At 33.3% G+C, this 59,355-nt stretch overlaps 4 protein-coding genes and 1 long non-coding RNA gene across 8 annotated transcripts; 1 reads left to right on the forward strand and 4 right to left on the reverse strand.

The window, feature by feature from the left end:
• Positions 1 to 1,778: 1,778 nt before the first annotated feature.
• Positions 1,779 to 5,488, reverse strand: LOC112789177 (probable jasmonic acid carboxyl methyltransferase 1). Its single transcript, XM_025830958.2, has 5 exons — positions 5,348 to 5,488; positions 4,969 to 5,069; positions 4,436 to 4,840; positions 3,025 to 3,264; positions 1,779 to 2,361 (listed from the first exon to the last, which is right to left on the reverse strand). Exons 1-5 carry the CDS (start codon positions 5,370 to 5,372, stop codon positions 1,993 to 1,995), a joined length of 1,140 nt encoding a protein of 379 aa, XP_025686743.1. The 5' UTR covers positions 5,373 to 5,488; the 3' UTR covers positions 1,779 to 1,992.
• A 2,289-nt stretch (positions 5,489 to 7,777) lies between these two features.
• On the reverse strand, positions 7,778 to 14,167 carry LOC112772178 (probable methyltransferase TCM_000168). The gene is made up of 5 exons (XM_072230767.1): positions 14,087 to 14,167; positions 13,537 to 13,857; positions 11,860 to 12,108; positions 10,083 to 10,454; positions 7,778 to 7,900 (listed from the first exon to the last, which is right to left on the reverse strand). Exons 1-5 carry the CDS (start codon positions 14,165 to 14,167, stop codon positions 7,778 to 7,780), a joined length of 1,146 nt encoding a protein of 381 aa, XP_072086868.1.
• Positions 14,168 to 15,317: 1,150 nt separating this feature from the next.
• Positions 15,318 to 17,404, forward strand: LOC112789178 (uncharacterized). Of its 3 annotated transcripts, none has more exons than XM_072232285.1 (4): positions 15,318 to 16,302; positions 16,394 to 16,466; positions 16,736 to 16,755; positions 16,840 to 17,404. In XM_072232285.1, exons 1-4 carry the CDS (start codon positions 16,276 to 16,278, stop codon positions 17,113 to 17,115), a joined length of 396 nt encoding a protein of 131 aa, XP_072088386.1. In that variant the 5' UTR covers positions 15,318 to 16,275; the 3' UTR covers positions 17,116 to 17,404. The 3 variants fall into 3 exon arrangements, 2 of the variants coding, with proteins under 2 accessions (XP_072088386.1, XP_072088387.1); XR_003815969.2 differs by lacking the exon at positions 16,736 to 16,755 and having other exon boundaries at positions 15,350 to 15,743; positions 16,019 to 16,302; XM_072232286.1 differs by having other exon boundaries at positions 15,399 to 16,302; positions 16,428 to 16,466; positions 16,732 to 16,755.
• An 806-nt stretch (positions 17,405 to 18,210) lies between these two features.
• Positions 18,211 to 19,798, reverse strand: LOC112789180 (uncharacterized). The gene is made up of 3 exons (XR_011879474.1): positions 19,226 to 19,798; positions 18,909 to 18,939; positions 18,211 to 18,750 (listed from the first exon to the last, which is right to left on the reverse strand). It is a non-coding gene; the product is annotated as an uncharacterized lncRNA (long non-coding RNA).
• Positions 19,799 to 39,778: 19,980 nt separating this feature from the next.
• Positions 39,779 to 44,243, reverse strand: LOC112789181 (S-adenosyl-L-methionine:benzoic acid/salicylic acid carboxyl methyltransferase 1). Of its 2 annotated transcripts, none has more exons than XM_025830964.3 (5): positions 43,999 to 44,243; positions 43,769 to 43,861; positions 42,870 to 43,274; positions 42,289 to 42,528; positions 39,779 to 40,402 (listed from the first exon to the last, which is right to left on the reverse strand). In XM_025830964.3, the coding sequence occupies exons 2-5, from the start codon at positions 43,844 to 43,846 to the stop codon at positions 40,034 to 40,036; spliced, it is 1,092 nt and encodes a 363-aa protein (XP_025686749.1). In that variant the 5' UTR covers positions 43,847 to 43,861; positions 43,999 to 44,243; the 3' UTR covers positions 39,779 to 40,033. The 2 variants fall into 2 exon arrangements, with proteins under 2 accessions (XP_025686749.1, XP_025686750.1); XM_025830965.3 differs by lacking the exon at positions 39,779 to 40,402 and adding an exon at positions 41,362 to 41,618 and having other exon boundaries at positions 43,999 to 44,175.
• Positions 44,244 to 59,355: the final 15,112 nt, after the last annotated feature.

Raw genomic sequence — 59,355 nt, forward strand, 5'->3', positions numbered from 1 at the left:
TTGATCTTCTTCCCTTGTGCATAATCGACCAAGGCTCGGAAGAGTCTTCTGTCCCTCATTAAATAACTCATAGAAGTAGCTCTTCCACCTTTCATTAATCTTCTCCTTTTGAGCCAACACCTCTCCATCCTTATCCTTTATGCACTTAACCTGATCCAAATCTCTCGTTCTTCTTTCCCGACTCTTTGCAATTCTATATATACCTTTTTCTCCTTCTTTCGTGCCCAAAGACTGGTAGAGACCCTCATATGCTCTTGTTCTTGCTTCACTTACATCCACTTTTGTCTCTTTCTTAGCCGCCTTATATTTTTCCCAGTTATCTGCATTGCGGCATAAAGACCACTCTTTAAAGCATTCTCTTTTTATCTTTATCTTTTCTTGTATACTCGCATTCCACCACCAGGACTCCTTGTCTCTTGGTCCTATTCCTTTAGATTCACCAAAACTTTCTTTTGCTGTTCTTCTAATAACTTCTGCGATCTCCCTCCACATCTCTTCCGCGCTTCCATTCCCATCCCACTTTGCCTCTTCTCCTACCCGTCTTAGGAAGCTTCTTTGTTCCTCACCTTTCATCCGCCACCACCTCGTCCTTGGGTTCTTCGTATGATGTCTTTTCCTCAACTTTTGCTCAACGCGAAAATCCATGACGAGCACCCTATGTTGTGTTGTCAAACTCTCTCCCGGGATAATTTTACAGTTAATGCAAAATTTCCGGTCGACTCTCCTCAACAAGAAGAAGTCGATTTGAGAGCTTGTCATGCCACTCTTATAGGTTATAAGATGTTCGTCTCTCTTTTTAAAATATGTATTTGCGATGAGAAGATCAAAAGTTGAGGAAAAGTCCAAAATAGTTTTACCCTCGGCATTGATCACCCCGAAACCATGGCCTCCGTGAATACTCCCATATCCAGTCACTTCTCTCCCAACATGGCCATTTAAATCTCCTCCTAAGAAAATCTTATCTCCCAAAGGTATGCCTTGAACCAAACTCTCTAGATCCTCCCAAAACCTTATCTTGTGTTGTTCATCCGAACCCACTTGCGGTGCATAGGCGCTAATCACATGGAAAGCACCTCCCTCCACTACAAGTTTGATAGAGATGATCCGATCTCCCACCCTCTTGACATCAACTACGTCCTTCTTCCACTGCTTATCCACAATTATTCCAACTCCATTCCTATTCTTCACCTTTCCTGTATACCAAAGTTTGAAACCAGAAGAATCCAACTCCCTAGCCTTTGCACCAACCCATTTCGTTTCTTGTAGGCACATAATGTTAATCTTCCTCCTTGTCATGGTGTCCACCACCTCCATGGACTTTCCTGTTAGAGTGCCTATGTTCCATGTCCCAAATCTCAACATTTTGCCGCTTCGACCTTTACCTTTTCCTTTGTGAACTAGCTTATTTACCCTCGTCCGTTCACGAAAACGCGAGAACCCTTGCTCATTTAACACTACATCCGGGCACCGATGCAGCGGCTCTTGCTTTGACACCGTACTCGAGCCATACGGCGCGTTACTTCTGGGTAACGACCTAGCTTTAGCGCAATAATGTCTTTGATTCATGTCATGGGGGGTTCGGCTATATTTTTACGTTGGTTGCCGAAGACCTAACACAACCCTCCTCCTTTATCCGGGCTTGGGACCGGCTATGTACCGCAAGTGTAAAGTCGATTGCACTTGAGTTTACACCCATTATTTTAGGAGAAAAATTCAAACATCAGTATAAACAATATACTTTTACTTTATATTTCTAAATATTATTGACTAACTGCAAATTAAAAATAATAAATTTTATTGAGGGTCTCTCTCAAAAGATTGAACAGTTGTTATGTTTATTGAGAATGTAAAAGTTTTCTCTTCAAAATTTATTTATATTTATCCAATAATATTATGTTTATTGGCTATATAGTGCATAAGAGGCATTCTAAAGAAGGAAAAAAAAACATTCAATAAAAATATAGTAATTTTATGGTACTTCATCCCTTCAAGCTAAGCCTTCTTAATTAGCGAGATTATGAGAGTAGGAAATTCCAATATCTTTTCCTCCATCAATTCGGCAACTTTATTCTTAAACCTGAGAAACAATTCGTCCATCACATTTTCTCCAAATTGTGCCTTCAAAAGTGGTTCTAAAGCAGCTCTTTGTTGTTTGGTTATAAACTGTGCCCTCATATTTAGATCAAGTTTATTGTTGTCATCAACACCTTCGTTTATGTTTCCATCCCAACCCATTATCACAGATTCTAGCCTTTGAAGAGTGAAAGATCCTTCATCCTCAATTACTTCTTTAGCTTCCTCTATTGTTGGGTCATACAATGGTAAATTAAACGACTCCAATTTTGTCTCTTCGATCAAATTCTACAACAAATTAAATAATAAATACCATTATTACAATATCTTATTATGGTGCAAATTTGAATTCTAGATAAAGCATAACTCTATGCAAACCAAAATGCCATAAAAGATCCTACACATTCAATAAGCTAAGTAAATAAGACAGAAAAAATATGTACAACTTTTATTGGTGGTATATGCTATGGACATAATTGAGATGATGGAAACAAGGCAGAAAAAAGTAAGACATATATTATAATTATTCAATCTAAACTTTTTTTATGTTTTATTAAAGACTTGTTTAGATGACTGAATTTGATATGTATTCAAAAGTCTAGCTAGCATAGTCCAAATAAATCCTATTAACGAACTGTTTAATAAATTAAAAATGTAAATTGGGTTGAAAATTTAAATGGGTCTAAGATCTAATAAATTATAAATAAATTTTTTCTATATATTTATTTAATATATTTGATAGATGAGTAGTAAATAATAATGATCATTGCCAATGAGTTATAATTCAAATAACATAGTCTCTCCGTACATACCTAAGAAGTTGTGGGTTCGAATTTTTTACCTTTTTTTATTCAAATAATATTATTTAATTAATTTAAATATCTATTTTTAAAGGATACCTAGATACGCTGTTTATATATATAATATATGTAATTATATATTTATATGTACCTCTAAGAGCATGTCATTGAGTGTTACGCCAAATAGCCTCCAAGCAGTTCTCATGTCACGAGTTTCCTCCCTTCCAAATAGAGTCAGAACCATCCCACCTTCTGACACCAGCTCTTGTGAACGTAATTTCAGAAATAATTTAAAGTCGTTTTGGAATTGTTCAAGATATGCTTTGTGCATTCTTGGAGGACTTGTGCTTGTTAAATGTATATTTTCCTTATTAAACAACTTCTTTGGAACCTACATGTTGAAGAAAACAAACATGAGGAGAGTAAAATCATTGAATATATGGGTTTGATCATCACTTTAATTTGTGTGTGACGTGATTTTTCTTTTTTTAACCTGAGGAAAGCCAATGAAGAACAAGTAAAGTGTAAGGAACCGTTGGGAAATAGCCTCTTGTAGGTTTTTTTTTTTTTCAAAATTAGGAGTGAGACTCAAAGTCGCGATCTCTAGATAAATATGAAAAGATTATATTATTTGAGCTATAGCCTTTGTAGTTAAAAGTTTGTAATTAAATTTTTATATAGCATAAAAAAAATAATTACATGTTTACTTAGCTAGCTACTTGTTATCTTTCGAAACGAACAGCAATAATCTTAGAATATTTACTTTTATAACATTATAACAATTTATCCTAAATCAAATTCAAAAAATGTGTATATTTCAAGAATATTTCGTGACAAAAAAAAAGTTAACAAAATCTAATTAAAATTTTATATAAATATATGGACTTAATTATAAATTTGTAAACTTTTGTAATAAAATTTTAATAAAATTATAAAGACTGATAAAATAATTAAGCTAACTTAAAATTTAGCGATTTTCAATTTAGTATTATTTCTCAATTTACAGCAGAAACATAACATATATAACATTGAATATTTTAAGATAAATATTGAGGAGTAATCAATGTAAGTGTGCAACCAAATATAAATAAAAGAAATCAAATAGAATTTACAAAATTTTTGGAGAGATAAAAGTATGTTAGAAAAAAAAATATTTAAAGTGTTATATATATTTTTTTAGAGAAATTTTTGGGACTAATAATTTTTAATATTTTTAATTATTATTTAACTAGAACAAATAATAATTTTTAATATTTTTAATTATTATTTAACTAGAACAAATATTAATATATTTTTGACAAATAAATTTTACTAATTTATAGATGCAAATTTAAAAAAAATAAGTAAAAATTGTATTGATTTATATATACAAAATTATGATAAATATACGTGTAAATTATATATTTCTTATGTATAAAATTTTTGTAAATATATTGTTGGCCAAATACGAATAAAAAATAATATTTACTAGTTATATAATATTACTCTATTTTTATATATTATATAATATTTTGGTTGTAATTAACATGGATTAGGTCCCTTTGGTGCATATATGTGCTTACCTGAGAAAGCCAATGAAGACTAAAAGAGGAATGAACAAAGTGGGAGAAATTGTTAGGAAATAGCCTCTTGTAGAATGTCCCTGGAGTTGCATTGATAAAACATGGACCCAATTTGTGTCCCTTCTCTTCTTCTATGATTTCCGAGAATTGAGGGAGTGATTTAAAGATGCTATTGAAGTCATTCCCAAATAGATCATTCAAGAAGAATTGAAAAACCGGTGGTTTGAGATTCAAGTTAGAAGTAGTAGTATCAACAATGTCGATGACATTAGATACCATTTGAAGAGCATTTGGTCCCGAAGAACAGCCTAAGTCAGCCACCTTAAAACAATGAATAGGAATAATAGTATATAACCTCTTGATACTCTCTTCTACTATGCCTTTTGCCTCCCTCATCACCTTTTTCTGTTAAAATTATATTCATATATAAGAATGTTAATATCTATCATTGTCAATCATGAATCGACATAAGCAAATTTAATTTCAGAGAATAAAGAGAATATTATTATTATTATTATTAGTATGTTGTATACCTGAATGATAGAGTTATGAGCATAGCTATTATCTCCCATGCCATGGTTCATGTGGAGGACCACTTGCTGCCTATCCATTCCTTTTCCTAAGTCTTTGTCTTCTGTCATGATGTGGAACAATAATATGATCAAACCAAATATATATATAAAACTAATTAATCACGTGAAATTACTGAATAAGAAAAATAAAAATATTACTTATATACTAAAATCAATTACAAAAATTAATTATTAATATATATATAATTTAATTTATTTTTAATATATATTTATATTTTAATATATTTTATATTAATAACTAATTTTAATACACACGTAACATCATCGTAAAAAAAAAAAGAGAGAAAATGATCCTATATGTTATACCATATATACTTACGTGTTCTCTTAATTAAGCTGCTCATCACTTGTTCACTGCTTGTGTTATGAATTCGGATCTGATGAATGAAACAAGGCAACTAGCCTCTATATCCATTTTATAGATTGTTGCACTTTTTTTTTTTTTAAATATAGACTTTTCCATATATGATAATATGAAGCAAACTTTTCATTTTCTCTCTTGTGAGGACACCGAACATAACCTTGCAAAGTTAACACTACGTGTCAAGTTTGGACTGTAACGCGTGTGAATTGTGGGACAGCTCTTTCTTTCTTTCTTTTTGGTCCTACAAACACACTTGACAATTTGACATACACTAATTCAGTCATCACTGCTAGAATTCAAACCTCCACTGCTAGAATTCAAACTTTGAAATGGGATTCACACGTCACCTTACAAATTCTAAACCGCCCTTGTTATTATGGGGCTGGACACTCTAGTGTACAGATATGAATGGTATAAAGAGAATATAATTTTTTTTATAGTTATTTTTATTATTTTATTATTATTTAAAATGTAAATCCTACTTTTATTAATATCTCTTTCATTCTATTAAAAAAAAATCTCCAAACTTATATTTTTATCATATAATTCACACTCATAACATACTGACAAAAAAAAACCATTGTATGGACTCAAGACCTAAACCTCACCATTTAAGGTATGTATGAAAAGTTTAAAAAATTATTTTTTAAAATTTTTATTTATAAAAAATTATATTAATAATATTTGGTATATTTTTTTAAATATATTTTTAATTTTTTAAAAATTTATTTAAAATTTTTTAAAGAAATCAAAACTCAAAAATTTAACTTTTTTTTAAATTATTTTATTATTTTTATTTATTAAACAACTTTAAAATAAATATTTTTATAATTTTTTAAATATAAAATAATTTATTTATAAATTATTTTTAATATAAATCTTTATATTTTAAATTTTTTTTAATTAATTAAATTATTTATTCAAAGTGACCTTTAGTTTCACTCACCAGCTCACACTATTCTAACTCTTAACAACATGTTTAACACTAATTAATTCGAATCTCTTAAAAAATTAGCAAAATAGTAAAAAAATTAATTATTTTTAAATTAAAATAATAACACACATTTTATAAAAATTATAAAATTATTCATAATTAATTTTTTACTTTATTACTTTACCAATGTTTATTTTAAAAGATTTAAAGATCTCTATGGAGTTCCATTTCCTGTTAAAGAGACTCCAGATAGAGAGAAGACCAAAGCGAATCGAGTGAGCTCATTCGCTTTGATCTTCTCTGGAAGATCTATGATTTGGTAGCGGAGCGGAGAAGGGTGTAGAATTTATTAATCGCTCTTCTTCCAAACAAAAACACAAATATTGACGTGTCAAATCAAAAGTCGGAGAGTTAATATTTAAAATGATCCCTGAAATTTGAACTCCAATTCAATTTAACTTTTAAATTTTCAATTGACTCAAATTGTACCTTAAAATTTTAACGCGTACCTCAAGTTGGCTCTTCCGTTCATTTCCATCACCGGAAAGCTGACCTGGTACAATTAAACGACGTCGTTTTGCTATTTGTTCCAAAACGACGTCGTTTTACTCTCCCTCTTCTTCCTCCTCCTCAAGCAGCCATGACTTTTCTCCAACCCATTTTCAATCATCAAGTAATCATCATCACTTTCATCACACACACATAAGCAATTGGTTCATTCACAACAACCACATCCTCTTCTACTTCTTCCATTTCATTTCGAACTGATTCTTAATTATTATTATTATTGAAAAAGAATGAGGGATAGAATTTCAGTGTAACACTACAACCTCAACTCACCCTCTTCCTTCGTCAAGAGTCCCTTCCACATTCTCAAAACCATTGATGCCAGTGACCCCTCCCCATTAACCTCATCGCCCCCACCTCAGTCCCACTACCGTCATGAGTGCTGCTCTACTTTTCTTCACTTTTTCTGCATTGCATTCATAAATAGAAAATAAAAAAAGTTTTCATATAATTGAAGTGGCTTATTTAGAAGTTGATTATTCCGACAGTAGTAAAAGGATGTTGCAAGAACTTTTTGTTAGTTTGTTTGAATTTGGCATCATGGAGATTTGACCCCTTATAATGATGAAGGAATAGGGAATTAAGTTTTTGAAAAAACGACGTCGTTTTTCTTGTGCCACTGTCAGGTGTCAACTAAATTTATCACGTCATTTTTTCGGCGATAGAAATGGATAAAAGAACCAACTTGAGGCACACGTTAAAATTTTAGGGTATAATTTGAGTCAGCTTTGAAAATTAAATTAAATTAGGAGTCAAATTTCAAAGGTCATTTTGAGTATTAATTCGAAGTTGGAACAACGTCCCGTAAACCAAAAGTAGGGATGTCAATGGGGCAGGGCGGGGGGCGGGGGATGCCTCCCTGTTCTCCATCCCCGGCCCCAGATTTACTCCCTGTCCCTGTCCCTGTCCCCGTTCCTCGCCGTGGGAGAATATTGCTCTCCATTCCCATTCCTCACAGGCCCCATTTTCTGCGGGGACCCTATTCCCCATCTATCTGATAGTTCTAACTAATTATTAATTTTCATATGAATAGAGGTGTAAGTATTCATTCTATACAAAAATAACAAGATTTTATACAAAAAGTCTAAACAACAAGATAGTGACTTCTTTCGAAATGACCGCAATGGGGGGACGCAACAGCGAGCCAGAGGATAGAGAAGTGGATAAGGTGAGAAACGCAGCAACAGAGTGGAGAATAGACACGACGATAAAATTAGGAAAAGGAATACCGTAAATAAAAAGCACGACGTGGTGAGGATCATAGCACAGTGAGGTGTGACAATGCTGTGAGAAGGGAGAGCGGCGAGAGGGTGGCTGTAAAAAGATTGGATGAAGTATGGACAACATTAAAAATTTTTAAATTGAAGAATAGTTATGCAAATGAGGATTAGGAGTAGTTTTGAGTTTCTATATATATATATATATATATATGTGAAATGACTAAAAAATATATATAAGAAATAAATTATTAAAAACAATTCAGTAAATTTATGAATTTCAGAAATTAGCGAAAATAAAACGAGAGAATTGTCCTCTATCTCTATCTTCACAGAAAAAAATTTTCACAATTAAATTCTCATTCAAAACAGTCTCCACAAAAATTTCCACATTTCAAAAAATTTTGCCATCTCTAACAAAAAAATCTTTGTACATGCGTTACGCTAACATGTAAACACGTGGCATGAGATGATGCTTACTTTCATATATAACCAGCAAAAAAAGAACTTTCCCTGTTTGATATTCACATGAGGCGAGACCACTATTACTAGTTATGATATAGAGACGGATGCGACACAATACCTATCATACGAAATACGTTAACATCCAAATTTTAAAATTTTATAAAATATAAAGACATACAAATATATAAAATATAAAATATTTTTAGATAAATTATAATAATATTTTATTATTTTATTAATATTAAAATATAAATTAATTTTTTAATTATTTTTAATATTTTATTTTAGAAATATATATTAAAAAAATAAAATTAAATACACTAACATATAATATAATATTTAGCTGTAATTGAATATATTTAAATTTTTATTTTATTTTATTAAAATATAATTAGACACATCAGACATACACATCATACAAATATCAATAAATATTATGTCTAAAATATATTTGATACACAAAACACAACAACTCAACAGATCATATGTTCTTCATAAATCACTAGGTCGCTCGTAAAAAGTTATTCTATGGAGAATATTTCTTCTTTCTCAAATTTATTTAAAATTTAATGGATTTATAGAAAAGATAATATGAAGCAAACTTTCATTCTCCGCGCATTAATTTATTTGCAACCGCGGTCCATGTGCATTGTCTGTCTTGAGTCTTGACAGAGAAAAGTTTAAGGTAAGCCGAATTTAATTTTTATTAACATTTTAGTTATTGATCTAATTTTTTAATTTATAATTTTAAAATATTAATAATTAATTATTGATAAAAATTAATAAAAAAAGTTTAAAAATCAATAAATTAAAATTTATTATTTTTTTATTAATATTTTTAATTATTAATTCATTTTTTAATTTAATATTCTAATAACATATTTATAGCACACACTTTTAAATATTATTAGTTTTTATTAACTAAAAATAATAAATTTTAGCTTTGTAGCATTTTTCCTATTGGTATTCACATGTGGTGGAACCATTTTCTAGTCATGGAATAAAAAATCAGAAATATTTATTTTTTTTAATTTTAAAATTTAATGTATTTATACAAAAATTTAAATAAATTAATTTCTTAAATAAGCTTTATAAATAAAAAAGCCAATTAATTTGAAAAGGATGTAATCATTTCTTTCACCATCCTACATGTGACTTGATTCTATTTAGATGAAAAATCAGTGACCAAAAATATAAGTGATGATATGGATCTAGATCATTCAAGCTAAGAGAGATATTTAATGTAACATATGCACTCGAGGAAAAAAGGACATAGATATCATGACCACGAAGAAGAGACATATTGTAGAAGATAATAGTTAATTCATGATATGGCATAATAAGTCCCAATACACACGTGAAGATAATATAATACACAATACACTAAAGAAGATACATAGTAGTTATTAATTTTAATGTACTTATTTTGTTACACATTATTGAAGAAGAAGATAAATAAGAACAAATTAAACGAATACATTGTTTATGTTATTGCATTCCTTCAAACCTTCTTTATCAGTGATATTATGAGAGTAGGAAATTCCAATATTTTAACCCCCATTATTAATTGAACAATCTTATTCTTATATCTCACAAAAAGCTCGTCCATGATTTCTTCTCCAAATTTTGCCTTCAAAAGAGGTTCTAATGCAGCTCTAATGAATTTAGTTGTAAACTCTGCCTTCGTATTTAGATCAAGATTATTATTGTTGTCATCATCAACAGCTTCCTTTATGTTTGTACTCCAATCCAGTATGACAGATTCCAACCTTTGAAGGGTGAAAGATCCTTCATCCTCAATTACTTCTTTAGCTTCCTCTATTGTTGGGTTATACAATGGCAAATCAAAGGATTCTAATTTTATAGCTTCAATCAAATTCTACAACAAATTAAATAACATTGAAATATGTTACTATAGTGCAAATTTTGAATTCTAGATGTAACATAACTATACAAAGTTACAAACCAAACTGTTATAGTGAAAATCATTAAAATTTGTTTTTTTTTTGGAAATTTGTCTTTCTTTTTTAAAAAAGATAGTTACACTTTTAGAAAGTAAAAAGAACTTGAAAGAAAAATATATAATTTAATAAATTATTATCTTGTTCTATAACATAATTATAGTGCAAGACGTTAGTTTATTGGGAATTAATATCTTGATAGTAGAGAAATATTATCTTGTTAGCGTTTGTTTTGAGATATTGAGTGAGACAGAGATTAGGAGATTGAAACTTAGTATTATGTTTGTTGGTTTAGAGACTGATACTAAAATTTCTGTCTCTGTCTCTAAAATTTTAGTATTTCAATACTTCTAAAAAGTGGAGACACAGGGGATTGAAATTTTTAGAGGCATAAATTAAAACTTTAATAACATTTTATACTTAAATACCTTCATTTTAATTAATTAATTCCAATTTTAATCTTTTTACAAATTAAATTAGAATTTTATTCTTATTTTAATTTCTGTCTCCCACTTTGCACCAAACAGAATACTAAAATTTATTTTAATCTATATCTCTTAATCTCTGTTTCTTAATATCAATCTTTTAATCTGTCTCTCCACCAAAAGTTACTATTAATGTAATGTTTTTGTACTAGACATATGTGAATGGCAGACACTACAAAACATACATGTGCTCATACCACACATATTATACATACATACATTTATATTCTACTAATTATTTTTGAAAAAGTATAGTAACCAACTAACTTTAAATAATTATAATTAATAATTATTAATTTTATAATTTTTAAAAAATAAAATTTAAATAATTAAAAATTAATGACAATTAATTAATATAAAATACAATTCAAAAATACTTGTTTACTAGAGCCTTATTGATTACCTAGTTGGGATGGTATAATTTTTCATTTCTAAATTTAGAAAAACTTTAAACATAAATTATATAGAGTAAAATTAGTCATTTGAATAATATATAGAATAAATGTCTTTTTTATCATTTATTTAAAAAATAAAGCAGTTTTTTCATAATTTTAAAATATTTAATTAATTTTTAATTATTTAAGTAATTAATTATTTAAATGGTTTTTATTACTGGTCTAAACGATTCCTAACAACATATCAGTAGGTCATCATTTATAGAAATCCTTTAAATTAGTTACTTAGATAATTAAAAATTCATTAAAAAATTTTAAATTATAAAAAAATATATTTTTTTAAATAAATAGTTAGAAATCGAAAATCACATTTACTCGAATATATAATTTTAGACACACCCTAGGTTATATTTGTATTTTGTAATCTGTAATTTTACATGTACCTCCAAGACCATGTCATTGAGTGTTGTGCCAATTAGGCTCCAAGCAGTTCTGATATCGTGAGTTTTCTGACTTTTGTCCCTTCCAATTAGAGTGAGAACCATCCCACCTTTAGGCACTAGCTCTTGTGAACGTAATTTGAGAAATAGTTTAAAGTCCTTTTGGAATTGTTCAAGATATGCTTCATGCATTGCCGGCGGAGTTGTGCTTGTTAAGTGTACATTTTCTTCATTACCCAACTCCTTTGGAGCCTATTATTCAAATTAAAACATACATTATGAGAGTAAAATTATATATAGTATGCGATTTTTTCCGGATAAAATTTTACAGGCATACTCTATTTGTTTCTATATTTTATAAAAGTATTAATTAAATTTTTATCTTTTAAAAATTAAATTTGTAATTAAATTTGTGTATTAGATAAAAAATTTAATGAGATATTTATCGGTTGTTATCTTTCAAAACAAACATAATAATTAAAAACAGTATTAATGCATTCTAACAATTAACAATCAAATTAGTTATTATATATTTTTATATAAATTTAATTTTTTAATTTGTCTATTATATTTAAATATATATTTTAAATAAATAACTAATTTAATGACTGATTTTTTATGTTTATGTAACATGATTGTTATGAAATAAATTCATAAAAATATAAAATATGGGAATCAAATAATTTCTTTAATTTTTTATTCATTTCAAACAAATGAATAAATTTGCAAATCACTTCTAAAAGATTATAAAAATATACTAAGTGCTAGCGTTTTTAGTGTGTATATAATATTTTTGTATATTTTTTATTATATAATATTTGGGAGCCACTCAGATAAAGACATTTAAAACGTCTTTTTTTTAAAGATGTTTTTTAGTAATTAAAATTTAACACATATAATCGTTTAAACCATGTTATTTTTATCAAAATTAGGCCAAACAAATTAATTTAACCAAAAAAATGATGAATCAAAATTTGAATGGTGTAAATTATATTATTTTTTTATAGAAAATGACTACAATACTCTTATTATAGAAAATAATTAAAATATTCCTATTATGTATTAATTTTGAAAACTTTAAATCCTAATTCTATGACGACAAAAAAAATGACTAGAATTTAGAATTCTCAAAATAATATATATATATATATAGGAGTATTTTAGTCATTTTTTATAATAAGAATATTGTAGTTATTTTTTATAAAAAATAATATTAATTTAGATCAAATTAAAATTTAATTCACTATTTTTTCGGTTAAATTAATTTGTCATGCTTATTTTAATAAAATTAACATGATTTAATTGATTATACGTGTTAAATTTTAATTACTAAATCACATCTTTAAAAAAAATATTTTAAACGTTTTTATCTGAGTGGTTCCATAATACTTTGGTTAGAATGAATGTTAATTAGATCCGCATATGTGATTTTTTTACTAACGTGCCACCGTCTTCAAAATTTATTATTAAAATGTCATTGTTTTGGAACTAATTGTTTAAATATTATCTTTTTTCTAAGGTGACAACTAATTTATTTTTTTATTTTTAATTATAATTAATTATCAATATAAGAAGAGTGAGATTTGAGTAATTAATTTAAAAAAGACTGGTATTTTAGTATTAAATTTGGAAAAAGACAATACATTCCTAAAAAGGCCTCAGGGTGTATTTGTTATTTACCTGAGAAAGCCAATGAAGACTAAAAGAGGAATGAACAAAGTGCAAGAAATTGTTGGGAAATAAGCTCTTGTAGAATGTCCCTGGAGTTGCATTAATAAAACATGCACCACATTTGTGTCCCTTCTTTTCTTCTATGATTTCCGAGAATTGAGGGAGTGATTTAAAGATGCTGTTGAAATCATTCCCAAATAGATCATTCAAGAAGAACTGAAAAATTGGTGGTTTGAGATTCAAGTTACAAGTAGTAGTATCAACAATGTCGATGACATTAGATACCAATTGGAGAGCATTTGGTCCTGAAGAACAACCTAAATCAGCCACCTTAAAGCAGTGAATAGGAATAATAGTATATAACCTCATCATACTCTCTTCTACTATGCCTTTTGCCTCCCTCATCACCTTTTTCTGTCAAAATTATTATATTCTTATATTAGTGTCATATATAAGAACAACTTGAGAACGTTAATATCTCTATCATTGTCAATCATGAATGGGCATAAGCAAATTTAATTTCGGAGAATAAAGAGAATATTATGATGATGTTGTGTACCTGCTGAACGATAGAGTTATGAGCATAGCTATTATCTCCCATGCCATGGTTCATGTGGAGGACTACTTGCTGTCTATCCATTCCTCTTCTTTGATATTATGGTATGGAATAATATTAAAGATCAAATAATATATATATACATATATATATATATATATATATATATATATATATATATATATATATATATATATATATATATATATAGTGGGGTGTACATGGTCGGTTCGCTTCAAAGATTTGGTCTGAATTCGAATATTTTAGAGATTAATTTGGTGTAATTTTATCGGGTTTAGAGTCGGGTAAAAGTCTCAAAAAATAGACTCGGTCATTATTTAAAGTCGGATTTGAGGCAAGATAAATCCGGTTTTACTCGACCCATGTGCACTCTAAAAGAACTAATAAAGTATATATGTTTTAAATTAATTCTAATATTATGTTATATTAATTATAAATTTTTTATTTTATTTTTAGTCACATTTGTTGAATTAGAAAATAGATCAAAGAAGTATCAAATTAGAATTTATGGACAAATTTAAGTTTAAATATAGATATTAATTTTTTGGAAATATTTTTTTTAAATAATCTTTTTTATAAATTATTGTTAAAATTTTAAAATTTTAATTTTTACTTAGTTTAAATCCGATATAATTTTAATAAAAAAAATTAGATTTTATCATATATAAGGTTGAGTTATAATCTAAAGAATAAATCGGTATATATTTAAGATTAAGACTGAATTAAGACACATGAGATTTTAATATTTTATGTCACCCATCTACACCCTGTATATATAAAAGTTAAAAGGAGAACATAACAGGGAATCAAAATAAAAGCCACGCGGCGGAAATGACGACATTTTAGTTATTTAATTTTTTTTGGCATTGACCACATTTTAATTATTTGAAGGTGTTTGCTACGGTACGATGATAAATTCATACGTACCGATATAATAAAAACGTGGAAAAATAACAAAATGCCAAGTAGATTATATTATCTTCGTCAGCAGTTATTTTTTTAAATAAATATATATATCATATCAATATTTTTACCAAAATATCCTTATAATTTAATAAAAATAAAAAATTTTATAAAAAATTTAAATATTTTTTTATATTAAATAAAAATTATCTATTTAAATTAATTAAATTTTAAATTTAACTAACTTTAAATTTAAAACAACATCTAGTTCATTATTCATGTACAAATAATCATGCTTATACTCTTCTATAAACCCTAATTTCATATGTTTATTCATTAAAAAAAAAAACACATCTAAAGAACAAAAAATATTCAGAAGAATCATTCTAGTGTTCTTCATCTTTTCTGGATTTTCTTACATCTCTCTCAATTGTCAGACTGAAACTCTCTCTTCTTTCTAAATTGGTTTCGCTGTCGCCGACTCGGCGTCACAGGTGCGGGCAACCAGTTTTCCTTCTTGTTTCTGGGTCAGTGGATCAAGGATCTGAAAGTCGAGCTTGCTTTGCTCTGTGTTGCCAAGATGTCTTTGTTTACTTTGATGGGTTGCTTTCTTTCTGAATTGATTTTGGTGGTTCATGGATTCTGACCTATTTCTTGTTCTGTGAAAAGGGATTTTTGTTTTTGGGTCGGTTGAGTGTGCGTGTGGTGTTTTGCTCTGTTTAATCTTTGTCTGAAGGTGAATCTTGGGTGCTGCTATTCTTCGATTCCTTCTATGTACTCTTTTTCTCTTTATGTTATTTGGTGTAATACTTTCGATGACTCTTTGGGTTGTTTTGTTGTTTCTAAAATTTTAGTTTTTATTGAAATTTACATGCCAATGAGAGTAATGACACATCAGATTTTAAAAACTAGCAATGACATATCAGAGTTCAAATGTACAGTGTTTTTGGTTAAAAAGTGATTTTAAAACTGAATTTTTGGTTTAAAATAGGGCTTGTTTGGGTGTAACAGAAAATGGAGAAGCAGGGCACTTTCTCATACTCATCAGCATGAAGATGGGTTTGAGGTTGTTGTTGTTGGTCAAAGCTGATGTAAGAATCCATTAATGCTGGAAGAGATGAAGAGCTTGTGTCATCATAGCAGCTTCTCATGCTATTAGGTTTGCCACCAACTTCTCTGTTCTTGTAGAACACCCTACACAACACCTAATCTTCCTGTATGGACAGAAAAAAGAGTTAATTAGATGCTATCATAGTTAATTTGAACCTATGACTATGCTTCAGAAAATGGCCAAGGTTTGTGAAGCTTCAATTTTTACCATCATTCAATTGCTTCTTTTTCTGTTCTTTTTTACTGTATCATTGAACTTCAAAGTGTTTGGACTAGTTGATGGAGTACTCCCACTTGCTTGATAAAACAGATGAGTGTGAGGATCCATACATGCGGCTTGTGTATGCATGTGAGTGTTTCTCTCCTTTTAATCCTTCTATACAATAATTTTATTTTATTTGGAGATAATAGAGGAATAGTTAAAGATTTAGGCGAATGAAATCAAGAACCTCTATGTAGCATTTTACTAGTGTTGACATGTGATCAATCAACAATGTAAATCATTTGAGCTTAAACATTTTATTGATATGACTTATGCATGTGTTTTGATCTGTGATGTTGATTTTGATTATTGACTTTACATATGTCTGATGGGGATCCATATTACTTCAAAGGCAGACTTTATTAGGAGTCCAGAAGTAGGTGCTTTTTATTTATCTGGTTTCATTTTATAAACCAGATAGGGGCTTTATGTATTTCATGGTAATATTCGGTTTTTGCAGATAATCTCAGAAAGGAAGGTAAGGCCGTTAGAGTCGGTTCATTCGTTTCATGGGGACTTTTCAACGAGCAATCGGAAGCATACAAGGAGAGTGTTCTCCCTGCTGCTATTTCAGCTGGTGTTTAGCATTGAGCATCGATCACATTTGGGTGGGAGAGAATCATTGGAAGCAATAGGCATTGATCGATTCGGAGCTAGCGCTCCAGCAGAAAAAATATACAAAGAGTTTGGCATCACAAAAGAAGCTGTTATTGCTGCAGCAAAATCACTTATCTAAGATGTATTAGTTTCTTTATTTTTGTTTCTGCCTTGGTTTGAGTTGATGATTACATTTAGAGGGAAATTTGCATGAGGCATGTTTAAAGGGCATTCCTTCACTTGAATAAGGAATAGGTTAGGTTACAGTTGTTTGTGATTCTCATTTGAGTTTCTTAGATCAAAGTAGGAGATGAAAGTTTTATGAACTTGTAAGAACACTTTGAACAGTTGAGTTATGCATTTGCCACACGGTCAAAATCAAATATTCTCATTGAATAACATTCATGGTGGTTCATCTTGTTCTCTAATTTGGTATTTCAACGCATAATATCTACACCGCTCTATAGTAAGTAAGGTAGTGTTTGGTGGAGAGACAGAGACTGAAAGACTGAAACTGAGAGAATGAGACTGAAATAAATCTCAATATTTTATTTGGTGCAAAGTGGGAGACAGAAATTGAAACAAGAATGAAGCTCTAATTTAATTTGTACAAATGTTAAAATTGGAATTAATTAATTGAAATGAAGGTATTTTAGGTATAAAATATTATTAAAATTTCAGTCTCCGTCTTTAAAAATTTCAGTCTCCTGTATCCCCACTTTTTGAAGGTACTGAAATACTGAAATTTTGGGGACAGAGACAGAAATTTTAGTATCAGTCTCTAAACCAACAAACATGATACTGAGTCTCAGTCTTCCAGTCTCTATCCCAATACCTTAAAACAAACGCTACCTAAAGGAACATAACTTACAGAAATACCATCCTATACTTGTAGGGAAAAAAAAAGATACCACCTAGTTGGTTTTCAAAAGCATAACCAGCTTAACAAAGAAAAAGATCTTTCCACCCCCAACATCAAAATAGCCCAAACAACCTCCAAGATTTTGTAATCACTTAGAATTCCAAAAAGTTGGAGATTTTAGTTCATTTACCTAGTCAAAACTAGTTCATAGCTCCATGAAAATTAATCTCTTATTCCTCTTGTCTAGTACTTTTTAGCATATAATATCAGTATTTAAAACAAATTATGAAGACTATGAAAATTTCTTTTGCAGTCTCAATTCATATGTACTGTTGTTTGGTGGTGTCTGGTGTGTAAAATATAAAATTATGATTTTTGTTTACAGAAAGAAAAATGGAGTATTTTGCTTGCTGACTTTAATTCCAAAATTATGGCTTGGAAAATATTACAAGAGTGTTACTTACCTCTATGATCAACATTGACAATGAAAACAAATTAATGTATACATCAAACAAATCTGCATGATTCATAACGTATTATCAACTATATTTGATACGGTATCTTTACATCCATAACAGATGTCAGACCTTAAGATGGATTTTTAGCAACTTCTTCGGTGTAGCCACTTGCAACAATCTTTTTTATTGCACTCTTAAAAATGGTGTCCAAATTGCTCAAGAGAAGTTCTTCCAATTGCACTTCTGTGAGATTACTCCAGCATCACTCAATTCATCCACCTCATGCTCCTCCTTGGGTTGGCTAATCCCAACTTCTGAAGAAACCACAGGACTAGATAATCCAAGTTCAAGCTTCAACGCATTAGAATGATCTTAATTAACACTGCACGGGTCAAAAACGGAGGATTCCTCATGACCTGCTGTTGTTTCGAATTTTTCGGCAGAGAATTCATAACTAAGGCAAAAATTAAGATTGACATGAAAAATTCAGAGTAGTAAATTACTAAGTTCACAATATATTATAATGCTTTGCATCAATTCATAGTTAGAAGTTAAAACAAACAAGAGGAGTATAATGCATTGCATGTATTCAATAACAGAAAAAATTACTACCTGCAACCTGTGAGATGTGATGTGTAACTTCCTGAAACATTAAGATAGATAAAAAAAACATAAATAGATATGTATATTATTAATAGTAAATTAATAAAAAGGCACTTCTCAGAAACATTGATTCATCAATCTCAGAGTTAAATTAAGCATCCCCAGTTGAAAAAGGTCGAAAATTTGAAGTACCCGGATAAATTGGATCGCGAAGCAATACTTGAGATTCAAGCAGTGATAAGAAAAATGACAAAAGAAATTGAAGAAAAAGTCTATGATTCAAGATCTTATACCATAAAAAAATGGAGATAGAAAAGTTATCTTACCATTATTCTTGTTTGTTAATCTCCACCACGATCACACCTCACACCATCTCATTTAATTAAATTTCCAATTAAACTTAAAAAAAAGTTATCTTACCAGATCATATGTACCAATTAGAAAATGAACAGCGCCTTAAATCCAAGGTCGCGCAAGCAATTACATTAAAAACATGAACAACCAAGCCTTAATAATTATCCACTTAAGAGAATAATTTGCCTCATAAATAACTATAATCATAAAACACTCATTCATAGTTGATACACTGAAATAGAACTGAATCTCATTACTTAATTGACTAAGCTTGATCACAAGGAAAAGAAATATTACAAATCAAATCCCATAATAATCCAAAGCAACCATATAATGCAGAGAGGAGAGGGACAGAGAACGGCTAGTGGCTGCTGGAGCGTGCTGCTATGCGTGAAGACCGACGGAGAGGAGGCGCGGCTACGAGAAAGAGAGAGGGTGACGATAAAATACGGTTGTCTGGTAGGGGGATTAGGGGAAGGTTACTCTTTAGATATGTTTTTTTTTTTGGTATGAATGGGAAAGGAGAAATTAAATTAGGGTTCATTAGAAATAAAGTAAATTTGTAGTGTATATGAATAATGAAATGTATTTTGGTTTTGATTTTTAAATTGATTCAGATATAAAATTATAAAGTAAAGTTAATTGAATTTTGATTAAATTTAAAAGATTAGGGTGATTTTTGTCTAATAGAAAAAGAAAAGGATATTTAAGTCTTTTCATTAAAATTAAATAAAATTTATTTTTTATTTTTATTAAAGTATAAGGGTGATTTAGTAAAAGCATTGATATAATTTGTATTTAAAAAAAGAAAAATTAATTATTGATGTGGAAAATATAGTCCACATGTCTTGTTCTAATTTGTCCATATTTTATTATATCGGTACATATAAATTTATTATCGTACTGTAGCAAACACCTTATTTGAAAGAGCCACCAAAATATCGCCACTCAAATAAAGACGATAGAACATCTTTTTCTAAAGGTTTTGAATGGCTACACCTTAAAAGTGTGACCTAACAATAAAAACATAATCTATAAATGAAAATGAAACAATAAATAAATTAGAAAGAACAAGAGAGAAAATATCCAAATTATCTAAATTAATAAATAAAAAAATTAGTGGTTAATATAACAAAAACTCTAAAAAATTGCAAAAATTGAAAGTTTTAATAATTTATCTAATTTAAGGTGATTTCAAATTCCTACATAAAAAAATAAGTAATAAAAATAAATAAATAATTAAACTAAAAATTGGTTTAATCTCAGTTAAAAAAAATATAATTTTAATATAATTAAAAAAAATTATTTTCAATTTAATTGAATACGAGAACGAAAATATTAAAAGTAATAATCATTTTACAAAAACAACACTTTTAAATTATATTAATATCACATGTCAAAATCCAATGCATCATAACTTTATCCAAGAGACTAAATCTTTATGTAAAGGTATCTTTAGCCTTTACGTGAGTTTATATCCACTGTAGTATATTATTTAATATAACAGTTTGACTCCAATAAGAACCAGCTGAGATTTATTTATTTGGACTAGGATACCGTTATTTAAAATGGTTAGCTTGCTTTGTAAGTAATCTAACTCTATTTATTTCATCTTCTTGTATAATACATGAAAGGTTATTACCTCCCACATGCCAACACTCAACTTTATTTTGGTTAACGTATTATTTCCTTGCATTGTTTTATACAGATTAAAATTAACGAATTATTATAATATAATGGTATTTGTTCCTTCAAGCATTCTTTCTTTATGAATGAAAAACTTGTCCATGTGACTTATTCTCTAAATTGTGCCTTCAAAAGAGGTTTTATAGCAGTTCTAGTGTATTTAGCTATGAACTCTGCCCTCATAGTTGCATCAAATTTATTGTTGTCATCGTCAACATCTTCAGTTATGTTGGCATCCTAACTCAATATGACAGCTCCCAATCTTTGAAGAGTGAAAGATCCTTCTTCCTCAATAATAAATTAACAATTTCTTATAAATTAAAAAGTTAATGTCATTCAAACCTTATCCTGAAAATCCAAACAACCTATTCACACATTTATTATCTTAAACCTTATCCTGATTGAATGTCCATCACGTATCCTAATATATCCTTATCTAACCTAATTATTGGTATTCTACTCCAAATTGTATCATTAATAGTAATCAATAATAACATTGTCATTTCTAATATTTTTTTTTACAAATATCGTTTCTAAATTAAAGTATCCCCAATAAAATATTTTTAAAGTATTATTTTTTATATTTTTAAAAATAAATTAATTTAGAATTAAAATTTACATTAGAATTTATTGATGAAATAAAATTGATACTACTTTAATAGAAAACCAATAAAATTTTGTCACTTATATAATTATGTTTAAAATAATTATAAAATAAAATTCTAATGGAATTAAACTAAGTATTGGAAGAACAAATTTTACTTTTAGTTTTAAATTACTATTTATAATTAAAATGAAATTAAAATTAAAACTAGGTGAATTCTATCCAACTCTTTTTAAAATAATATGTCATTTACCCTCTCTAATATGCTAATTTTTTATTGGTTGATATTTTAATTTATTATACTAATAACTAAAAATTTATCCCTTTCTCATGAGTTTCACTCCATTTTAACATCATTTGCAGTAATGAATCCTTATTGTTGCAAAAATTAGAGCTTACACTTACTGATAAAGTTATCAAATTAAAAGGAGATGTACTTTTAAATATGATATTGTACCAAATGTTATTATAATAACAATTTTTTTTATACATATGAAGGATGAATTATTTCTTTTCTTAGGAATGATCTTTCTTTTTTTATTTGGCCACTAATTTTTTTTATCAAATCAAAACCTTAAAAAGTCTCTGAAACTGTACCTAAATACCTTCATGCTGAAATGGATTTTCTATGCTTTAATTTGTTCTAGCTATAGAGCCTAATTAATTGTTAATTAGAACAATGTTTAAGTTAATAAATTTGTAATAGTTTTTCAATAATTTTTTTCATAAATATTATTCCAACAGTTTTTTTTTTCGGTGAAAAAAATTATAGAAGAGTTTCTTTATTAATATTTTAAAAATTATGTCATGATCTATTTTAAATAATAATTTAATCGTAGTTAAAATATTAATTTTAGTTAAATTTAAGTAATTTAAATTACTAATATAACTAATAATTAAATTAAAATATCAACTAATAAAAAATTGACATATTATAAAAAATAAATTATATATTATTTTAGAAAGAGTTAAATAATATTCACCTTAAAATTAATATTGGAAACTTTTCAAGATGCCATTAAAGTTTTTCATTAATTAGCGCCCTGCCATGGCAGAAGAAATTGCTGCACTTGAGTTGAATCAAACCTGCGCTGTGGTTGATTGTCCTCCAAAATGAAACCAATTGGATGTAAGTAGATGTATTCTTTTTCAGATCTTCCACTCTTTAAATCTCTTTAAATTTATGGTTTTAGTACAGCGAGGGATCAGAAAAATTTAGTTGTGCGGGTAAAAAAATAATAAAATTTAGATATAGATATATTTTTTTAGTTCTTCATAATATCTAATAGGGTTAAGTATGATTTTGGTCTCTAATATAGGGGCTGAAAATTTTTTTCGTTCCTCACCTTTTTTTCGCTCCAAAATGGTCCCCAAAGTTTCAGTTTGTTTTAAAATCATCTTTTTTACCAATTATATTTTTTTTATTACCAAATTACTCTTTATTAAAAAAATTATAAAATAAAATAAATATAAAATAAATAAATAAAAAAGAAAAAAAAAAGAAAGAAAGGGGGGATACAGAAGGGGGGAGGGGGGAGAGAAAGGAGACCCATGCACCGTCGCTGCTCCCGCCCGCCGCTGCTCCCGCCCGCCGCTGCACCGCCGCTGTCCTCGCCCGCCGCCACACCGCCTTCTTCTTCTTCTTCTTCTTCCTCTTCCTCCCGCCGCCACACCCACCGCCGCCCCCACTTCTTCTTCTTCTTCTTCTTCTTCTTCCGCCGCCACACCCACCGCCGCCCCCCCCCCCCCCCCCTTTTTCTTCTTCTTCTTCTTCTTCCCGCCGCCGCACCCACCGCCGCCCGCCGCTTCTTCTTCTTCTTCTTCTTCTGTGAATTCTATTAATTGAATTTTTTTGTGAAATTTCTGGATCTGAGTTTTTGTTTATCTGAGTTGAGTTCTAAATTTTTTATGATGATTTTCTGAGTTGAGTTTTTATTTGTCTGAGTTTGAATCTGGATCTGAGTTTTGGATTTGAATTCTGATGAGGATGACGATGATGATGTTGATTTTCTGAGTTTTGGTTGGTGTGATGGAGATGGTGATGGAGTGACAGTGGATGAGGGTGGTGGTTTTGGTTCTGGTTCTTGTTCTGGTGGTGGTGGTGGCGGCATGATTTTGGGGAAGAAGGGATAGGGGCATTTTGGTCCGAATGACCATTTAAAAAAAAAAAAACTCAAACTTTGGGGACCAAAATCATACTTAACCCTATCTAATAAGTTAAGCATTAATCTATTATGACTTTGAGTTTCATTTAAGAGAGCCAATGAGTTGCTACATACACAAAATGAAATTCAAACTCTCAGCACTTATTTAAGCGGACAATTAAATTAATCACTCGACTAACTCAAATTTATTTAGACATATTTAAAATTTTAAATTAGAACTATCTATACATATTGATAAGAATTAGAAACATACACACAATCACTTTTTATAGTATTTAAAATAATAAAAAGATAATTTCACACAGTATAATATTTAAAATAATAAAAAAATAATTTATAATAATTTTTTTATTTTTAACATAACTAAATATTATTTTTTTATATACGTTCTTAACAATTATTTTAATTTTTATTATCTCATATTTAATTATAAAATCTACTTATTATAATTTTTATAGTATACATAAATCTTTTATCCAAAATAATTACTATAATCAATACCATTTTAATAATAAATATTAATAGAGTATATTAATATATAAATAATATATTTTTTTATATTAAATATTTTTTAAACAAATCACTAATAATTTAAGTTGCATTTAATTAAAAAATTAAATTTTAATTTAATTATTAACTAATTAACTAATATAATAAAATTAATTATTACAATTTTTTGAGTTTATTTATTTTTTATTTTTATAATAAATCAAATTTAATAATATAATTATTTTTAAATATTAAGTTTAATAAAATATTTTTTAATATAAAACATAAAAAAATATTATTTACATTTTATTTTAGATAAATATAATATAATAAAAGACACGTATATATAGTACATATTAGTTTTTTTTTTTTTAAACTCTGTGGGGACTAAATGCCCCCTTCTCTTTCAATGTAGGTCCCTCTCTATTTTAGTGACTCTAATTGAGAGGGTTGTCTGAATATTCATTATTTTTTAATTGGTTATTGCTTTTTTTTAAGGAAATTTTCTAATATCTTGGAAGACAAAGAAATAAACTACGGTAAGCTCGTTCTTGTACTAAAACCGAATGCCGTGCTTTGGCCAATACTGCTTGTAAACTATTGTGGATCTTGAATCTTTTACAGTTTCTTTATGTGTCTTGTTTTCGACCACCGATTTTGTTTTGTGATAATCAAAACACCTTATATATCAATGCTAATTATATGTTTTATGAACGGATTAAATATTTAAGAGTAAATTGTCATCTTATTCGTCAAAAAGTTTAAATCCAAGTAATAAAGTTGGGAATTCTTGACATGTACTATTCTTTAGCCTGTAGAAGCGTATTAAACCAATCCATTCAAGAACATTTTAAAGACAAGCAGGTCCAAACCACATGATTCACAACACTAAAATTCCTCTATATTCTTATTATATATCTTCTTATTTTTACATGTTCTAGAAAGTATAGCATTTTATTTTTCATTTTATTAAAATATTATTTAAAAAAAATTATAGATATAATTGAAAATATGATAAACTAATAGCAAACTTTGAATTATATAAATAACAGCCGTGTATTTACTATTTAGTGTACTCAAAAAAAAAATATATTCATTTAATTTATTTTTTTCTTTTGTTCATACCTAGGAATTTAGTAAATAATACTACCATTGAAAATTTATTTTTAGTCAATAATAACATCATCATTTCTAATCTAATATAAAAGCTTTTAAATTAAGTAAAGTCAATGCACTGACCTTTTTATTGATGTGTCCAGCAGCATGGAGTGACAACATCATCTTATTTGTAAAAATGATCTGCTTCGTCCATACCTTACTTTTGTGATAATTACGTGTGTTATTCTCCTAAAATTCTGAAAGAGAAAATTGAAAATGATAAATCGTTAGGGTCAAGCAAATTACGCCTCCAACTAATTCGTTGTCGGTTCTCACGAGTTATCCCTTCTCTTTACAGTACTAATTCGTTGTTAGGTGTAACAAATTACTATACATTACATTAATTTCTTTTATAATTATGTTTATATATTAAAATTAATTACTAAAAATAATTACTAATATAAAATATATATTAAAAATAAATTAAACTTATATTTATATATAAATATATATTAATTCATTTTAATATATAAATATCATTTTTATTTATTTTAAATTTAATTTGAACGAACTATGACCCAATTCTAAAGCCCTTTTAACCCATTTAGGGCTCCGCGAATTACTTTTAAATGTGTAATTTGTTTAAGCCGATAACGAATTACATAGATTTAAATTAATTAGAAACGAAATATAATCTTTTTGTAAATAAAACATTTGAATAATAATTTTTCTCTCAGTTCGATTTATTTATGTAAATTATTCTTATAAATAAAAAAATTAGCTAATTCGAGAAAGATGAAATAATTTCTCTCACCATCCTACATATGTGACTTTATTCAAATTATATTTAAGAATTCATTTACCAAAATACAAGCGATAGATCCACATTATTCAAGCTACGAGAGGTATTTAAGTGTAATTATTTAAGATTTTTGAAATAAGTAGATACTTTAGTATTTCAAATTTTAAAATACATAAAATAATTTTTAATGTTTATTTTTTTAGACAATACAGATTTTTTCTGTTAAATTAAAATATTAATTTACACACGTGATTGTTAAGTATCTATATGTGTATTTTAGACAAATCAATGACTAATTATATATTATTTTTTTATGCATTCTCTTTTATATATCATTATCAATGACTAATTATAAATTTGACAATTAAAATATGTAATATGACATTCTCTAATTATAAGTAAAATTAAATTAAAATTAAAATATTAAAATTAAAACATAGTTATATTATTTTACTAATTTAACAACCAATACATGACATTCTCTCATTACAATTAAAATAAAATATTTTTTTTTTCAAAATTATTAAACTCTCTTTTGTCATCCTTTTATCTATTTCTCTTTCCTTCTCTATTTCTCTCTATCCTTCTCATTCTACATATAACTTATAATTTATATTTTATATTACCAATTTGACAAATCAAAATGTGTCACGAGATATTCTTTTATATATTACAATTAGAGTAAAATATTTTCCTCCAAAATTAACAAACTTCATCTCTTTTTCTTCGTCTTCTTCTTTATCTTTCTCTCTCTTTTATCTCTCATTTTCTATCTCTCTCTACCTTTGTATTCTACAAAAAATAAAATTAATAAAATAATATAATTCAAATAAATTTATAAAATTATAAGAAATATATTAAATTTATAATTAAATATAATAAAAAATTCATAATATTATTCACATAAAAAAATATATTATTATTATATTCATATTTTTTAGTTTTAGATTTTCGCCACTTATCTTTTTAATTTATATTTTTGCTCCTATTTCTTCAAATATTTATTACATATAATTTGATAATAATTAAAATCAAAATCCAATTATGACAAGGTTTCGAAAATTGAAGTGGACTGACTGATTCGATTAAATTAACTAAAAATCGGTTATCTGACCGGTCCAATTAACCCTAAAAAACATTCTATAAAAAACGGTCTAACTAGTAAACCAGCCAGATTTTTTAAAGATACGATTTTGTAATTTGTATTAAAAAAGGGCACTGTTTTGATGCCAGGAAGAAAAAAAAGAACCCACTAACTAACATCGAGTCCCAATTTCCTTCCAACCCATTAACACCCAGTCCTAATTTTCTCACTATCTAACCCTATCAGAACAAACACTGCCACCACCGTCAACTCCCAACACACCTGCTCGTCGTGAAGCCCCACTAGCCATCGTCAGCCTCCAGCCGCTGCCACTCTTATCTTTCTCACCACTGTGCTCCTCGCGAAGCTCCACCAGCCACCGCTACTCTTCTCCTCCTCACCGTCTCTATGCTCGCCGTGAAGCCCTCCTCTACGATCGTCATCACCATCCTGGAGGTCTCTGCTTGGCTTCTCTCTTCAAGCTCGCTCTCTCTCCTTCTCCAATCTCACTCTGTCTCACGTGAAACGCGAACATCTCTGCTTGCTTATCCTCCTCGCCGTCACCTATTTTTAACTGTTTGGCCATCGCTTTCTCGCGGACATCTTTGTTGCTCGGTTATCTTTTCTTCTCTAGTGAGAACTCCTCCATTGCTTCTTCGATCCTAAATTTTTATCTGAAATTAATTATGATTAATTTTTACTTTTGAATTAATTATTCTTGGTAATTTGTCTGATTTTTTATAAAAAAAATTTAAGTTAATTTTTTTAAAATAATTTTGTTGATTGTTAATGGTAATTATTAATTCTGAGTTTTAGATTTTTTTTATTTACGTAATTATTAATTTTGTATTATAAAGTTGTATATATTATTGGATTTTTGTTGATGTGAATAGAAATTGTGTAAATTTATATTTAATAATGGACACTTAGTTATTGGGCATAAGTAATGTGTGTAAGTTTAGGTTCGATAATTAGAAATTTGTGTAAGCAGTGTTTAAAATTTGTTTGTTCTTTTAGTGGTGGAATATAACGTGTTTGTTAATTATATGTGTTTTGATTTTTTATAGCGATAAATTTTAATGTTTGAATTTGTGAATTTTCAATGATAAATTATAGACATTTTGAATTTTAATCTTTAAAATTTTGAATCTTAAATTTTATTAATTTTGAAGTCATTAAATTTAAATATTTAAAATTTTATTGTGAATTTTTAATGATTTTGTTTTATATTTACTTAATCCGGTTTAATTACAGTTCGACTTCAATTGAACCATTAAACTATTGAATTAGTCATTTGATCGGTTCAATAACCGGTCCAGTTCTCACAACCTTAGTTATGAGGTAACCTTATAATTATCAATATAAATTTTTTATACTAATATCTAATTATATTTTTATAAAAAATATTATTTTAAAAAATAAATATAAAAATTAATTATTTTTATCTGTGCAGCAAATTTAATACCTAATCAAATGTAAAAGTACACACACAATAAAATCTTTTAATTTTTAGATAATGAATATTAAAATTAAATATTATTAAAAAGTTAAACTCTTTTAAATAAAAATGATAACTAAAAAAAGTTATCATTTGAATTTTTTTATCTACATATTTTTAGTCGATCGAGATTTTTGTTTCCTATGCCTTCTTGTAAAAGTAATTTGATTCTATAATTTTCTTTGCCATAATCTATATTGTCAGAATAAAATCAATGGAATTTTAAAAAATATATATTTCACTAGTATATAATAAATAAAGAATACAAAAAACAAAATATATACTAAAATATAATTTTATTTATTAACATTAAAATATCATAAAAAATAATATTATTTAATTATTAGCATATGATACCTATATTGAGGTGGTATAAAAATCATAATAATAACAACTAAATTTAATAAATTATTAAATTATGAAGGTCATTATTTATATATCTAACCTAGCTCCTAAAATATTGACTCCAAATAAAGTTAGAAATTAAAAATATTTTCAAGTGAAAAAATATATTTTTTTTGCCTAATTGCTAATTGTGATAGCACAAACAACTTTAACTGTAAGCCTATTTTTTTTGTTGTGACAACTCTAACCTATTTTGTACAACATTGCAACAATTAAATTCCAAATTTTTTTTAAAAATATGAACAAAACACTTAGATTTGTCAAGACATTTTTTTTAAGTATTATATTACAAATTATGAGGAGCTTAACATTGAGATTTTATAAATCATCTACATTGATTTTGTGGTTGACCAACTTACAAATTTAACTTTATAGATGACTTGATTTACATTGCATGCAAGTTTTAAAATATTGCGTTCATAAGTATTTGTACAAATATTTTTAATTATCTATGAAAAAAAATTTATATTAAAAGAAGTTCTCCTATCTCTTTAAATAAGAATATTCATTCTCTTCTTCATCATTATAAATGATGATCATATAATATGATATCTATAAATTACATTAAATTAATATCTTATATGGTTAAAAATAAATATGAGTTTATTTATTTTAAAAATGTTTTTTTTAAAACAAATTATTTTTTGTTCGGTTGTCGGGTTCCGGACAGATCGGGAGGGTTGGTGGGGGAGTAAGGACGCCTTAGCTTGGGTCGTTCTGGTTGCGGGTTCGCCGAGTAGCCGAGCACTTGTCCTGGAGAGAGAGTGATGGGGGGTGCCACCTGCAAAGACACTCCGACGCTCAAGTCAGCAATGTGCAGGCGGGCAGAATAGTGAGGTGAAAGGATATGACATACCTTGGGAAGGACAGGTCTTTCCCTATTTATACTGTGTCAGAGGTGGGCCCTGAGGGGAGGAGCCCATTTTCTGCGAAGGTTCCTCCCAGCTGTGTTAGGGCACGATGAGGACGCGTGTCTTGACATCGTGGCGGACGCGAGGGGCTCGATCGCCCGGGTCGGGTTCCCAAAGGGTCGGGTCGACCCGTGCGTGGCTCGGGCCAGGCCGCAACAGTGCCCCCACGCGCCGTTAATCTGCCGTATAGGCTGTTGGCGGCGTGCATCCTGTCATCGTTGTCGTCTGGTCGGCCGTTCGTGTGGGAAACGCGCTGTCTGCATGCGTGCCCGTTCGTGGTTCGGGGCGTTCCATTTTCGCCTTGTTTCTCGCGCGGGGCATTAAATGCTCATAAAAGATTGAAAAAATCCCGTGTGTGTAAAGACAATTCTGCCCCCAAGTCTTTCGCGCTTCCATCAGAGCGGTTTTGAACAGTTTTATGTTTCTCTTCTTCTTCCATTTATCTACCTCCCTGATCATACTGCCCATTCTTCCCTTCTTTGCTCCCATTACACAAAAGCTGTTTCCATTGCTCTTAGCACGCTCCGTCTCTGTTTGAACTTCCGCAATTCTTCCAGGTAACTGCTTCATTTCCTTTTGTTCTAATAGGTATTTGCATGTCTGTTATGATCATCTTTTTGGTTCTTGCTCTATTCTTGCTCTTTCTGGTTATTTTGTGGGTGCATTTTGTGGATGCGCTTTCTTTTCCTTTTGTTGGTCATGGGGGGGGGGTTTATGCTTCTGTTTGTTCTTGGTTTGTCTGGTCCCCTTTGTGGATATGGCGCGGGGGGTTTCTTTGGGTTTTTTCCAGATTCCGACCTCACGGACTAACCGCGCGGTGCCCCCACACTGTAGGTATGCCTCGTGTCGTTAGCCGAGCTTCGACCTCCGCCGCGGGTTACGACCCGTATGCGTGGGTGGTTTCCGACCTCAAGAACTCTCCCAATCAGATGGGGGAGGATGAGCTAACGGAGTTTCGCCAAGCCGAGTATCTTTGTGGGGGCACCGACGAGGAGGCGAACTACGACGTTTATGTCCCCGCCCCTCACGAACGCCTTTATGAAATTAATTACAATGCCCCCCGGGTTGCCGATTGGATTTGGTTCTACAAGGCCATGTTCACTCAGGTCGGGGTCCGCATCCCCTTTTCCCCCTTCCAGATGGACCTCCTTAATCGGATATCCGTGGCACCATCTCAATTGCATCCGAACAGTTGGGCGTCCATTCGCTGCTTCGAGATGGTGTGCGAATATCTGGAGCTACCGACCTCTGTCGACGTCTTCCTTTTTTTCTTCACTTTAACTAATCCTTCCAAGGAGGGGAAACACAAGAAGGGATTCATGTCCTTCCGGTCCGCCCAGGGTCGGAGGATCTTTGGCTTGTTCGAGGACTCGTATCATGGGTTCAAGGACAAGTATTTTAAGGTCCGTCCGGCTAAGGGTCGCCACCCTTTTTGGTTATCCTTGGAAAAGGAGCGCCTCATCCCGACATATTGGAGTTTCGGGGCGGGGTCGAATCCTTTTATCAAGGTTACTTATAAAGGGATGTCGGCCGTGGATCGGCGGATAGCCGACATCTTGTTGGCCGTTCTTGGGAGAAATAACGTGAATCCCCATCTCCTAATGGGAAATCGTGAGGTCGCCAGAGATTATGTCTGTGAGTTCCTCTTGCCGTGTAGTCGCTTGCTTAAATTTTCCTATTGCTTCTTTTGTTTGACTTGTTCGTTTTCCAAATTGTTTTGTTGTGGGACTTTCTGCCGAGGTAACCGGCATGGACAATTTGTTTCATACTTTTCTTCAAGATGACGAGGGTGAGGAGACCACAACACAACAGGCAACGGTTCCTCCAGAAGCGCCTGCTGCCGACGTCGATGCGTCCGCAAAAATCACCACCCCGACCTCCGCTGCCACCCCGACTTCCGCGACTCCGATTCCTCCAGAGATTGCCATTCCTGGGCACTCTTCTTCCTCTCGCCGGGAGGAGGAGGAAGAATTGTCCGTCATCCCTACTCCCAAGAGACAGAGATCCCAGTCTAGTCCTGAGGGTGTTTTGACCGTTATGGAAAGGAACTTTGATGCCGGGACGTTCATAGATGCCTAATTGCTTCCGGGTACAGAGGACCATTTCCACGGTACCGACCTCTCGGGGCAGGCTCGATGGATGTACCGCACTCTTCTTCGCGGCGCGGCCATAGCCAGGAAAGCGGAGTTCGAGCTTTCTGGCATGGCCTCGCTTCGTCGGAAGCTCAAGTCCTCAGTTAATGCCAACAACAAGTACAAAACTGAAGTCAAGACACTTCAGGATCAGCTGGTCGAAGCGGGAAATAAGGTTGATGCTGCTGAGAAAAAGGCTGCTTTGGCAGAGGAGAAACTGAAGACTGCCGATGCCTCTGTATCCCGTCTTACGGAGCAGGAGACAACCTTGAAGAGCCAACTGAGTGCCGCGCAGAGTCGGTTGTCCGCTCTGGAGAAAGAGCGGAACGAAGCGGTGGCGGCTGCCAAGGTTGCTCGGGAGGAAGCCGATTTGTTCAAGCAAAAGCATAAGGAAGTCAAGGAGCAGGGCAAGAATGCAATTTTCATGACTGAAGAGGCCCTCAAAGCTCAGGTGAAGGTCGTCTCCCCGGATTTTGACGTGTCGGCTATCGGGGTCTTCAAGACCATTAAGGACGGCAAAATTATTGATATGCCGAGAAAGTGATGTTTGTGTTGTTTGTACTTTTTGTCGACTGTTATTGTGACTTTGCTGCCCGTTAGTGGGTTTGTGGGCTTGTTTGCCCGTAAAATTAACTTTTCTTGTCTTATTCGCCCTTGATTTACTTCGTGTTTCCGTTTACTCACGTTAGCCGTTTAATGGCATGCATTCTTGTTGTGGTCGCTCTTCGTATTTTTTGAACTGAGGGGTTCCCGGGGTGATCAGTCCCGGGACCTCGCATCATCGTTCTTATAATGGTTCTCTTAGAGAGTTAGCATTTGGAGAACGGCATAGGCAAATATAGAATGTAAAAAGTTAAGAGTTTAGAAAATATCATAGGCAAATGTGGCACGTAAGGAGTTAGGAGGGTTTAATCATTAAATCAAAGAAACTGAAGTGCTATTATGAAATAGATGACTTATGAATAAAACCTCCTTAAGTTGTCGGCATTCCATGTTCTTGGCACCTCCTTGCCGTTGAGTCTTTCTAGCTTGTATGCTCCTCTACCGATTACCTCCTTGATTCGGTATGGTCCTTCCCAGTTCGCTGCTAGTTTGCCTTCTCCCGGAGTGGACGGGCTGATGTCGTTACGCCTCAGGACGAGGTCGTTTTCTTCGAATTTCCTTTTGAGCGCTTTGGCGTTGTAGCGTAGAGCTATCCTTTGTTTTAGCGCTGCTTCTGCCAAATGGGCCATTTCCCTGGTTTCTTCTATCAGGTCTTTCTCGACGGCTTCGGCTACTCCCTTCAGGAGTAGACGTGGACTCGGCTCTCCGATCTCTACGGGTATCACTGCATCTGACCCGTAGGTTAGCCGGAAGGGTGTCTCTTTGGTGGAGGATTGTTCGGTTGTTCGATAGGACCATAGGACCGAGGCCAGCTCTTCGGCCCACGCACCTTTCTTGCTATCTAACCTCTTCTTGAGCCCTTGCAGGATGACCTTATTTGCGGACTCGACCTGCCCGTTTGTCTGTGGATGTTCTACCGAGGAGAATCTCTGCTTTATGCCCAGGCCGGTGAGGAATTCTGTGAACTTCTTGTCGGTGAATTGTGTTCCGTTGTCCGAGATGACGACCTCCGGGATACCAAACCGCGTTATGACTTGTCTCCACATGAATTTCCTGCAATTAGATGAGGATATGCTGGCCAGTGGTTCAGCCTCTATCCACTTTGTGTAATAGTCGATAGCGACTATGAGGTACTTGACCTGTCCCGGGCCGACGGGAAAAGGTCCTAAGAGATCGACTCCCCATTGCGAGAATGGTCGAGAGGCCGTTAGCAAGTTGAGCTCAGAGGCGGGTGCACGATGGAAGCTGGCGTTTTCTTGGCACTTAACACACCTCTTGACGAACTCCTTGGAGTCAGCCATCATGGACGGCCAGTAATAACCTGCTCGGATTAACTTCCTCGCTAGGGCTTTGCCACCTATATGGTGGCCGCAACATCCCTCATGGACTTCCCTGAGGACGTAGTCCGTCTGGTCGGGATGCAAGCACTTCAGCAGGGGATGACTGAATCCCTTCCTGAAAAGCTGACCCTGGATGATGGCGTATCTGGCGGCTTCCCTTCTTAGCTTTTTGGCATCCTTTTCGTCGTCGGGGAGCTTACCGCTTTCTAAGAAGTCGATAATGGGATCCAACCAGGAGGGGCTTAGTTTCGAGAGGTGTAATGTGACTGCTGGCTCTCTCAATTTTCCTTGGATTAGAGACCGGTTACCCTCTCCCGGTTTGGTGCTAGCCAACTTTGACAAGAGGTCTGCCCGTGTGTTCTTTTCTCTCGGGACGTGCTGGATCGAGACTTCTTCAAACTTTCGGCTCAAGTCCTTGACTTTTTCCAAGTATTTCTGTAGCAACGAGTCCCTAGCTTGATAGCTCCCGTTTACTTGGGAGGTGACGACTTGCGAATCGCTGCATATCTCCAACCTTGTTGCCCCGACCTCTGCTGCTAAGGTTAGGCCTCCTATGAGGGCTTCGTACTCCGCTTGGTTGTTTGAAACGGGAAAATCGAACTTAATCGATTGCTCGTATACGACTCCAGCCGGACTTTCCAGGATAACCCCAGCACCCCCGAACGTCTGGTTGGAGGCTCCGTCTACATGGAGCTTCCACCGTGTGTTCGTGTCTTCGGCTGGGTCCCCTGCTACTTCCACTAGAAAATCCGCCATTGCCTGCGCTTTGATGGCCTGTCGGGGTTCATATCGTATGTCGTATTGAGAGAGTTCAATCGACCAGGTCATCATTCTCCCCGCCAGGTCGGGTTTTTGAAGCACTTGCCGGATTCCCTGATCCGTTCTCACGACGATCTGGTGGCTTTGGAAGTACTGCTTTAATCTCCTTGAAGAGGTCAAGAGTGCCAGAGCTAACTTCTCCAATTTGTTATATCTCAACTCCACCCCTTGCAAGGCCCTACTGACGAAATAGACTGGTTGTTGTGTCCTTCCTTCTTCTCATATCAAAACTGAGGCCAAAGCTTCTCCCGTTATGGCGAGGTACAGGTACAATGGCTCCCCTTCTTTTGGCTTCCCGAGTACAGGTGGTGTCGCCAGGATTTCTTTGAAGCGTTGAAAGGCTTCCTCGCATGCGGGTGTCCATTCGAACGCTATTCCTTTCTTCATGAGATTGAAGAATGGTAGGGCCTTCGTTGCCGATGCCCCAAGAAACCGTGACAACGAAGTCAGCCGTCCTGCCAACCTTTGGACTTCCTTGATACTGCCTGGGCTCTTCATTTGGAGTATCGCCTGGCACTTCTCCGGGTTGGCTTCTACCCCTCTTTGGGTTATCATGAACCCGAGAAACATTCCAGCTTCCATGGCGAAAGCACACTTGAGAGGATTTAGCCTCATGCCGTGTTGCCGAAGGGACGCGAATACACTTGCCAAGTCACTCAGAAGGTCGTCAGGTCGTGTTGTCTTTGCGAGGATGTCGTCCACGTAGACTTCAACTGTCTTTCCTATGAGATCGTGGAATATCCTGTTCATCAGCCTCTGATACGTTGCCCCCGCATTTTTTAGGCCGAACGGCATTACCTTATAGCAGAAAGTTCCTCCTGGTGTTATGAACGCCGTCTTGTCTTCGTCTGGGCGGTGCATCGGTATCTGGTTGTAACCGGAATAGGCATCCATGAAGCTTAGATACCGGTATCCTGCCGCAGCGTCGACGAGTGCATCTATGTTAGGGAGGGGGAAGCTATCCTTAGGACATGCTTTGTTGAGGTCGGAATAGTCCACGCACATTCTCCACTTGCCGTTGTGCTTTTTTACCAATACTACATTTGAGAGCCATGTCGAGTAGTCCACTTCCCGTATGAAACCCGCTTCTAGGAGGCTGGCCGTCTGTCTGGCCACCTCCTCCGCTCTTTCGGTCGACATCTTCCTCCTTCGTTGGGCCACCGGGCGTGCTTCCGCCTTGACGGCTAGGTGGTGCGAGATGATTTTTGGGTCTATGCCCGGCATGTCGGCTGGGGTCCAAGCAAACAAGTCACTGTTGGCTCTTATCATTTCGACCAAAGGTTCCTTCAACTCGTGAGGGAGGTTTTTGTTAACGAATGTGAACCTTCCCTCTTCGTCACCGAGTCTGAACTTCTCTAGATCCCCTTCCGGCTCCGGTCTGGGCTTGTCGTCTACTCTGGCGTCCAGGTCGGCTAGGAACACACCGGACGCCTCTTTAGACTTCTTTCTGAGGGAGAGACTGGCATTGTCGCAAGCGACCGCCGTCTCAAGGTCTCCCCTCATGGATCCTATGGATCCGTCATCTGTAACGAATTTCATGATTAGCAGCTTTGTGTTGATTATGGCTTCGAAATCGTTGATCGTTTTTCTTCCCATAATGATATTATAGGCGGTGGAGTCTCGGAGGATCACGAACTCGGCCATCGCGGATCTCCTGCCATGGGGTTGCCCTATTGAAATTGGCAAGGATACTGTTCCATCCGGTTTGATGAAGTGGTCGCCTAATCCTATCACCCCATGTTAATGAGTCGTCAGATCGGCATCTTTTAATCCCAGCGCATCGAACACGTTGCGGAACATGATGTTTGAATTTGCTCCTGTGTCGACAAGGATGCGCTTGACAAGGCCGGTCCCCACTCTGGCCGTTATGACCATGGGTGGGTTTTCCGGGATGTCGTCGAACCATTGGTCTTCTGGGCCGAAAGAAATGAATGGAGGCTTCTTAGAGCTTCGCGTCGACGAGGAGGAGATCGACAATACCTTGGCGTCCTTCTTATGTGCGGATCTGGACTTTGGTACGGCGTTTTTGGCCGTAACTACGTTTATCACCGTGAGGCCGTGTTCTCCGCCTTCTGGCTCTTGTCGCCTTTTTGCCGAACGGGTTTTGCCTTCCTCGTCTTGGTCGCGGTAGCGCCTCCTTGGCTCCCTGATCAGGTGGGAGAAGGCCGCCAGTTTACCTTCCCTTATCGCTTGTTCCAATGCATCCTTCAAGTCGAAGCAATCCTGCGTTAGGTGACCGTAACCCTTGTGGTAATCGCAATAAAGGTTCTTGTTCCCTCCGGTGCGGTCTTTGAGTGGTCGGGGCTTCGGCAGGATTCCTTTCTCGGCTATTTGTTGGTAGACTTCCACGATGGGGAGATTAAGCGGAGTGTAGTTGGTGAATTTTCCTACTCGGGGGAATGTTCTTGGTGCCTTACTCAGCGCCTCTTCTCTGGTTTGTCCTTTTGGTCTTTCCCCATTGCCCTGTTGCCGGGCTTGATTGTAGCTGGGTTGTCGTTTGTTGGCGGCTACAACTCGGCTGACTTCCTCGTCGTTTATGTACTCCTTGGCCACCGTCTGGATTTCATGCATTGTCCAAACCGGTTTCGTGGTAAGGTGTTTTCGGAAGTTCTCGTTGAGGAGGCCGTTTGTTAGGCAAAGACTGGCCACCGAGTCGGTTAAGCCGTCAATTTCCAAGCATTCGTCGTTTAACCGATCTAAGTACCTCCTCGTCGGTTCTCCTTGTCTCTGGGTTATCCCTAGAAGGTTGATGGGGTGCTTGGCCTTCGCTATCCGCGTTGTGAATTGGGCCAGGAATGCACGGCTGATGTCCGAGAAACTGTTGATGGAACCTTGAGGGAGGCCGTTAAACCATCTGATCGCTGGCCCTGCTAAGGTTACCGGGAAGGCGCGGCATCTTACTTCGTCCCCCACTCCCTCCAGATTCATCCTGGCCTCAAAGGCCGTGAGGTGTTCTAGGGGGTCTTGAGTTCCGTCGTACCTCATGTCCGTTGGTTTGTCGAAGTGTTTCGGCAACCGGACCTCAAGGATAGACCGGTGGAACGGGGTGGCGCCCATTATCACGGGTTGTCGCGTTCTCTCGGATCTCCCTTCCCCGTCTTCGCGACCTCTTGTCGCTCGGCGGGTTAATCTGCCGCGAGAGTAGATGATCGTGTCATTTCTTCTTCTCAGTATGGGAGATTCCTCCCGCGTGCTCTCCGCTTCCGTTCGGGATGCGGATGCACGCCGCGGGCGGCTTCGGTGAGAGTCTTCCTCCTCGCTTCCGGGAGACGGGGTATAGCTGGGATCGGTAGTTCGCCCATCCCTCTCCCGGTCGGCCAGTTGTCGCTCTAAGTTCTGGACCCTGTGGCGTAGCTCCTGCATTATTATGGCGCTGTCGCCGCCCGTTTCCCCGAATGGTCGGGTTCTCGTGTGTTGTTGGGGGGACCTCCGCCGCCCCCTTAGCGAGGCAACGGAGGCTGCCCCCTCCACTCCGGCTGCTCGAGCTTGGTCGCCGGGACCCAGCACGACTTCCATTTAGGCGGGGAGTCCCCACAGATGGCGCCAATGTTCGGTTGTCGGGTTCCGGACAGATCGGGAGGGTTGGTGGGGGAGTAAGGACGCCTTAGCTTGGGTCGTTCTGGTTGCGGGTTCGCCGAGTAGTCGAGCACTTGTCCTGGAGAGAGAGTGATGGGGGGTGCCACCTGCAAAGACACTCTGACGCTCAAGTCAGCAATGTGCAGGCGGGCAGAATAGTGAGGTGAAAGGATATGACATACCTTGGGAAGGACAGGTCTTTCCCTATTTATACTGTGTCAGAGGTGGGCCCTGAGGGGAGGAGCCCATTTTCTGCGAAGGTTCCTCCCAGCTGTGTTAGGGCACGATGAGGACGCGTGTCTTGACATCGTGGCGGACGCGAGGGGCTCGATCGCCCGGGTCGGGTTCCCAAAGGGTCGGGTCGACCCGTGCGTGGCTCGGGCCAGGCCGCAACATTTTTCAAAATTAATTTATAATTTATTTTAAAAATAAATAAATTTTTTTTATATAAACAAATAAATTTGAGATAAATAAATAAAAAATGTTAAAAATTATAATTTATTAATTTAAAAGTAATTATATATAAATAATTCAAAAGAATTAGTTTGACATTTATAAATTTTTTTAGAAATTATTTTAAAATTTTAAAAAAATTTTAAGGATTATTTTATATTTTATCTTAGGAATTGATTTCTCTAAAATGTAGACGTAAACACTTAATAATCACATATATAAATTAATGTCAGTAATCATGTTAATAACTAATGGATAAAAATTGTATTATCTAACAAAAATAAATACTAAATATTATTTTATATATTTTAAAATTTAAAAGACTCAAATATCCAACTTTTAAGAGATTTTAGAACTGATTTGAGTAATTTCTCAATATTTAATGTACCATATACACTCGAGATAATTAGAGGATAAGAAAGAAAGTATTCGGTTCCCACCCTACCCCATATTGCCCAATCTGGAAAGTTAACAAGTTAGTTGCAACTCAATTACTAGTCTGCCATTGTGCGAGTGGGAGAGGTTAGACTGAGAAAAATTCTCCACATTGTATGTGAACTCTTCCCTAAAACAGAAACATAAAAGCATGAAAAATTTAATTAAATTCTAATATTATATTAAAATTAAAATTGAGTCTGTATGTCTAATTCAATCGTAACTATTAGTTCATTAAGTGAGAGTTTGTTATACGTGATAAATTATTTAGAAATTTTATTCATAAAAGATATAAAATCTGTAATAATTTTTTGTATATGTTTAAAATAAATTATCTTAAAATAAACCTTTTTCTAATATAAATTGTCTTAAATATATTAATTTTTGATGTAGTTTTATTTTGTTATATTATTCAAGAAGACAAATAAGAAATACATAGTATATATTTATTGCATTCCTTCAAACATTCTTTAGATATTACTAGAGTAGGAAATTCCAATATGTCGATTTCCATAATTAATTGGAGAATCTTATTCTTATATCTCCGAAAAAGTTCGTCCATGACTTCTTCTCCAAATTGTGCCTTCAAAACAGGTTCTGAACATGCATAAGAGACATTCCTTCCACAAAAGGAAAAAACATTCAATACAAATATAGTAATTTTATGGTACTTAATCCCTTCAAGCATTCTTAATTAGGGATACTAGGAGAGTAGGAAATTCCAAATTTTTTTCCTCCATCAATTGGACAACCTTAGTTTTAAATCTGAGAAATAATTTGTCCATGACGTTTTCCCCAAATTGTGCTTTCAAAAGAGGTTCTAAAGCAGCTCTGTGTTGTTTAGTTATAAACTGTGACCTCATATTTAGATCAAGTTTATTATTCTCATCAACACCTTCGTTTATGTTGGCATCCCAACCCATTATCACAGCTTCTAGCCTTTGAAGACTGAAAGATCCTTCTTTCTCAATTACTTTTCTAGCTTCCTCTATTGTTGGGTCATACAATGGTAAATTAAAGGACTCCAATTTTGTCGCCTCAATCAAATTCTACAACAAATTAAATACCATTATTACAACATTTTATTAGAGTGAAAATTTGGAAATTGTAGATATATAAAACATAACTAAATGCAAACCAAAATGTTATAAAAGATCCCTACACATTTTAAAAAGTAAAAAGAATTTGAAAGAAAAAATATGTGCAACATTTATTGGTAGTATATAGTATATACTGTGGACATAATTGAGAAGGAAATCAGTCAGACTTTATCATTAAAAAGGTTAGGTATGTATTGTAATAATTCAGGCTAACTTAGTTTGTAACTTATTAAAGACTTATTTAAATAACCGAATTTGGCATATTTAAAAGTTTAATGTAGTCTAAATCCTGTTAACGAGCCTCTTAATAAATAAAAACTTTGAATTGAGTTAAAAATTTAAATGAATCTAAAATCTAATAAGATACAAATAAATTTTTTCATATATTTATTAAATAGATTTGGTAAATTTATAAATAATAAATAATATTTTCTTTAACAAAGTTGAAAGTTCTAACTTATAACATTTTGGTAAAAGAAACATATATACATGATACTTTTAAATATATCTGAAGTAGCATGGCAGGTTTTACAGAAAAATGGATTTAGGAGTATTTACGGGTACAGATAATTTGATTACTAGTCTAAAACTAATCCGACCCGATTATATTGGTTTTAGACCTTAGTTGGTTTGGATATTGGTTTTTGGATCGCAAAATTTAAACAATCTGATTAGTTTAATATTAAATAAATAAATAAATAAAATCTAATAATAATATATATACAAATTTATTATTTGACCCTAAAATTTTTTAAATTATAATAGTGATTTAAATTTGAATTGATAATGTATTGCTTTTTTATTATTGTTATTACATATTTATAGTATTTATATGATTTGTAATTTTTTCTAATTTTTTAAAAGTTTTTATGAATTTCATTTGTAATTGAGTATTCAATCATTCAAACTGATCTAATCCGAATTTAATCGGTTTGTATTAATTTGGATTCTCTCATTCAAAATCACAAATTCAAATCAATCTAAAAAATTAAAATTTAATTGACTCGATTCTCGTGCTCTCTCACATCTAAACCAACCCGATCCATAAACATCCTAAATGGTTCCTCTCAATTTTTTTCGGGCCGGCCATGGCAAGCCAACTAGGCTGATTCCTTCCATGTATGTTAGATAGTTGATCTATACGACAATATCCCTGTATTTGTATCTGTTTCATAAAATTAAATTTGAGCAAAACAAGAAAATACAAAGAAAACAAGAGTTTATATAATATACTTAGGGTTTGTTTGGAGGTTAGAAAGAAAATAAAAGGAAAGAAAATAAGAGAAAAGAAAATAAAAGGAAAGAAAATTGAAAGAAAAGTTGAGTTATTTGTGTGTTGTTTGGATGAATAGAAAATAAATGAAAAGAAAATAGAGGGAAAATTTTCTTTTGTTTGGAAAGAAAAGTGAGAAGAAAGAAAATCATAATAATATAAAATTACATTAATATCCTTATCATAAAATAAAGTATAAATATTTTTATTTATTCATATTTTATTATATTTTATAAATATTATAAAATATTATAATTTTAAATATTTAATTTAAATTATTTATCTAATATATATAATATTTGAAATATAAATTTCTATTATAATAATATAATAAAACTAAATTTATATTAATATTTGTTAATAATATAACTAAGGGTAATATTGAAAATATAAAAATATAACATTTTTCTTTTAGTTTTCTTGCTTGTAAACTAAAATTTTCTTTCCTTACTATTTTCTTTCATAACCAAACAAAGAAAAATATCATTTTTCACCTATTTTCTTTCCATTTATTTTCTTTTCACTCATTTTCTATCAAACCAAACATAACGTAAGTGTGTACCTCTAAGACCATGTCATTGAGTATTGTGCCAATTATGGTCCAAACAGTTCTGATATCACGAGTTTTGTCCCTTCCGAATAAAGTGAGAACCATTCCACCTCCAGCCACTACTTCTTGTGAACGTAATTTCAGAAATACTTTAAAGTCTTTTTGGAATTGTTCAAGATATGCTTTGTGCATTCCTGGAGGACTTGTGCTTGTTAAATGTATATTTTCCTTATTAACCACCTTCTTTGGAGCCTATATTTTGAAAACAAAAATAAAGCATACAATGCAATAAGAGTAAAATCACTAAGAATAAATAATCATTTTAACACCTGAAAGATATTAATTTTGACAAAATAAAAAAAAAATTTATCGAAGAAATTTTCGAATGTCAGTTTCATTTGATAAAATGAATTAATCATTAACATATCATTCTGAACGTTTAGGTTATTTTGTCAAACAGAACCAATATTTAGGAGTATATTTTGTCAAAAATAAAAGTTAGAATTTATTTTAGGAAAATCAAAATTTTTTGGGTGTCAAAATAATTATTTATTCAATGGAGACTTTAATTTGTGAGTGATGTGGTTTATCACCTGAGAAAGCCAATGAAGACTAAAAGAAGAATGAACGAAGTGTAAGGAATCATTAGGAAATAGCCTTCTGTAGAATGTCCCTGGAGTGGCATTAATAAAACATGGACCCAATTTGTGTCCCTTCTTTTCTTCTAGGCTTTCCAAGAATTTTGGAAGTGATTTAAAGATGCTATTGAAATCATTCCCATATAGATCATTCAAGAAGAATTGAAAGACCGGTGGTTTGAGATTCAAGTTAGAAGTAGTTGTATCAACAATGTCCATGACATTAGATACCAATTGAAGAGCATTTGGTCCTGAAGAACAACCTAAATCAGCCACCTTAAAGCAGTGAACAGGAATAATAGTATATAACCTCTTGATACTCTCTTCTACTATGCCTTTTGCCTCCCTCATCACCTTTTTCTGTCAAAATATATTCATATATTAATGTCATATAGAACATAATAATGTTAATTAATTAATTTCGTTGTCACTCATGAAACGGCGTAAGCAAAATTCCTTTTTGTTCAAATTTGGTATTTAATCAATAATAATTTTTGTGTGAACTGCCAATATCTTTTACAGGAGAATAGACAATATATAAAATTTGTTCGGATAAAAAAGTACTTATATATCAATCATAGGACTAATAAAGGTATTTTTCTTCCACTTTAATATCACACACTTAGTACTAACCTAAGATGGATTTGGCTTGTATTTTTTTTTATTTTGTATAAAAAATATCAAAAATAATAAAAAAATGTTTTCTTTTCTTTTTACAAATTTCTAAAAACTGATAATATTAAAAGTAAAAATACAAACTGGACTATTGGTTAACTAATTAACTAATAGTGTTGAGATGTGAGCAATTTTACAGAGAAATAAAGAGAATATTGTTATTATTATTATTTGTGTACCTGAATGATGGAGTTATTAGCATAGCTATTATCTCCTGTGCCATGGTTCATGTGGAGGACTACTTGCTGTGTATCCATTCCTCTTCTTTGATGCTATGGAATAATTAATAATATCATCAAATAAATGGTAACAAATATAACAAATGGAGAATGATTATATTCTATCTGGTAAAAAAAAATCAAACGAAGAAAAAAGAAAAGAGGAGAAAAAGGAGGAAGGAGGAAAGCACCAGAGTAAAGATTCTATCTGGTAATTGAATTACTGAACAAAGAAAAATGCTCCTGAACCCAAGCTAATTAAGCTGCTCACTTGTTCACTGCTTGCTTGTGTTATAAATTGTAATATGATGAATGAAAATAAACCTACTAGCCTCTATCTATTTATGGATGATTATATTGTTGGACGTTTCCTAAATGTGTATAGAGTTTTCCATATATAGCAAACTTCAATTTTCCGTAAATTTAATTTGTAACCACATAATATAAGGGCATAAGGCCTACCTATCTTGCTCTGTTAGATATTCAGATAAAGTGGGACCAGTCAGTACTAGTCACCTGAATAAAAAAATTTAAAATGCATATATAGTTCTATAAAAAATATTTTTTTCTTTCCAAATTTATTTAAAACTTAATCTATTTGTACAAAAGTATGTCCAATACATCAATTTATTAAATTAACTTCACAAATAGAAAAGATAGTTAATTTAAAAAGAATGAAATAGTTTCTCTCACCATCATCATACATGTGACTTTATTCGAATTATTGTATATATAACTAAGACTTTAAATGAAATTTTAAAATTTTAAAGGCTTACGTACTCTATTTCTTATAATTTTACAAAAATATTAATTGATTTTTTATAATTTAAAAATTTATAATTAAATTTTTATATTAGATGAAAAAATAATTAGATGTTTACTTAGTTACTTGTTATCTTTCAAAACGAACACAATAATTCTAGAATATTTACTTTTATAACATTATACAATTATCCTAAATCAAATACAAAAAATGTGTATATTTCAAGAATATTTTGTAAAAAAAAAAACAGTTAACAAAATTTAATTAAATTTTTTTATTTGATATATAGATTTAGTTATAAAATTTTAAATTTTTATAAAAAATCTAAATGAAATTTTGATAAAATTATTATAAAGACTGACAGAATAATTATGTTAATTTAAAATTTAATGATTTTTAATTCATTATTATTCCTAAATTTACTGAAACATATATAATATTAAATATTTTAGGATAAATAACATATATTACATATTATATAATATTTTGGTTGTAAATAACATGGATTAGGTCCTGATGGTTTCAGTGGCTAAGAGAATGGGGGTTGAATCTTAGCCCCTTTTTCGATGCTAACACTTGCTGACCTTCAGAGAAGACTTTTCTGTTTTTGCTCGTCACTGGACACGAGCAACTTTGTTTTGTCTCGTCCCTTGCCACGAGAATTTTTGTTTTGTCTCGTCACTTGGCACGAGATAATTCTGGTTTTTACTCCTGTGTAGTAGAAAACAGAAATGGAGTAGAAAGAGAAGAAGATTGCACCCAGATATATCCTGGTTCGGCTGCTAAGTGCAATGCAGCCTACATCCAGTCTCCATCACAAACATGATGGAATTTCACTATAATCAATCTGATTACAACTTGTAAAGTGCTAACCCAACTTACAAGGGGATTCCCACAGAATCATGATACACAACATAGATGAACAAAGGAACTCTCAGACATCTATGGCTTTTTTTCTTCTAATTTTGCACTCTCTGCCTTTTTCCACTCTATGACTTTTTCTTACAAACCTCACTGTTTGCCTTTTTCCATGAGACTCAAGACATGACAAAATTAAACAGAAAAACTACAAAACAGAATACATTGAAGGAGAAGAGAAAACTGTTAGCTCAGGTAGCTCTGAGAACACTGTGCCTTGCACTCTCAAATTTTCTCCTTGCTTCAAACAGTGGTTGTTCCCCCTTTTTAAAGAAGAGGAAAGCCTCCACACTTGAAGCCAAAACCGAACCAACTTTTTCCTCCTTCAACAAACACAGAACCGGTTCGGCCACACAGAGAGAGAAGAGATAACCATGCATTAACCAACACGCAATTACCTCTAGTCCTTTCTTGATCATCACCCTTCATCAATCCGGGCTCTCCATCCTTGGCTTCCTCTCCAAGATGGATTTCTGGCCCTTGATGCTTCATGATGATGATGACTTCATCTGCTTCAATCTCTGCCTTCAACCATCACTTCGCCACTCTAGCTACTCCCTGTGGTGGTTGAGCAGAATCAAAGACAAGCCATGCTTCAAGAATCTCTTCTCTTGGCCGAATCTTCAACGTCCATTTTTGAGCATGTAAGGCTCAAGATAGCCTCACCAAATCTAACCACATTTGGTAAGTATCTTAGCCACAGCTCACTTTTATTTTAATGTGTTTTCTTGCCATCATTAGCTTGATGGTCTTGATGCATGCAGCTTCTTCCTTTTCTTTGTTGATGAGCACAGCGTCCATGGTTTACTGGACAAAGACCGAAGAAAGAAGAAGAAAGAGATGAGAGAGAATGAAAGAATTTGAAGAAAGGCAATGTAAAGTGGTTAAACACATTAATTTGAGAATGGCTTGCTTTTACTTCCCTTAGCTTAGAGTGGTGTGTTTGTCATAATAGCCATCAATCAAATAAGCTAAATTTCTCTCTCATGTTTCCCATGCATTAATTGACAATGTAATAGATTTTGAAATCCATCACATGGTTAAAGGCTTGGTTCCGTTGGAAGCACTTTGCTTTCATTTTTTCTTGGTTTCGGACCAAGCTTGGAACCTTTTATCACTAATAGAATTTGGGCTTGTAACATTGAGATTAAAACTGGCCCATTTGGTTAACATTTGCTTTCCTGATAAAATTGATTCCGGATCAAGCATAGAGCACATAAGAAAGCATTTGTTTGGGCTTGCAACAATAATGTTTATTCTGGCCCATTTAATAATTCAGCCTCATATAGCAATGCTGATTTTTAATTTTGGGCTAGCAACATCTTTGTTTTCCGGCCCAAGGTAAAATCTGCACAACAAAATTATTAATTAAGCAAATATGAATTAAGATCAAATTAATAATTTTGTAATTTAATATTTTAATAATGTTTGTTCATCATCAAAATTTAATAAGAGTTTTCCAAACTCATCAATCTCCCCCTTGATGACAAACATTATTAAAATTGAAATGAAAAGAAATTTTGAGATTGAGTAAAGAATACTCCCTTTGAATTTGAATTTCTCCCCCTTTCTAAATGTCACATGGCTCCCTCTTAATGTATGCTATTTTACCAAGGGAAGCACTAACCTGTAACATTTGAATCAAACTTAAAGTAACAATGTTATTTAGCATATTTATATATGATGCTAAATGCTTGATTTATGAGCAGTTTTAATTGATAATCAAAATTCATTTGATATCATAAACTGATTTTCTGCTCAAACAACAAAAAGTATCCAAATATTTTTCAAATATCAGAGCAAAATAACATGATGAAAAATATTTGAAGAACAAAACAAGGCAGTTTTGATATTTTACACAATTTAAAGGAACTGCCGAAAATAAATTTTCAATCCAACAAGTTTATCAATGATGAATCAACAGCCAGGCATCAAAATAAATCAATCATTATAAACCAAATGCCAAATAAACTAATCATGATAAACCAAAAAAATGCAGTTCAAACAGTAATGACCATAGTAAAACCAATGCAATAATAACATGCGTTCTTTGAACAAGGGTGATCATGAATTCTCAAAAATTGAAAATTTCAACCCTTGTTCCCCTGTTTTTCCAGCCCCTGTTTCGTTCCAATTTCAATTTTGGAACCTAAATTTCCTCCCCCTTTTTTCATCAAAGGGGCACCTACACAAATCATGATTAACATAACAAAATGTTCAAGATAAAATAGCAAAAGTGTATCAAAGTATCCTAGAGATTATCCTAAAGCAGTGAGTATCAAGTCATGCTTATACAAAAAGGATTGAGCCTAATGGAGCCAATATCAAACAGAGTAAAAAAAACAGTCACTAATCATCAGAGAAGTTAATATCTTCTTCCTCAGCGTCTCCTCTACTATCATCTCCCAAATCTTCTTTAAAATGTTCCATCATCAGATTGACCCTTTCTTTGCAATTTTTCCAAGCTTTCTCACTCTCATACGCTTGCTTGCGGGCCTCTTTGTGGGATCGAAACATTATGTCTGCCATGTTCAAAAATTCTCCCAAAATCTGTTTGATGGACTGGATTGTTTTGGAAGATTCTGGCCTGCCTTCATGGTCACTATCCGATGCAACAGTTTTTCGCCCTTTGGTTTCCTTAGTTGCTCCTCCTCCTCGGATTGTAGACACATCGTTTTCTACCTTCTCATTTAACAAATCAACTTTAAAGTACTCAAAAATTCTAGTTAAAAACATACCATAAGGCAGGTTAGCCTTTCTGGTGCTTCTAACAGAATCCCACATGTGTCTAATCATAATATAACCAAAGGAGATAGGGGTAGAGGTAACCAAAGCAAACAATATGAGACAGTCAGAAAATGTTACTCGATTGTGTGAGCCGCTTTGGGGAGTCAGAATATGAGTGATGATTCGGTGAAGCAGCGTATTGACTGGTCCAAGGGCTTTGTGGGTTGGAATGGTGCCATGCAATCCAGAAAGGTTCTTGCAAATGTGCTGGAGAACAGTTTTGTGTGAAACGCCAACTCGTGTGTCCCATTTCTCCACCATATATGCTCGCGGTCCTTCATCCTTGAAGCCCAGGGCCACTCCAATTGTCTCAGCATCAAGGGCTATTTGAACCCTTTTGACATAGGAATGAAGGGTGTCGTCAATGAGTCGCATATTAGCATAAAATTCTCGAACAAGACCTGGGTAGACTGGTTTTTTGATGAGGAGCAAAGGCTTCCAGTTGAGGAGTTCAAACAGAGAGGAAATGTTGGTGCTCTTGAGATTTTCGAGGCTAACAAGATAGGTAGTGCACAAATGACGCTTCTCCATAACCTCTTTGTGAAACTCAAAAGAGGTACAGGAGTTAAATCTGCTTGGATCAAAATGAGAGTGAGTCTTGCCATACTTGTCTCTGAATTCCATGGATTCCAAGTTTGGAGGTTCAGTCGTGTCATTGAGTGCAAACCCCTGATTCTTCTGTGAGCTTTTTCCGGGGGTAGTCTTCTTCGGTGATGAGGGTGGAGGTGAAGGAGTAGGATAAGTATGAGATTCTTGCTCTTCTTCTTCAACTACAGGTTTTTTGTTCTTGCCTCGGCCTGAACTTTTGTGGGCAATCACCTTCTTTCTCATGATGGTTGTTTGTTTGGACGGTGGTGAAAAAGAAGATGATGAGGTTGAATGAATGTGGATATGAGTGTGAGTTTGGGGCGTTGATGGTTTTTGAGAAAGGAGAATTCTTTCACTCTTTCTTGGCGCGGTTTTCTTTTTCATGGTAATGGAGGAATGAAATATGAAAGGGTGTGGTTGATAACCGAGTGGAGTGGGAGAGAAGCAAGGTGGGTGACGCATTAAATGAGGCTTGGAGAGAGAGAGAATGGTGAAAATAATGATCATTAGTGGGCGGTTAATGACCATTATGGGGTGGTTATTACCCAAAAAGATGATTTCCCTTTTAACTTTTGAAACCTAAAACTGAAAAGTTGTTGCCTTAAATCAAGGGATTAGATGGAGAGAGGGATTTGATTTGACAATAACCACTTCCAAGAAGATATGATAACACAAGGAAGAAGATTCTTATTTGCATAGAGAGATTACTAACAAAGCTGTTATGGTGGGGTCATGGAATTTTGGTGGGGCCCATAAAATTTTGAATTCTGCGTTGCCTCCCCCTTGACCACAGCTCTTCCATTATGCCATTATTTTTCATCTCGTCCAAACCTACGAGCAAAACTGAACAGAGTCACATATTCACAGATTTTCAATGAAACTTAAATCAAACATTCCCAAACTTTTTCTCAATGTACAGAATCTGTCTTCACAGAGAGGTTTTGTAAAAATGTCAGCAATTTGGTCTTCAGATTTTACAAATTGAATATCAATAGTACCCTTTTGCACATGTTCCCTAATAAAATGATATTTTATCTCAATGTGCTTAGTTCTTGAGTGCAGAACAGGATTTTTTGAAAAGTTTATAGCACTCATATTATCACAAAATAAGGGTATACTATTGATTTTTAATTTGTAATCTTCCAATTGTGTTTTTAACCAAATTAATTGTGAGCAACATGCAGATGCGGAAACATATTCGGCTTCAGCAGTGGATAGAGCCACTGTGGCTTTTTTTTGCTTGACCACATGTTGAGTGAGCTTCCAAGGAAGCAACACATGCCTGAGGTGCTCCTCCTATCTACTCGATCTCCCGCATAATCTGCATCACAAAAACCTAATGCACAAAAGTCATCAGATTTAGGATACCATAATCTATAATTACAAGTTCCCTTAATGTATCTAATGATGCGTTTAACAGCCGTAAGGTGGGATTCTTTTGGATGTGATTGAAACCTTGAACATACACCCACACTTTGGACTATATCCGGTCTAGAGGAGGTAAGGTACATGAGTGAACCTATCATTCCTCTATACCTTGTTTCATCCACATCTTGGCCATCATCATCTTTTTCAAGTTTAGTATTGGGATGCATAGGAGTGCCCATTGATTTGGAATTTTCTAGGCCAAATTTTTTGATAAGTTCTTTTGCATACTTTCCTTGGTGAATAAAAGTACCACTAGGAGTTTGCTTAATTTGGAGGCCAAGAAAGAAAGTAAGCTCTCCCATTAAACTCATCTCAAACTCACTAGTCATGAGTTTTCCAAACTCTTCACACAAGGAAACATTGGCCGAACCAAATACAATGTCATCAACATAAACTTGAACAAGAAGGATATCATCATTAGATGCTTTAATGAATAAGGTAGTGTCGGTGGTTCCCCTTTGAAAATGATTTTCCAACAAGAAGGCACTAAGCCTTTCATACCAAGCTCTTGGAGCTTGTCTAAGACCATAAAGAGCCTTAGTTAATTTAAAAACATGATTTGGAAATTCTTTATGTTCAAAATCGGGGGGTTGAGCCACATACACTTCCCTGTCAATAAAACCATTAAGGAAGGCACACTTAACATCCATTTGAAACATTTTGAAACCCTTATGGGCAGCATAGGCAAGAAGCAACCTAATTGCTTCCATTCTAGCTACCGGAGCAAAAGACTCATCAAAATCAATACCCTCTTCTTGATCGTAACCTTGGGTCACTAATCTAGCCTTGTTACGAACAACTTGTCCATCCTCACCAAGTTTATTTTTAAACACCCACTTAGTACCGGTAACTTTCTTACCATTCGGATGAGGTACCAGTGTCCAAACCTTATTCTTGTCAAATTGAGCAAGCTCCTCTTGCATTGCTTTGACCCATGATGGATCCTCAAGAGCTTGTTTGACATTGTTGGGCTCTATTTGTGACAAGAGAGCAAGATTGCTAGGTTCGGTTTGCTTTTTGGTGAATGATCTTGTTGTTACTCCTTGGGAGGGGTCACCAATGATGAAGTCATGAGGATAACCCCTCATGGACTTCCATTCTCTAGGTTTTCGGACAGATGTAGAGTTTTGATGAACTTTTGGTGGTCTCACTGTTTCAGTTGCTCGTGTTTGCTCAGGAGATAAAATGGAAGTTTCTCCTTCAATCTAACGAAATAAAACCGGGCTGACAGATTCTTCATTTAGCATAGATTTGGGATTTTCTTTACTTGTTCCAGCCTCTTCACAATCTGAATCATTATCCTTCACAACACTGGGAATTAAGTTAGAATCACAAAAAGTAACATGTATGGATTCCTCTATTGTCCTATGCTCCTTGAGATAAACTCTATAGGCCTTGCTTGTGGTGGAATATCCAACAAACATTCCTTCATAGGATTTTGGATCAAATTTTCCAAGATTTTCTTTATTATTAAGCACAAAGCATTTGCATCCAAAAACATGAAAGTACTTAAGATTTGGAGGGGTTCCTTTCCATATCTCATAAGGAGTTTTCTTTAACCCTTTTCTAATGATTGTTCTATTCAAAATATAACATGCTGTATTCACAGCTTCAGCCCATAAAAATTTAGGAATTTCATTCTCACATAGCATGGCCCTAGTCATTTCTTGAAGGCTTCGGTTCCTTCTTTCAACCACCCCATTTTGTTGGGGGGTTCTAGGGCATGAGAAATTATGAGAAATCCCTAAGTCATCATAGAATTTTTCAAAGTCTTGATTTTCAAATTCTCTTCCGTGATCACTTCTCAAATGGGCAATTTTCAAATCCTTTTCATTTTGAATTTTCTTACAAAGGGTAGAGAAGGCATAAAATGCATCATTCTTATGAGCAAGGAAAAGTACCCAACCAAATCTAGAGTAATCATCAACCACCACAAGACCATAATATTTACCTCCCAAACTTTGAGTTCTAGTAGGACCAAAAAGATCAATATGTAACATCTCCAATTGCCTTTTGGTTGAGATTCCATCTTTTAATTTAAAAGAGGATTTTACTTGTTTGCCCAATTGGCAAGCATCACAAGTAAGATCCTTATCAAACTTGATGTTTGGAATTCCTCTAACCAAATTCTTTTTGACTAGCTTAGAAATTTGGTACATGCTAGCATGACCCAACTTTCTATGCCAAAGCCATTTTTCAGATTCAAGAGAGGTAAAGCATGTTACATTTTGTTCCTTTAAATCCTCAAGAGTTAATCCATACACATTATTGCATCTTTTAGCTTCAAATAGAACATCCCCAGTTTTCTCACAAACAACTAAGCAAACAAGCTTCTTAAAAATAACTTCAAAACCCAAATCACACAATTTACTAACACTAAGTAAGTTATATTTCAATCCATGTACAAGAAGAACATCATTTATACAAGATGAAAAGTTTTTACCAACTTTCCCAACAGCCACTATTTTTCCTTTTGCATCATCTCCAAAAGTGACAAGTCCTCCATCATATTCATCAAGCTTTATGAAGAAGGTTGTCTTTCCGGTCATATGCCTAGAGCATCCGCTATCCATGTACCACATATTTTCTTTTTTCTTGGATGCTAGGCAGACCTACAAAATAAACTCAAGTGACCTTAGGTATCCAAATTTTCTTGGATCCTTTCACGTTAAACCATCTTTTATGTCCCAGATCATTGTAATCAAAAATAACTTTGTAAACTTTATCACCTATCATTCTTTCTCCAAAGAAACATTGAACTGGAAAATGACCACTTCGGTTACATAGTCTACAAAATCTTGGAGTTGCTGTTTTGTTAAAGTAAGTTGGGTCTTGATACTTTACATTATTTGAAGATGAAGCAATGTTTTCAAAATGTGATTTTTCAGATTTATAAAAACCCAACCCAGCTTTATCATAAAGAGGTTTTTGACTAGCCAAGATTTGATTCAAATTTTCAGAACTTTGGGTGAACTTAGCTAAGTCTTCCTTAAGTCTTTTAACCTCTTTGAGCAACTCTTCATTTTGCTTAAAACAATTCACATATGCAAGGACAGAATGGTCACTTTCATAGCTTCTAACTTGGGCTTTTAACTGCTTATTCTCTTCCACAAGATCACAAGCAGTTTCGGCCTCTCTTAGTTTTTCTTTGAGAAAGTCATTTTCAGCTTTAAGAATGAAATTTTGTTGTTCAAGATCTTGATTCTCAGTTAGAAAACATCTTATTTTTTCAGAAAGATGGTCTATCATAAGATGAAGGTCTTCAGTGTCAGGGTTTTGAAATGATACCTGATCTACCTCATTTGCCATGAGACAGGGCTGTGATTTAGTCTCAGACTCTTCATCATCATCATCATCTGAGTCATTTTCCAAATCTTCCCATGTGGCCATCAGTCCCTTCTTCTTCACTCTTTTCGGCTTCTCTTCCTTTTTCAACATGGGACAATCAGATCTGAAATGACCCATTTCCTTGCAATTGTAACAAGTTACTTTGCTAAGGTCTTTCTTCATCTTCCTTGAGCTGCTGCCTTTGCCTTTGAGCTTCACCATTTTCCTGAATTTTTTTGCAAACAACACAAACTCATTTTCAGAAGAGTTATCACTGGATTCATCATCCAGAGGGTTAGTCACAGAAGAAAAAGCAATTCCTTTCTTTTTTGAATCTTTTTTCAAATAGAAGTTTTCAAAAGCAAGTAGATTTCCTCTCAAATCATCAAGTGTTATGGAATCTAAGCTACTACTCTCAGAAATAATTAAAGCTTTTGTTTCCCACTCTTTTGTAAGACATCTCAACACTCTTCTCACTAGCACAGATTCAGAATGTGTAATCCCCAGAGCATCTAAGCCAACAATGATGGAGTTGAACCGTTCAAACAGTTCATCAATGGACTCTCCTTCCTTCATTGCAAACATTTCATATTCCCTGTTCAACATGTCTGTCCGAGTTTTCTTTACAATGGTGGTTCCTTCATGAGTGATTTGCAACTTATCCCAGATTTTCTTTGCCGTTGTGCATCGTGATACTCGTCGGTACTCCTCAAAGCTGATAGCACAGTTGAGCAGATTTATTGCTTTGGCATTTAATTCCACCTTCTTCCTATCTTCCTCGGTCCAGCTTGCTTCTGGTTTAAGAGTGACTACTCCTTCAGCACTTGTGGTAGATGGGAATTGAGGACCTTCTAGGATGATCTTCCATAGTCTGTAATCTATTGCTTGTACAAATATCTTCATCCTCTTCTTCCAATAGGTATAATTTTTCCCACTGAAAAGGGGAGGTCTGTTGCTTGATTGACCTTCAGCCAGATTGTAAGACACCACATTTGCGCCACTGTTTTCTGCCATGAGGATCTTTACTCCAAGCTGCAAAGCTTGATCTCTTTGAGACCAAGCTCTGATACCAATTGATGGTTTCAGTGGCTAAGAGAAGGGGGGTTGAATCTTAGCCCCCTTTTCGATGCTAACACTTGCTGACCTTCAGAGAAGACTTTTCTGTTTTTGCTCGTCACTGGACACGAGCAACTTTGTTTTGTTTTGTCCCTTGCCACGAGAATTTTTGTTTTGTCTCGTCACTTGGCACGAGATAATTCTGGTTTTTGCTCCTGTGTAGTAGGAAACAGAAATGGAGTAGAAAGAGAAGAAGATTGCACCCAGATATATCCTGGTTCGGCTGCTAAGTGCAGTGCAGCCTACATCCAGTCTCCATCACAAACATGATGGAATTTCATTATAATTAATCTGATTACAACTTGTAAAGTGCTAACCCAACTTACAAGGGGATTCCCACAGAATCATGATACACAACATAGATGAACAAAGGAACTCTCAGACATCTTTGGCTTTTTTTCTTCTAATTTTGCACTCTCTGCCTTTTTCCGCTCTATGGCTTTTTCTTACAAACCTCACTGTTTGCCTTTTTCCATGAGACTCAAGACATGACAAAATTAAACAGAAAAACTACAAAACAGAATACATTGAAGGAGAAGAGAAAACTGTTAGCTCAGGTAGCTCTGAGAACACTGTGCCTTGCACTCTCAAATTTTCTCCTTGCTTCAAACAGTGGTTGTTCCCCCTTTTTAAAGAAGAGGAAAGCCTCCACACTTGAAGCCAAAACCGAACCAACTTCTTCCTCCTTCAACAAACACAGAACCGGTTCGGCCACACAGAGAGAGAAGAGATAACCATGCATTAACCAACATGCAATTACCTCTAGTCCTTTCTTGATCATCACCCTTCATCAATCCGGGCTCTCCATCCTTGGCTTCCTCTCCAAGATGGATTTCTGGCCATTGATGCTTCATGATGATGATGACTTCATCTGCTTCAATCTCTGCCTTCAACCATCACTTCGCCACTCTAGCTACTCCCTGTGGTGGTTGAGCAGAATCAAAGACAAGCCATGCTTCAAGAATCTCTTCTCTTGGCCGAATCTTCAACGTCCATTTTTGAGCATGTAAGGCTCAAGATAGCCTCACCAAATCTAACCACATTTGGTAAGTATCTTAGCCACAGCTCACTTTTATTTTAGTGTGTTTTCTTGCCATCATTAGCTTGATGGTCTTGATGCATGCAGCTTCTTCCTTTTCTTTGTTGATGAGCACAGCGTCCATGGTTTACTGGACAAAGACCGAAGAAAGAAGAAGAAAGAGATGAGAGAGAATGAAAGAATTTGAAGAAAAGCAATGTAAAGTGGTTAAACACATTAATTTGAGAATGGATTGCTTTTACTTCCCTTAGCTTAGAGTGGCGTGTTTGTCATAATAGCCATCAATCAAATCAGCTGAATTTCTCTCTCATGTTCCCCATGCATTAATTGACAATGTAATAGATTTTGAAATCCATCACATGGTTAAAGGCTTGGTTCCGTTGGAAGCACTTTGCTTTCATTTTTTCTTGGTTTCGGACCAAGCTTGGAACCTTTTATCACTAATAGAATTTGGGCTTGTAACATTGAGATTAAAACTAGCCCATTTGGTTAACATTTGCTTTCCTGATAAAATTGATTCCGGATCAAGCATAGAGCACATAAGAAAGCATTTGTTTGGGCTTGCAACAATAATATTTATTCTGGCCCATTTAATAATTCAGCCTCATATAGCAATGCTGATTTTTAATTTTGGGCTAGCAACATCTTTGTTTTTCGGCCCAAAGTAAAATCTGCACAACAAAATTATTAATTAAGCAAATATGAATTAAGATCAAATTAATAATTTTATAATTTAATATTTTAATAATATTTATTCATCATCAAAATTTAATAAGAATTTTCCAAATTCATCAGGTCCTTTGGTGCATATGTGCTTACCTGAGAAAGCTAATGAAGACTAAAAGACGAATCAACAAAGTGCAAGAAATTGTTGGGAAATAGCCTCTTGTAGATTTTTTGAGCTCTTACACGTTCAATTTGTTTCAAAGAAAAAATAAAAAATTACACACCAAATAATTAAAAGAAATAGAATTCAATAACAACTTTATATAAAAGAATAAGTAATGAAATATACAAGTCAATGCCTACATGTGGTAAGCCAACGATCGGCCACATACAATAAAATGATATTATTTGGAAATATAATAAATTGAATTTTATAGTTAGGAGTGCCATAGCATATCTTCAGCATTCAGGCGTTTTTAGTATATTTTGAAGTAGTACACATGGTTGGACATATGGGCCATATATAGAGATAAGGGTGTTGCTATTGTATAGAATGGCAAATTTTTCTACATGTATGGAAGCCACTTGTCAAGCAGAAGAATTTACATGTAACGTTAGGGCCAAAAGATGTTGATCAATGGACCTACACTTGTATTGGGGTTTGTGTTTGTAGGAGACAAGGACTGTGTTTTTGTAGTTAGTTTAGTTAGTTAAGAATTGGTGTTTATGGGATAATCAAAAGGTCATTATATTAGTTATTATCAATGTCATGGTTGGGCTCATTGGCTTATGATTGTGGACGTGGACATTGGATAATGTAATTTTTGGATGAAAAATTTTCGTTGTATATAGCCTAAGTTATGGATGAGTTTTAAAAAGAGGGCCCTTATAGTTTATTTAGAGAAGCTAACATTGAAGTAGTCTTTTTGTTGTAATGACTGAGGAATGATGGTCACGTAAGGCCAAAAAAAAATTAGAATGGAATAAAAAATGAACTAGCATAAGATGCCAATGAACCTTGGCTCTAGTGGCATTTCTCCCCTCTCCCTACCTCAAGGTCTAGGGTTTAAACCCTAGAGGATGCAATTGAGAAAAAATGTAATAAATATGTGAGGAGTGTGTGGGTGTGTTGTGTACCTAGAATTGGGGGTTGTCCAATCCACCGACAAAAAAAAAAAAAAAAAAAAAAACTAGCATAAAATATCTTGTCAGGAAAATAAAAAAGAAAAAGAATATTGGTATAAATAAATGTTTGTAATGTAATTATGAACATTGGTATAAATAATTTTTCATTCGTTGCTTACTTTAAATATGGTTTGATTATTTTTGTAGTTTGAAAATGTAATGTACATTAGTGATAAAGATTAAAAATTGTTTGATTGTATCATTGTAATTGAAATTACAATATAAAAAATATTTTTTTTGATAATTTTTTATTACCCCAAATATTCAATCTTATAGGTAAAAATCAAAAGCATAGTTAAAAAATATCTTTTTTAATAAACTTTTTTTTAATATAAATTGTCTTAAATATATTAATTTTTGAGGTAATTTTATTTTGTTATATTATTCATGAAGACAAATAAGAAATACATAGTATATTTTCTGAACATACAATTATTTTGTTACATAATTCAAGAAGACAAATAAGAATCAACGAAAAAAAGAGTAAATGTTATTGCATTCTTTTAAACATTCTTTATCAACGACATACGATACTAGGAAATTCTAATATTTCGACCTCCATAAATAATTGCGCAATCTTATTCTTATATCTCCGAAAAAGTTCGTCCATGACATTTTCTCCAAATTGTGCCTTCAAAAGAGGTTCAAAACCAGCTCTGTATTGTTTACTTATAAACTGTGCCCTCATATTTAGATCAAGTTTATTATTGTCATCAACACCTTCGTTTATGTTGCCATCCCAATCCATTATCACAGATTCTAACCTTTGAAGAGTGAAAGATCCTTCTTTCTCAATTACTTCTTTAGCTTCCTCTATTGTTGGGTCATACAATGGTAAATTAAACGACTCCAATTTTGTCGCCTCAATCAAATTCTACAACAAATTAAATACAATTATTACAACATTTTATTATAGTGAAAATTTGAATTCTACTAGATATATAAAACATAACTATATGCAAACCAAAATGTTATAAAAGATCCCTACGCATTTAAAATTAAAAAGCAAAAAGAATTTGAAAGAAAAAATATGTGTAACTTTTATTGGTAGTATATACTGTAGGTCAGATATGCATGTATTGTAATGATTCAGTCTAACTTAGTTTGTAACTTATTTATAACTTAGTTTGTAGCATATTCAAAAGTTTAACGAGCCTCTTAATAAATAAAAAATTTGAATTGAGTTAAAAATTAAATGAATCTAAAATCTAATAAGATACAACTAAATTTTTTCATATATTTATTAAATAAATTTGGTAAATTTATAAATAGTAAATAATAATTAATTTCTTTAACAAAGTTGAAAGTTCTAACTTAACTTATAACATTTTGGTAAAAGAAATATATACACATGATAATTTTAAATAGGTCTGAAATAACATGGCAGATTTTATAGGAAAATGAATTAGAGGTGTTTACGGGTACAAATAATTTAATTATCAGTCCAAAAGTAATTTGACCCGATTATATTAGTTCTAGACCCGATAGGTATTAGGATACAATCAGATTAGATTTGATCAAGGACTAAAACCCCAAAGTGGTCCTTGAGATTGGACGAGTTACCCATAATTGTCCTTAACTTTTAAAATTTTCTAACAGCATCCCTCACATTCAGCTCTGAGACCCATAGTTGCCCTTCGACCTTTTCCGGCGCACAATCAGCAAACGGAGGGATGATCTGGCACCTCCAATGCCACGCTAGAGCCAGCAACAGCTAGCTGATGTAGCAAA

The sequence above is a fragment of the Arachis hypogaea genome, chromosome 3 (assembly GCF_003086295.3).
Source record: "Arachis hypogaea cultivar Tifrunner chromosome 3, arahy.Tifrunner.gnm2.J5K5, whole genome shotgun sequence".
In the NCBI taxonomy this organism is placed as follows: domain Eukaryota; kingdom Viridiplantae; phylum Streptophyta; class Magnoliopsida; order Fabales; family Fabaceae; genus Arachis; species Arachis hypogaea.

Coding starts and splice junctions, on each gene's coding strand:
- LOC112789177 (XM_025830958.2), bottom strand. CDS start 5,372: ATGAGCAGCTTAATTAAGAGAACAC. Junction 3,265..4,435: donor GTCTTCATTGGCTTTCTCAG/GTAAGCACATAT, acceptor TTCAACATGTAG/GTTCCAAAGAAGTTGTTTAA. Junction 2,362..3,024: donor TCAATGACATGCTCTTAGAG/GTACATATAAAT, acceptor AATTTGTTGTAG/AATTTGATCGAAGAGACAAA.
- LOC112772178 (XM_072230767.1), bottom strand. CDS start 14,167: ATGGATAGACAGCAAGTAGTCCTCCACATGAACCATGGCATGGGAGAT. Junction 13,858..14,086: donor ATAACTCTATCGTTCAGCAG/GTACACAACATC, acceptor CACTGCTTTAAG/GTGGCTGATTTAGGTTGTTC. Junction 10,455..11,859: donor TCAATGACATGGTCTTGGAG/GTACATGTAAAA, acceptor AATTTGTTGTAG/AATTTGATTGAAGCTATAAA.
- LOC112789178 (XM_072232285.1), top strand. CDS start 16,276: ATGACTATGCTTCAGAAAATGGCCAAG. Junction 16,467..16,735: donor CATGCGGCTTGTGTATGCAT/GTGAGTGTTTCT, acceptor CTTCAAAGGCAG/ACTTTATTAGGAGTCCAGAA. Junction 16,756..16,839: donor ACTTTATTAGGAGTCCAGAA/GTAGGTGCTTTT, acceptor CGGTTTTTGCAG/ATAATCTCAGAAAGGAAGGT.
- LOC112789181 (XM_025830964.3), bottom strand. CDS start 43,846: ATGGATACACAGCAAGTAGTCCTCCACATGAACCATGGCACAGGAGAT. Junction 42,529..42,869: donor GTCTTCATTGGCTTTCTCAG/GTGATAAACCAC, acceptor TTCAAAATATAG/GCTCCAAAGAAGGTGGTTAA. Junction 40,403..42,288: donor TCAATGACATGGTCTTAGAG/GTACACACTTAC, acceptor AATTTGTTGTAG/AATTTGATTGAGGCGACAAA.